This window comes from Andrographis paniculata, unplaced genomic scaffold, assembly GCF_009805555.1.
Source record: "Andrographis paniculata isolate CXL003 unplaced genomic scaffold, ASM980555v1 Contig5END, whole genome shotgun sequence".
NCBI lineage: Eukaryota > Viridiplantae > Streptophyta > Magnoliopsida > Lamiales > Acanthaceae > Andrographis > Andrographis paniculata.
Window position 1 is genome coordinate 2,441,808 of NW_026137595.1, and position 72,089 is coordinate 2,513,896.

At 27.8% G+C, this 72,089-nt stretch overlaps 6 protein-coding genes across 7 annotated transcripts; 5 read left to right on the forward strand and 1 right to left on the reverse strand.

The window, feature by feature from the left end:
* Nucleotides 1-4,732: 4,732 nt before the first annotated feature.
* Nucleotides 4,733-7,999, forward strand: LOC127258816 (gamma-cadinene synthase-like). The gene is made up of 6 exons (XM_051285827.1): nucleotides 4,733-4,942; nucleotides 5,047-5,308; nucleotides 5,388-5,979; nucleotides 6,209-6,347; nucleotides 7,199-7,444; nucleotides 7,584-7,999. The coding sequence occupies exons 1-6, from the start codon at nucleotides 4,817-4,819 to the stop codon at nucleotides 7,878-7,880; spliced, it is 1,662 nt and encodes a 553-aa protein (XP_051141784.1). The 5' UTR covers nucleotides 4,733-4,816; the 3' UTR covers nucleotides 7,881-7,999.
* Nucleotides 8,000-13,664: 5,665 nt separating this feature from the next.
* LOC127258820 (cis-muuroladiene synthase-like) lies at nucleotides 13,665-19,546 on the forward strand. The gene is given in 6 exon segments (XM_051285830.1): nucleotides 13,665-13,979; nucleotides 14,198-14,786; nucleotides 16,392-16,530; nucleotides 18,130-18,198; nucleotides 18,200-18,376; nucleotides 18,996-19,546. Coding segments are annotated over 6 exon segments (1,143 nt in total). The 5' UTR covers nucleotides 13,665-13,933; the 3' UTR covers nucleotides 19,119-19,546.
* A 4,679-nt stretch (nucleotides 19,547-24,225) lies between these two features.
* Nucleotides 24,226-27,041, forward strand: LOC127258819 (dicarboxylate transporter 1, chloroplastic-like). Its single transcript, XM_051285829.1, has 3 exons — nucleotides 24,226-25,623; nucleotides 25,715-25,936; nucleotides 26,451-27,041. The coding sequence occupies exons 1-3, from the start codon at nucleotides 24,565-24,567 to the stop codon at nucleotides 26,811-26,813; spliced, it is 1,644 nt and encodes a 547-aa protein (XP_051141786.1). The 5' UTR covers nucleotides 24,226-24,564; the 3' UTR covers nucleotides 26,814-27,041.
* Nucleotides 27,042-44,133: 17,092 nt separating this feature from the next.
* Nucleotides 44,134-47,601, forward strand: LOC127259014 (protein DETOXIFICATION 42). Of its 2 annotated transcripts, XM_051286133.1 has the most exons (14): nucleotides 44,135-44,416; nucleotides 44,614-44,814; nucleotides 45,089-45,210; nucleotides 45,283-45,477; nucleotides 45,556-45,752; nucleotides 45,851-45,986; nucleotides 46,071-46,167; nucleotides 46,248-46,348; nucleotides 46,432-46,595; nucleotides 46,690-46,761; nucleotides 46,839-46,955; nucleotides 47,033-47,128; nucleotides 47,191-47,312; nucleotides 47,407-47,601. In XM_051286133.1, the coding sequence occupies exons 2-14, from the start codon at nucleotides 44,738-44,740 to the stop codon at nucleotides 47,447-47,449; spliced, it is 1,539 nt and encodes a 512-aa protein (XP_051142090.1). In that variant the 5' UTR covers nucleotides 44,135-44,416; nucleotides 44,614-44,737; the 3' UTR covers nucleotides 47,450-47,601. The 2 variants fall into 2 exon arrangements, with proteins under 2 accessions (XP_051142091.1, XP_051142090.1); XM_051286134.1 differs by lacking the exon at nucleotides 47,407-47,601 and having other exon boundaries at nucleotides 44,134-44,416; nucleotides 47,198-47,312.
* Nucleotides 47,529-49,258, reverse strand: LOC127259015 (chaperonin-like RbcX protein 2, chloroplastic). Its single transcript, XM_051286135.1, has 5 exons — nucleotides 48,652-49,258; nucleotides 48,453-48,544; nucleotides 48,175-48,232; nucleotides 48,029-48,094; nucleotides 47,529-47,841 (listed from the first exon to the last, which is right to left on the reverse strand). The coding sequence occupies exons 1-5, from the start codon at nucleotides 48,952-48,954 to the stop codon at nucleotides 47,719-47,721; spliced, it is 642 nt and encodes a 213-aa protein (XP_051142092.1). The 5' UTR covers nucleotides 48,955-49,258; the 3' UTR covers nucleotides 47,529-47,718.
* Nucleotides 49,259-63,828: 14,570 nt separating this feature from the next.
* LOC127259116 (cyclin-dependent protein kinase inhibitor SMR13-like) lies at nucleotides 63,829-64,167 on the forward strand. The gene has a single exon (XM_051286263.1). The coding sequence runs from the start codon at nucleotides 63,829-63,831 to the stop codon at nucleotides 64,165-64,167; it is 339 nt and encodes a 112-aa protein (XP_051142220.1).
* The last annotated feature ends 7,922 nt before the right edge of the window (nucleotides 64,168-72,089 follow it).

The window sequence follows — 72,089 nt, forward strand, 5'->3', positions numbered from 1 at the left end:
TGAATTAGTATGGATAATAACTAACCACGAGAATAAGTCTCGGACCTGAAATCAATCCATAGGTAAAACACAAACAATAGGCTAAATCCCACTACAAAGGATTGAAAGCCACGAACCGATGAAATCACTCCAAAGACCCGATTTGATATTCTAAATGCGAGAAAATCACTCCCTAACACTAGAAAATTATAAAAGTGAAATTTGATTCAAGATGTAAAAAAAGTTCTCATTACAATGATAGACAATGACTTATATAGAGGTACTTGAGGAAAATAAAAGGCAACAAATAATAAAGGAAACAAACCAAAAGGTAAGTCTAACTATAAATAAATAAATAATTATGAAAGTTTTAGATATGGAATTATACTATATGGAAATTTATAATAAAATGAAATATGTATTAAGGTAATTTCTAAAAGCCTCTATAAGTGATGATTCCTTGACAATATTTTATGATTAGCGATTCTCTTCAAAAGTGATGATTTCCTTGGTAATCTTCCATGATTAGCGATTCTTTCCATAAGTGATGATTCTCTTGATAATCTTCCATAATTAGCGATTCTCTCGATTTTTCAATTTTGATTCTTGCGGGTCTCATTGAAGGATCATCAGGTGAAGGCTAAGTAGTCTCCAAGCATCATCCTTAAATTGATTCTCCATGAAAAATCGTCTGATCAATGCAATGACGGATTTTTTAAACTGACGAGCTCGAGATCAAATTATGGGTCCCACGAACATTTGAATGCTTGAAAATTGAACATTCTCGTCAGAGAGTACTATACAATTATACATATTTAAAAAATAATAATTGAATTATTATTATTTGATGATTATATTTATATTCATTATAAACTTATAGTTTTTTATGTATAATAAAATAATTTTTATATATTATAAATAAAGAAATCACTAAACCTTACCTATAACCATCCGCAGTTAACCTTTTTACCTTTTCTTCTTTTTTTTTTTTTTTTTTTCTATTTTTTCTTCTTCTAAGTATTTTTCCTTTCTATTTTGTTGTAATTTGACAATTTGAATGACGATGATAATGGATTATTGTGTCAAATAATTTTTAGCATCCTGGAAAAAAAATCGACTGGAAATAAATAAAAAAAAAAAAAAAACTAAAAATTTAGAAGAATAATCAAACAAACAAAAGTTTCAATTTATCTCTCGAACGAAAAATGTAGAAACGACTCATACAGCAAACAACTTCGATGTTAGAAGACAGTCTCTTTGGATCCCAACTATTCTAACTTTTTATGTGCTCTCTCTCTTTTTTTTTTTTTTTTTTCTTTTACCATAGTTATCGTGTAAATAAAAATCAAAGAAGACAATATTGGATAATAATGGTCAATTTCGATCCAATAAAACTAATACATGAAAATAATAACAAACTGTAAATCCAATAATAAAAAGTGAAAACTGTAACTAAAAAAAAAATTCAAATTCTGAGATCGTAGGGATTGCAAAATATTAGAATGGGGTCGAGCTCTTATATATATATATATATATATGATATGATTACACTATATATCTATAAAATATTATTTTATCTTAATTCACTTGTAAAAGTCAAATATGAAATTTACTAGTGAATGAAGGAAGTAATATTTTATTGATTGGTAGGAGTGACGTAAGATAATATCTATATTCTTATCCTTGAAAATATTATTTTCGATGGAAAAAGATGTCCATTATTTTAAATAAAAGTAAAATATTTTTTTTAAAAAAATATTTAAAAAATAACAAAAATAAATATATTAATAAAAATTTTATAATTATGAATAACTAATAATAAAAATTCTACCCACCTAAAAAATATAACTAAATATTTTAAAAATATAATGTAATATATTATTAATTGTCATTTTACCTATAAATAACTAAAAATAAACCGTTATTTTATCAAATACTTAAATACAAACTGTTAATATATTCAACTAGTTAAACTCGCTAATCGAATCACCTAACGACTATCGCCTAAATGTCAAACATACCCTAAAACTAATTATTATTGTGATAATTACCTTTAATCTGCATAATAACCACCATCTTATCTAAAATATTAAAATACCAAATGACCAAAATACATTTCATTAAATTATTTTACTGTGGATAAAAAATTCAGCACGTTCATACCATAGGCGTCAGCAGATATCTGCCACTTCTAATATTAATCAAAAACAAATTTTGATTGGTTACTGCGAGGTCACAGTTTACCATTATATATATATATAGTAAATCAAGATGCACGGTGCTATATTAAACATTATCACTAATTATATAATAATATAGTCGGACCCAAATTGCTATTAAATTTCAAACACTGAACTACCCAATATTGATGATGTTTTTATTTAATTTAAATTAATAATATTGTTGTCCCACTATATATATATATATATATATATTGGGAATCCATAGCCGCTAATTTCGAATGTACTTTGGATAAATTTTCGATCAAATTTAATATTCTGCAAATTAGACTCGACAAAGCATATCACATTACACAAATCATATAAGACAAGTAAAACCTGAAGACCCGACTATATTTTGTTTTGTCATATAATGCATTAGGTTGTTACATACATATATATATATATATGAGAGTGAAGTCAAAATTGATAGATCAGGTTGCTTGTAATCGTGAAGTTGAGCCGGATCCATCTACTTAAATATCATTTTTATGAAGATTAAGAATAAAAAAAAAAAGAATTCGGTTATCCAGTTCGAATAAAAAAAAATTACTCGGGCCAACTGGGGTACCTTTTATTGGATAAAATTATATTTTGATTGAAAATGGATGATGGAGTGTACGTTGGTATGTTTGTTTGGGGGTTTGGATTTTGAATTAGGATTTGAATAGTAAAAATTTTGAATTTGAATAGTTGTATGATGTGATATAAATAGGCATTGATGCAATGTTTTGAATGTAAAATTTATTTTTATTATAATATATAAAAAAAAAATACGCTTTTGATTTGATGTTTTTGGGGGGAGAAAAATGGAATGAATAGTATAAGTCCACCAAAATCCTTCAAACAAACACACTTTATTTATTTATTTTATTCAAAAACTTATTTAAAATATTTTACATTTTTTCATTTGTATAAAATTTGCATAATTTAGGTCTTTATTTAAAATCAAATATCAAACTTGGATAAGGAGGGTATTTTTTACAAATTTTATATTAACACAAGGGGGAAAATTATATATCATCCCGTTGCATTTTAGTAAAAATACATAAAACACCCCGTATTTTATTTATTACGTGAAAAGGGTAAATTATATATCACCCCATTATTTTTTAGTAAAAATGTATAAAACACCATGTGTTTTATTTGTTACGTGAAACCCCCTCGTGTTAATATAAAATTTGCATAAAACACTCTCTTTGTCCAAAACTGATATTTGATTACAGATAAAACCTAAATTATGTAAGTTTTATACAAATAAAAAACGTCAAAAATATTTTAAATAATTTTTTTGAATTAAATAAATAAATAAATAATTGATTAATCCTTCGTTTTATAATTTTTATGAGACAAGTTGTTATTTGATTTTTAAAACAATTATAAAAATAAATGATTTAATCAATTATTTATTTATTTATTTCATTAAAAAACTTATTTAAAATATCTTATAGTTTTTTATTTGTATAAAACTTGCATAATTTAGCTCTTTATTTAAAAAATATCAACTTGGACAAGGAAGGTGTTTCATGCAAACTTTATATTAACAGAATGAGGTTTCACGCAATAAATAAAATACGGTGTATTTTATGCATTTTCACTAAAACACAATAAAGTGTTATATAATTTACCTTATTTTCAACAAGTAATTAACTCAATACAATTTTAGATGCACTGATTACTCCACACAAGTTTAGATGTCATCCTTTCCCCCTTAAACTTGTGTCTCCTCGAGCTTGGACGCCACGTAAATTCCTCTATTGTTAGAAAGTGTCGCCATTCATAAAAATGTTTGCAACTTGTTCATTGGATTTTACATGTATTAGCTCAACTTTTTTTTCTTTTACTTGCAATGGAAACGAGTGTCGATGTGCTTGAATCGCTCATGATGACTAGATTTTTAGTAAGGACTATTCTGGATCAAATTTCTACAAAAGTCTTTGTCGCATTTCATTTTCGCAGTTTCAGCACTTTGAAGTAATTTCCTCAACCATATGACATGGCAAATACAAGTTGCTGCGGCCATATACTCAACTTCACAAATTAATAAGGCAAATAATACAATAGTATTATTTTTGTATATTTATTTTTTTATAATATAAATTAATCATTTTAATTATTTTGGTATTGATGCATTTTAAATTTTAAACAATCTACTTAATTTTTTTGGATAATGAGATATTTAGATTTTTTAGCAGGGACATTGCAATTTTTTATTGATAGCACAATAATAATATAATGTCAATTTTAAACATCCAAATTTAAATTTTTAGTGGAGTCATTGCGAACAATAACTAAATAACCATTCAATCCATGCAAAGATTATTATTATTATTATAATGTGGAAATTCGTAGTCGTTACTCTTCGAGTGCAGACTAGTCTCGACAAGGCAAATCACATTTAGGTGAGCAGACAAGACTTGGAAGCGTCAGTATTTGAACTTATAACGTCACGGAACACGGTATGGCCGGACTATTATTTTGGAAAATCTACACTTATATATATATATATATATATAGTTGACAGGTTTGTTTAGACTTTCACAGCACCACAACAAATATAAATACCGATCATCACAAATCAACACGTCCATTACAACAACATTACATCGATAATTACAATGGCCCATGAATTTGTGCTGCAATCTTCTCCTTCGGATGCGATCCTTGAGCGGAGGCTTCCCGTCCAAAAATTTGAACCTTGTATCTGGGCTGATACTTTCACTGCATTTTCTTTCGATGTTCAGGTCTCTCTCTCTCTCTCTCTCTCTCTCTCTCTCTCTATATATATATATATTTATGTGAGTGATTGTATATTTGTAATGAAGTTCGATTTATTTTGGCGTTTTAGGCGCAAGAAGAGCGTTCCAAAGCCATCGAAGCACTCAAGGAAAAAGTTAGAGATTTGCTAATTGCTGGAGGACATAATGCACTGGATGATAAGTTAATATTAATCGATACCGTGGAGCGTTTAGGATTGGCCTATCACTTTAAGCAAGAAATAGAGGAGCAGCTCGAAAAGATCGCTAGCAATCACTCGGAACACCATGACTTATACATCACTGCTCTGCAGTTTCGAATTCTTCGGCAGAACCACTATCCTGTTTCCTCAAGTATTATATTTTTTGGAATGTCTATGCGAACTTTGATACGTTGTTTCAGGAGACTAATCTATGATTTTTCACCACGCAGGCGTGTTCAATAAATTTAAGGGTAAAGATGGGAAGTTTGATGAGATGCTTAGTAGAGATGCGAAGGGATTGTTGAGCTTGCTCGAAGCATCACAAGTGAGGATTCATGGCGAAGATATTTTAGAAGAGGGATTAGTCTTCGCGACCCATCATCTTAATATTTTGGCGCCAACGTTGGAGGGTCCATTTAAAGACCAAGTGAATCGAGCTCTAGAGCATCCGCCTCATCGTGGTTTTTCAAGAATAGAAGCGCGCAAATATATTTCTTTCTATGAGAGGGATTCGTCTTACAACAAATTGCTTCTAGAATTAGCCGTATTGGATTTCAATTACGCGCAAAATCTATACCGAAAAGAGCTCCATGATCTTTCTTGGTGGTGGAAAAACATTGATCTCAAGTCGAAGCTCCCTTATGCTAGAGATAGAGTAGTCGAGAACTACTTTTGGGCCTTGGGAGTGTATTTCGAACCTCAAAACTCACTTAGTCGTCTAGCACTTGCGAAATGCACAATAATAACCGCTGTGATGGACGATACATACGATAATTATGCAACAGTTGAAGAAGCAGATATCTTTAACGAGGTTATACAAAGGTACGTGCTTAATGACTATCTCATTTAAAAATTTAATTAAATGATCATCTAACCTAAACATATAAACCAGTAGGAAAATACATTATTAATTACATATTATATAGTCTTACGAGGCACATTTAATCGCTTTTTATTACACTTAAATATATAATTGTTTATTTGGTAAGGCTCTTGTCTTCACTAACTTTTGCATCTCTCTCTCCATACATTAACATTCTTTATTTATAAGGTGGGATATCAATGAAATAGATCGACTTCCAGAATATATGAAAATTGTCTATAAGTTCATTTGGAACACATATGAAGAATTGGCATGTGAGGCATCCAAAGAGGGAAGATCTTCTGTAATGCCCTACATCCGAGAAACGGTAAGAACTACCCTCAAAAGTTTAATGGAATTGTTTCTTGATCTAATTTCAAAATTTAAAAAATAATAACCTTTCCGTACCTTAACAATCTATCTATTTTTTCATTCTGGTTCGTCTCATATCAAAGTATTCATTTCTTTCTTTTTTTTTAAATAATGTTACTATCTACTTAACATTACAAATATCATTCCAATTTACAATATATTACACAAATGTCATTACGTTTGTATCATATAATAGGGTTAATTTAGTCTTTTTACCTTTATTTCTATTTTATTTTAATATAATATTAATATTTTTAAAATTCAGTGCAAAAAAATAAATGGATATATAGATATGAGAGGAATGGAGTATATATTAAGGGTATATTTACTTTGAATAATTATGGCAGATAATATTATTTTATTCACTCTAATTACATATTTACAATAATGGATTAAAACTAATATGCTAATAGCACAGATGGTGCTTAATTAACAAATTCAGCATATGTGCTTATGCTTAAAACTATTTTTTGTTTAATTATGTAATTTAATTATATAAATTAGTATAATAAAATTTTAACTTATCAGCATCCCAATGGATATGCTAATTAAGAATAATTAATCCTACCTAGATCGGTAAAATTAATTTATCCAAGTAATATTTATACTAAAGTTTATGTCATTTTATATTTAAGTAAATAAAGTAAATATCATATTAATGTCATGATTATAATCCATAAAAATAATATACCTATTATAACTCAATCATTTAAAGTAAACGCACTCTAAAATGATAAACAACTTTTCTTTGCCTTACATTTCGAATCAATCCAAAGTCTTTGAATTGTTATGACTTGCAATATACAGTTAAAAGAACTCAGTCGAGGTTATAATCAAGAGCTCAAGTGGTTTATGAGGATGGAGGTGCCCACACTCGAAGCCTACTACTCCAACACAATTATTACAGGCACCGTGTTCTTTAGTTGCGCGGCAACTTTGTTAGGGATTAAATCCGCATCAGAACAAGTCTTCGAATGGTTAAACAGTAGGCCTAAATTTATTAAAGCGTGCTCGAGGGTTGGCCGACTCCTAGATGACAAAGGTTCACATGATGTAAGCACTATCAACAATCTTCAAAATTCTGTCTTTTTTATTTAGCTAATATATATCGATAAGTTTTGCATTCCTTTAACTGGATTTCCTTTTTTTTTTTTTTTTTTTTTTGGTATTCGATTCATTAATTAATTTGCAGCGCGAGGACCGTGGCGGGGAGCTCCTCACGGCAGTCACCATGTACATGAAACAACACGGCGCGACTAAACAAGAGACTTTGAACAAATTTGCAGAAATAGTTAAGGATTCGTGGAAGGACTTTTATGCAGAGTGGTGCAACTTGCCTTCGATGGTTTCTTTCGATGCTGCTAATGTGTTTCTGGGCTTTGTTCAGATGTCGGAGACTCTTTACATGAATTCACGAGATGGGGTTACGAATCCTAACTTCTTGGCTCCGGATATTGCTACCATCCTTTTGGACCCCATAGTCATATGATTGATTATGTATTCGAATAATACATAGTTTCATGTGTGTTTATATATGATTCAAAAGTATTTGGATCTTTCTAGGTTTTAAAATAATAAAAATAAATATTCTCTTCGTTCCGGTTCAAAGGACAAAAATATTAAAACTTAATAAAATACTATTATTTTATAATATAATGTAAAACTCTAAAGAATTCTTTCAAATGGGACAGACTGAGTATTTTAAATATATATATATATAACATTCAAAGGCCGAGACGAAATAAAAGTCAGACTTTTAAATATGTATATATATATATATAACATTTCTTTAACCTATAATAAAATATAAATATTAAAAAAAAACCATTTTTTCTTGTATTTTTAATGCAAAAAATATCAATAATAATAATAATAATAATAATAATAATAAATTTGTCTAAGATTTAATTTCTTTTTTATACAAAAAATAATATAAAATAAAAATAAAAGACTCTTAAATATAGATAAATGATATACTTCATTATTTTGTACCCTATAATAGAATATAAATAATTAAATAAAATAATTTTTTCTAGCATTTTTAAATAAAATATCAATAATAGTATTAATATTCGTTATGTTTAAACAAATTTCAAACAAAAATTAAGGGTCCTTAAATTTATATAAATAATATATTTTTTTATCTATAATATCAATAATAGTATTAATATTAACTTTGTCTAATTTTTTCTAATGTATAAAAAAAAATATTTTTTGTTTGAGAAAGAGTTTTTTGAAGAGCTTTTATAAACATCTTTTGATCGTTTAACCAGTCAAAAAAATCAATTTACATGTTTAATAAATTAGCTTTATGTAAGACCTTTTTGACCAAAAAAAAAAACTAATTTCTAAAAAGCTAACATGAGTTTTTTCACTTTAATTTTATTTATTCCTTATTTATCCTTAAAAATTATTTATTTATCTCATACATATAATATATTTTTATTGCAGTATTTATTGATTATTTATTAATCTATTTAGTTTATTAAATTATAGTTTTATTTTTTTAAATTTAAAATAATAATTATTATTAACTATTACCTATAAATTATTTTATTTATAAAATATATTAATCTATTAAAATTAAATCAGCTAGAAAAGACAAATATTAGTAATTTATTTATATATTTTTTATTATAGAAATTTTACATTAAAAATTAATAAACAATAATTAACATAATAAAAAAATATATACAAAAGATTTATTAATTCATATTTTATACAATTTCAATAAAAAAATTATTATTATTTGTTAATAAAAATATTTTTTTCAAATTTAAAATATAAAAATAAATATTTTATAATATTTTTATAATTTTTAATAATTAATAACAAAAATCCTCATAAATTCTAAGTTAAAATGAACAAAATTAAATATTTTATAATATAACGTATCAATATCTTTAATTATCATTTTACTTATAAATACAACATTTATTTTTTCAAATATTTTAATACAAATAGCTAATTAAATGACCTAGTCAAACTAGCTTGCTAATTGAATCACTTCACAGCTAAAACCTATCTATCAGCTAATTGTCATACACTTAACCACCATATCACATTTCTTTATTAGTTTAACAATTAAATAATGTATATATATATATATATATAAATATTTTATATATAATATAAATATATAATGAATCTTTATTTAAATTGGGCTTTAGGCAGGCTCCCTTTTGCCTGGGCCAAGGGCCCATAGATGGATAATATTTTAAGTAAAGAATGTTTTGTTTATGTAATGGAGTGTTAAATAAAAACTCAGTTTTGTTTTATTGTAATTTTTTATTTCATTTTTTCCTATTTTTATTATTCATTTTGTAAGATTTTTTTACTTTCGAAATATTATATATTAATATTTATTTAATACTTTTTATATAAAACATTTTGTTCAAAATATTAAGTCAAATATCTTTGAATAATTATTACAATTTAAATTCTCTAGTGCTTGTTGTGATATTACTTATCGATATATTATAATAAATTGGTTGAATAATTATTACAATTTAAGTTTTCTATCACTGTTGATTATTTTAATTGATATGTTTTTTTTTTTCTTTTTATATTAGGTATATCGAAATATGTCATTATTTTTAAACATAATATTTTGTATTAAAATTTTTATCTTTTTATGAATAAGTAGAAAATATCTCTTTTTCGTCCATTTAGATTTTTTATATAAATTTATGAATATTGGTATTATATATTGGTTTGCAGTAAAAATGATAAAAATATTCTTATTATTAGTGTGTAATATAAAAATAATGAATATATGTAGTATATTATGAATTGTAAGGATATTTATTACTCCCTCCGTCCCGGATATTTTATCCGTTTTACTATAGATACGAGAATTTAGGAGGGGTATAATTAGTAAATAATTAAAAATCTATTAGTGAAAATAATTATCATATAATAAAAATAATTATAGATTTAGATGAAGATAAGTGATTAGTATAATTAAAATTTAAAAAATTATTAATTAAATTTTTAAAAATAAGATTAAAGTGTATAATTCTTTTTCAAAAAAAAAGTGACAAAATAAGTAGGACGGACAAAAATGGAAAGATGGACATGAGAAGTGGGACGGGAGAAGTATTACGTTAGATTGATAGTACAGTTACTAAATTATAAAACAGAATCCTTATTTTTGGATGGATAAAAATAAAAAATGATACACTTCTTATGAAACAAATAAAATATTATATATTACATTAACGCTTTTTTATACATATAATATTTACGGAAAATTATGTCACCCGAGTACAAAAATACATGAATGTTCCTGGGTTTGTTTGGTTGTAGGGTTTCTTAGGGGTTTTACTATGCATAATAAAATTTTCCTCAAAATATAAAACTAAACAATTAGTGTGTGTTTGTTTGGCTAATTTTATTTCATTTCTATTATTGACAAATTTTTTATTTTAAATATATCAAATCAAATATTTATTATATATATTTTTATCCTCCTTTCATGACTTCTTATTAGATAATGTAAATTTGTAATTTATTAATAATAAATTATAATACTTCTTTGGTCCCGTTGAAAGGGTGGCGTTTGTTTTTTGTACTAATATAAAAGTAATGGCATTTGTGTAATATATTTTAAGTTGAAATGGTATTTATCATGTTAAATAGATAGTACAATTACGGAAAATGGTAACCTTTCAATGAGACGGAGAGAGTACTGGTTTTTTTATATGAGTAGTATTATTGGCATTTTAAATATTTTTACGATTATATTTCAATAAAATATATACAATATGGATATTATTTTGAAAATAATAAAATTATAATACAAATAAATAAAAAGTATATATTTATTTATTTATATAATTAACATAAAATTGATTTTATAAAAAAAAAAATGAAAGGTTTCAAATATAAATAAAAATATTTGTTTATTGTAGAAAAATAGAAGTCTTAAACCCCAATTTATTTTGGCATATGGTTTTTATGCTTTCCTACTGCTGTCTTTTACTGTTTCCATTTGAAGTACTTTGTTTTATCAGGTTGCTGCAACAGGCTGATAACAACATTGTTTGTCTTACACTCTCTCGATTGGTGAGCACACAAGACAAATGAATGGATGTTTTGGGTAGTCAAATTGCATCAAAATTATGCAGAATACATCATTCCATTATGTGCAAAGGATTTTAATTGGTTTTGTCTTACATGCAAAGCAAGATGGCTTTATAAATAATTGTGAAGAGAGAGTGTGGTTGTTGTGGTTGTTTGAAGGCTTTGGGAGTGGAGTATAGTGAGAGAAAGTGAGTTAAATCCTCTCAACCTCAACATTTCTCTTCTCTATGTATTGAGTGAGTGCTAGACACTTTTATCTTGCCGGAGACCTCGTCAGAGGAAGGAGAAATCGGAGTTCCGATCAGGGAAGACGTCCAAATTCTGAGCAGTTCTGCTCCGTGGTCGTTGTCAGCACGAATTTGTGACAACATAAACCTGTTGAGGAAATTTCAAGGTAAACCATGTTAGGAGGATGAGTTGAAGGAGTTGTAGTTGTCTTTGTTCTTAATCAGCACTGATTAGTGAACTTCTCCTGGATTGGTATCCCCCGGATGTAGGATTGTTTAAATCCGAACCGGGTAAACAAACACCTTGTCTTATTGTTGTTTTATGTTCTGCATTGTCTTTTGTTGTTAAAATGTTGTTATAACTGTGAACCGCCCACGCTTTGGGAGTTGACCCTTAAATAGGTGTTCGAAGGTGATTTGGTGCAGCACCTGTTCTTCTTAACAAGAAGTAAAAAGATTTTGAGTAGGGTGTAAGAAATTAGAAATTTAATTAAATTTAATTTAATCGTTTATGTTAAGACAAAGAAGGAAAAGAGATTATCTATAAGTTAACGGAGGTGTTGAGTTTTTGGCCCAAGATCCGTTTCCAGCCGACCCGTGTCCGACCCGGTTGATGACCCGACCCATTCTGGCAACCCAGTCTCCTCCTAATCTAATGTCATATGTCAATTTTAGGGCAAAGATCAACCATCCACTGTGACATATATATTGTTGCCCTTCTTCCATAATTCAAGATGCACCGCTGCTGTGTTCATCTTTCACTAATATTCTCTCTACCACTCGCGATATTTCCTTCCTTCAGTCACTGTGAGTTCGAGGTTTCCGGCCGATTTACTGTAAAATCGAGAGGCGAGTCTTCCGTGTGCCTTGGGGAATGATTGGTGAGGTTTTCTACGGTTCGATTATCCCTAAATCGAACTGATTTCGGTAGAGTGTGGGGTTTTTGATTGGGGGTTGTAGATTAGGTCATCGGTGGGTGTCCGTTGGCCGTCAACCGTCGTGCTGCAGTTTTCGGATTGCTCTTTGTCTATAGGAGTGTACCTTTGAATATTCTGAGCCACAATAGGTGTGTGTTCGTTAGTTCTTGTTTGTTTACGATTAGTGTTTTGTTTTCAAGTTCTAATAAAGTGCATATTTAATTTATGTGTTTTGTTTCGATTTCGATCCTTTAAAATCCTACAGGAGGGACTATTATTAGTACCGACAAGATAAGTCAACTAAACGAATCATGTATAGCAGACAGGCAAAAGATGTAAGCTTTGGGACTTGCATTTCCATTTCTGAGTACATTATTTATATCATCATTATTATTATTATTCATGGGTTCCACTGCTAACAATTTGTTTCTTTAAATCCAAATTTTAAATTTTTATTATTTGAATTTCATGTTTTTTAAAAAATTATATATAATTTTTTTTAAAAAAAAATATCAAATCATACATTATTTTAAAAATAAAATAAAATCAAGAAGCTAAACGGGGGAACATACTTCAAAAAATATATAGAGTACTATATAAGATTTTATACAAATATACAGAGTACTCTATATATTTGGCCTTTGATATATAATCACATTAATATCACATGATAGGATACGATATACGATAAGATAGGATTGTGGCTCAGATTTCACCTCCTATCATCATCACTAACACGAACACACATCGTAAGAAACAAGGGAGTGAAGTTAAACTTTGTCGGTCGGAGATGGACCGATCCACTTATATATTCTAGTGACGTTTTGTTTAGACATTCACAGCAGCACAACCACTTCCATTACAACATTTTAATTATATCGATTATCACAATGTTCCAAGAATCAGTGCTGCAATCTTCTCCTTCAGATTCGATTCTACAGCGGAGGCTTCCCTACAAAACATTTGAACCCTCTATCTGGGCTGATCATACTTTCACTACATTTTCTTTCGATGTTCAGGTTTGTGAATATATATATATATGAGTGATTGTATATATTTGTTGTGAAGTTCGATTTTTATTTTTTTTGGAATTTTAAGCACAAGAAAATCGTTCCAAAGCCATCGAATCTCTCAAGGAAAAAGTTAGAGAAATGATCGTTGCCTGAGGAACTAATGCACTGAATGATAAGTTAATATTAATCGATACCGTGGAGCGTTTAGGATTGGCGTATCACTTTAAGAAAGAAATCAAGGAGCAGCTCGAAAGCATCGCTAGAAATCACTTGCAACACAATGACTTATACATTACTGCCATGCATTTTCGAATTCTCCGACAGCATCACTATTGTGTTTCTTCAAGTATATATACATACATATGTTTTCTCGTAGTTTTTATTGTTCGAATATTTTTTTTTATATCAATGATACCTTTGATATATTGTTTTTACCATACTGATATTGGTTGACTCTCGTAAAATATAAATAAATAAATTATGTGTATCTCTTAAAGCTTAAATTTTTAGGTGTAACTGTCATTTAATATCATCTGACAACTTATATGATTTGTCAACGCGCAGGCGTATTCAATAAATTTAAGGGTAAAGATGGAAAGTTTGAAGAGATACTTAGTAGAGATGCGAAGGGATTGTTGAGCTTACTCGAAGCATCACAAGTGAGGATTCATAGCGAAGATATTTTGGAAGAGGGATTAGTCTTCGCGACCCATCATCTTAACTTTTTGGCACCAACATTGGAGGGTCCGTTTAAAGAACAAGTGAATCGAGCACTAGAGCAAGCCCATCCAGGCTTATCAAGAATCGAAGCTTGCAAATACATTTCTTTCTATGGAAATGATTCGTCGCACAACAAAGAGATTCTAGAATTAGCCATATTGGATTTGAATTACGCGCAAAATCTATACAGAAAAGAGCTCCATGATCTTTCTTGGTGGTGGAACAACATTGATCTCAAGTCGAAGCTCCCTTACGCTAGAGATAGAGTGGTGGAGATCTACTTTTGGGGCTTGGGAGTGTCTTTCGAACCTCAAAACTCACTTGCTCGTCTAGCACTCGCTAAATTCACATTAATAATCATTGTGTTGGACGATACATACGATAATTATGCGACAATTGAAGAAGCAGAAACCTTTACCGAGGTTCTACAAAGGTATATGTATTCATAGTTTATGGTTTTTTTTAGTATACTGAGGGTGTGTTACAAATAACTATTGAATTATTTTAGGGTAATTGTTTTTTTTAGTGTCGCACCTAACCTTTATTATTACTTTAAAACTCTAAATGAATCATGTATAAAAATTGTCTCGCAACTAAGTTTTTTTTTTCGTAAAAATGGTCATCCGTCACTGAAATTGACATATTATCAATAATGTGGCTCGCCGATGTTAATTTGAGGCTGACGGTCTAATATGCCACAGCTGTGTGGATGGTATGTGAATTTTTTAAATCTTTTTACATAAAAATTAAAACTTTAAAAATCCACATTTCCCTCATGTGGTGTACAGATCAAACATGTCAACATAGGCAAACCACATAGACGTGTCAATTCTTGTGACAAAAGACTATTTTTGTGAAAAAAGAAAAAGCTATGAAATTGTTTTCATACAAAGTCATTTAGAGTCCTAAAAAGTAACGAGTCAAATGCGCGATAAGAAAAATAATTTATCCATTGTTTTATCATGTGATTATATAATGCATTAAATTATATATACTAAATCTTATCGTATAAAGTAAGCACAGTCTAAGGGCGTGTTTGGCAATTAGTTGATAGTTTTTAGCTGTTAGCTGATTTAATTAGATGATAGCGGTTAGCTGATTCAATTAGCTGGTTTGACTAGCTGATTCGATTAGTTGTTTGTATTAAAATGTTTGGTAAAACAACTGTTTGATATTAGTTGTTTATACGTAAAATGACAATTGAGGACATTTCTATTTTATGTTTATTTCTAATATATTCAAATGTTCTTTTGAGTTTAGAATATTTAAAAAAAAAATTGTTATTAGTTATTGAAAATTGTAAAAGTGTTATAAAAGTATTTATTTTTATTACAGTTATATTTTAAAAAATAATATATTTTTATTAAATTATACAAATAGTTTTTTCTAGTAAATTATAAAATAATAAATTTTTCATGTATATATTTATTATGTTAGTTGTCGATTAGTTCATTATATTTATAATTTTCAATAAATTTAATTTATTTTTAGTATAAAATTTATATAATATAATTTTAATATAAAAATAAATTATTTATATTTATATTTTGTATTTTATGTTAATTTTAATAAATTTATATATTTTATAATTAAAATAATTTTTATATAAAAATTAATTATTTTAAATTTATAAAAGTAAAACTATATTATAATAAAATATTCTAATATAATTAATAAATAATCAAAATATATTTATTTGTGTAAACTGCATAATAAATTTTTAAGGGCATATAAAGGAATAAAAAAAAATTTACAGAAAAAACTATTTCAAAACGTTGGGTAAGTTAGCTTTTCAGAAATTAGCTTTTTGGATCCAAAAAGCTATTCTAAAAAGCTAATTTACCAAACACCTAAATTAGTATTTTGACTGATCAAATAGCTAAAAGTTGTTCAATAAGCTAAAAGCTCTTCAAAAAGCTATTTGCCAAACACCCCGTAATCATTTTTTTTATATATATGCAAGAAGCATGAACCTTGCACTTCTGTTTTGCTAACTTTAATTTTTGCATGATCTCTCTCTATATATTAATACAATAAGGTGGGATATCAATGAAATCGATCGACTTCCCAACTACATGAAAATTTTCTATAAGTTCATTTGGAACACGTACGAAGAGTTGGCATGTGAGGCATCCAAAGAGGGAAGATCTTTTGTAATGCCCTACATCAGAGAAACGGTAAGATTTACCCTTAAAAGTTTAATTATTTCTTGCACTAATTTCATCGAAGAGACCACTATCAGAAAATTAGGCTATAGTTGCAATAAAAAAAGTTACGGTTTTAAAAAAAATTGGTGATTTTTTACTAAAAAGTCATGGAAAAATATACGAAACCATTTCCGTGGAATTTTGCTGGTGACTTTTGACATTTATGTGACAATAAGTTATAGAATAATACCATGACATGTCCGTAACTTTATATAGCAACAGAAGATACAACAAAATTTTGTGAATACTTTATAATTGTGACATTTTTGTGACAATAAGTTACAAAATAATACCATTACACCTCTGTGACTTTATATTTTGAAAAAAAATATATAATTATACGGAGGGAGTATAATTTTTGTTCAATGGAACCACGCACGATTATTAAAGACTTACACGACCTGTCATGCCAAGTTAACTATCTACTCTAAAGTATTATTTTTTGTTTGTTATTATATTTTAAGTATATAAATATTATTGATTATAAATTTATCTTTAAAAACATATACATATTTATTTTGAGGGGTTTGGATTTTGAGTTGGGATTTGAATAATAAAAATTTTGAATTTGAATAGTTGTATGATGTGATATAAATAGGTGTTGATGTGATGTTTTGAATGTAAAATTGATTTTTAGTATAATATAAAAAATGAAAAATAGGTGTTTAATTTGATGTTTTTGGGGAAAAAATGGATGAACAGTGTAAATTCAATCTAATCCCCAAACAAACACACTCTTAATATATCATCATGAATTTTTAACAAAAAATTGAATAGCTACAAACAATATTGAATAAAGATATTAAAGATGATTTTATTATTTTGTTATTACTTTGAATAGCTACGAACAGTAATAAGAAAAATTTATAGTTGTTTTCGTTACTTATGTTGTGATATTTGATTTTAAAAAATCACGAAAATTATACTATGACAATATCTGTAATAATTTAAAATGTTGAAAATATTTTAGTTATTTTTGCCGTAACTTAAAATAGTCAAGAAAAAATTTCATGACAATTTTTGTGACGAAATAGTCAAAAGACATAGAATAGTCAAAAGAATCACACATAATATTATTATTTAATTATAATAATATTATAATCTTTTATATTTTGCAATAAAAATACATAAATGTATGTTTGTTTGGGGGATTTCCCCAAATTTCGTTTTCCTTATATGTTTTTTATAAGTATAAATAAATTGTGTTACTTTTAGTGTTTTGAAAATTGAATCAACTAATTGTTAAAGAGTTCGCTAATGTTGTGCAGTTAGCATATTATTGGCCTAGGCCAGTTTTTATTTATGTATTTATTTATTATTATTATTATTATTTGTAGTATGGGCTATATATTCTCATTTACTATTACATGAGTAATTTTGTGAGTAACCAATGTGAGCAAGTGTGCATCACAATTCTATATAATGAAATTCTTGGCTTAACAGCACCTTAAGATTAGTTTGATCGAACTATGTTATCAAATTTCATGTCTCTTATTATTTTTTCGCCTTTGTATTGTGTTATTTACGATAACACACAATCATTGAATGGTTATAACTTGCAATATGCAGGTGAAAGAACTCAGCCGAGCTTATAATCAAGAGCTCAAGTGGTTTATGGAGATGGAGATGCCGACACTCTGAAGCCTACAACTCCAACGCAATTATTACCGGCACAGTATTCTTGTGTTTTGCCGCGACTTTGTTAGGGATTAAATCCGCATCAGAACAAGTCTTTGAATGGTTAAAGAGTAGGCCTAAAATTGCTAATGTATGCTCGATGATTGGCCGACTTCTAGATGACAAAGGTTCACATGAAGTAAGCATTGTCAACAATCTTCAAATTTCAATCTTTCTTATCTAGCTAATTAATATATCCAAACATATCCATGGGTAAACTGATTTTTTAGCCCCGTATTTGAACCTATTTATCATTTTAGTCCTGTAACTAGAGCTTGTCGCAAATTACTCTCGTAAGTGAAAATTTTTTGCACTTTTAGTGCTCTAGCGCCGGAGATGCCTATGTGGCAACTACATGGCTCACTGGAGGACATGTGTCCGCCAGCCAAATCAGTGACACCTGGCGGACACGTGGATTTTTAATTTTTTTTCAAAAAAATAATTTATTTATTTTGTCTTTTTTGTAAAAATTTGAAAATCTAAAATTTTAAAAAAAATTATAAATCCACGTGTGAGTCTGGTGTCGCTGACCTGGCAGACACGTATCCTCCGCCAAGACACGCAGGTGCCACGTTCCGGCGCCGGAGGACTAAAAGTGAAAAATTTTCAGTTATAGGACTAGTTTGCTACATGGTCCAGTTACTGGAATAAAAATAATGAAAATGATCCGTTACGGAACTAAAAAAAATCAGTTTATCCTATATCCATAATTTTCATTCCTTCGATTGGATTCTTTTATTTGATATATTAATTTGCAGCACGAGGACCGTGGCTGGGAGCTCCTCACGGCAGTCACAATGTACATGAAACAACACGGCGCAACTAAACAAGAGACTTTGAACAAATTTTCAGAAATGGTTGAGGATTTATGGAAGGACTAGCGGTGCAACTTGCCTTCCATCGTCTCTTTCCATGCTGCCAATGTGTTTCTCAGATATGATCAAATGTTGGAGGCTCTTTACAAGAATTCACAAGATGGGCTTACGTATTCGAAGTTCTTGGCTCCAGAAATTGCTAGCATTCTTCTCGACCCAATAGTCATATGATTAAGTATAGATTCCATAGCGTAACCCCCGACGCTTCAGGTCACCTGTCATACATGGTTCGTCTAATATGACTTTTCCGTCAGGCCTGATTTGCAGGGTATTAGGTTTGTCCGAGAGTTTACCCAGTGCGCACTTTCGAGTAGCGGCTGCGAATTCGCACATCATAAAAAAAAATAGTATAGATTAATATAAAAATAAAGAATGTGTGTAATGTTTTTAAAAAAAAAAAAGTATTAAAAAATTTATTGGAAGAACAAAGTCTAGACACTTGGAGTGATGTAATTAAATAATAGGAGTGAATGATGTTACGAATAAAGACTAAGTTGCTTGAGTAATATAATATAGTACTTTACGTCATTTTAGTTCAAATTTTTCATTTTTTAAAAAATAATTTTTATCAATTAAGTATCAAAATATTTCTACTTTTTATTTTGTACATTATTTTTATTTTAATATTAAGAAAAAAAAGATATTACAGTATTTTATTACACTATATATTTATAAATAAAATATTAATTTATTATAATTCGCATGCAAAAGAATATTAAATTAAAATTGGGTTTGTTTGGTTATGTTATTTATTTTCTATATTCAGTAATTGTTTCTGTTGGGAATTTTGACCGAAATTTTTGGTCTAATCCAACGAATCCTTCGGTAAATAAATAATTAGTTGGTCCACTCTTTAGTCCGGTTCATCAGATCAGCCCAATTCTCTTTTACCCAAACTCGAGCCCAAGCCCAAGCCCAATCCATTGGTTAGTTTTGTTATTTTAGTTTTGGGGAAGTTAATTAAGTTTATATTAGAGAATTGGTTTTAGGGTATGTTGGTGATGATTACTCCATCCAATCGTTAACCAGAGGAGAGATAGACCGAAAGAGTGAGGGAGAGGAAAACCGATGGTTTTGGACAAGTGTTTCCGGTGAGGTTCGAGATACCCTTTTCGAGTGCCCACTCTGATGAGTGTCGAGGTTTGGAGTGATGTGCCGAGGTTTGGTCTCCGGTAGCCGCCGCCTGCTGTCGCTGTTCGGCGCCGTCGGTCGAAGTCAGCTTCTGTCGTCGGTGCTGTTGCCCGCCGCCTCTATCGGAAGAGATCATCTCCAGCCAATCACCGGATAACACAATTTGTTCATCGCCAGAACCTTGCTGCCAGTCACTGGAAGATCGGCTGTCAGTCGTCGTCGTCGGCTGAATCGAGCTCGTCGTTGATAGAATTGGATCTCAATTGGAACAATGAAACAGAGACACGAATGAGCAGGTTATCGGACAGGGAAGTCCAAGTTCTGCCTTGTTTTTATTTGTCTAATCTTGGGTCCTGTTTGCTTGTGTTATTAAATTTGATATTTTCTTTTATTAATTTTTATTCGGTAGTATAAAATTTTGGATTTATATAGTTTTGAGTTTGAATATTAAAATTTAAATGATCATGGAAATTAATTTGATTTTTTCCTCTAATAAGATTAGGTTGGATTAGTCTTAATTTTAACAAAAATAAAATATAAGACTCGATTGATTTTTTTCTATACAATCTTATGATTTTATAACAATATATATATACATATAAAATATATAGTTTTTTTGTAGATTTTATAATAAAATAAAAATAATATCGTGCATCGCAGAGATATTACTCTAATATGCATATGTCTAAACATGAATAAATATTTACTTAACGAGGATGGAGAACCTTACGAACAAGTAGATGCCGACAGACCTTTTCGATTAGGCTGTTGGTAATGATTTTTTACAACAACAAATTATAAAAATATTTTTAAAAATTAATAAATTTAAAATTGAACTCTTCTACTTGATAAAAAATGCAGAGACACTATCAATTTTATTTGTTTCATAAAATTTAATTGTATTGTATCTGAAATACGTTTTAAATCATCCAAAGTTAATTATGACTATAAATCATATTATTATATCAATGGCCTTTAAAATGAATATGCGCTTAATTATTTAAAAAATAATAATAATAAATATTAAATAACATCATCTATTCTATTTTTTAGTAATAGATAATCAAATTAAATTAAAAAAATTCACAATATTTATTTCAATGCAATACAATACCATATACATAATAGTAACTTGACTTTTCATCTCATTTACTAAAGGATATTGAATAAAAAATTATTTACATTGCTTATTAGTTTATTTGTTTTTATTAACACAATGGGTTTGTTCATATTGTGTTTTGAGGAGGCATATTTTTTTATAAATATAATTAAAAATATAATATATACATATATTAACACAATATATATTAAATATATATATTTTATTCGTTTATAAAAGTCATTCAACATAAAATAATATTTTATATAACTCATAAAATTTTTCATATTTAACATTAAAAATAAATTTATTTTAAAACACAAATTAAACAAACACAATGCTTCAACAACAGTTTTATAATGTTCATTTTTATATTAATGTACGAAGGCCTTTATAATAGATATTTGTAGTGCATGGTGTTTTATAGTACAAATTTTAATGAAATAAATATTCTATTATTTCCGAAAAAAATAGTCTTATTTGGAGTCGGCATGGGATTTAAGAAAAATAGTATTATATTAAAAGTTGGTATAAAGTAGATACTAAAAGATTAAACTATTCTTGTAGTATATTTGTGTAAAAGTAATAACATTTGTGTAATGATAATAAAAATGTATGAGTAGTCGTGATATGATTATTTGAGAAAATTGAACTATTGTTTTAAGACGGACAAAAATAGAAAAATGTGACTTGACGAAAATAGAAAAATATGACTATTGTTTTAGAGTGAAATGAGTAGTATATAATAGAACGGTTTGTTCATTGTGTTTTTTGTTGGAATAATTTTCGATAAATATTATTGAAAATATATAATATATACACATTGTTGATGTAATTTTTCAACAAAAATAAAGTAAAATTCAAAGATATAGAAAATATCCTTAAACTTGATTAATTAGTGCCTGAGATTAGGAATCTCTAAACACTGTATGGTACAGAAAATAAACTGGAAAATAAAAGACTGAAATTTAAAGTGGTGATCCCCAAATCTGACTTTGCTTTGTTGAAGTTGATTGAAGATACCCTGCCAAATGATGATCCAAACCCTTAAATATTATCTGGGAAACTGTACTGAAAACCGTCGCCCGAACGGTTACAACGTCTCCTTTCCAACCGTCTTCCAACCCTTCTCCTGCTGACACGTGTCCTCAGCGGACCAAAATTGTCACTATATTTCACTCTTTGAGCCGACCACAGACCTTCCGCCCTTTTGGCCCGACTGCCAATCTACAACCGTATTGGTCCGACTGCCAATCCTCCCGACTTGCAAACCATCTGACTTGTTTGGATTAGCTACAAACATCCCGACTAACAAACCATCCGACTTGTTGGTCCCGCCGCAGAGTTCCGACCTGAGAACTTCCCGACCTGTCCGACCTGAGGACTTTCCGCCCTGAGGACTTTTCGACCTGCGGACTTTCCGACCTGAGGACCTCCCGACCTGCGGACTTCCCGTCCTGATGACTTTCCGTCTTGAGGACCTCCCGACCTGAGGACCTTCCGACCTGAGGTCTTTCCGTCCTGAGGACTTTCCGTCTTGAGGACCTCCCGACCTGAAGACCTTCCGACCTGAGGTCTTTCCGTCCTGAGGATTTTCCGTCTTGAGGACCTCCCGACCTGAAGACCTTCCGACCTGAGGTCTTTCCGTCCTGAGGACTTTCCGTCTTGAGGACCTCCCGACCTGAAGACCTTCCGACCTGAGGTCTTTCCGTCCTGTATTTTCCTTAGAAATAAATCTATTTTCCTTGATTTCCTCACGGTGTCCTTCAGCCAGTTCAATCAACTCTATTGCCAGGCTCATTTTTCTTTTACCTTGGGCTTTTTAACCTAATTCTAAATTTCATACGTAACACACATATTAATACGATGAATTTGTTCACTTAATATTTTTTGTTGGAATGGTTCCCTCGATCTTTGGCTTCTCCACAACTATGGTATGTATTTATCATCTTATGTCTCTGGTAGATTAACCATAATGATCTTATGAGGAGGAGTCCAGCCGTGAACAACCGAATCCCAGGCTTCTTCGCTCATCAACAAGATGAAATACATCATTTTGATATTTCAATATTGAAAGTTATCTTCATCTAGCAATGGAGCTCTTGTTACGGATGTTCCTTATTTTGCTTCCATGATCATGGATCATTTTTCGGTAATATCTGTGAAGAGAATGCTCGGATACCAATTGTAGGCCTTAAAATCGATCAAACACGTAGCAACAATAAATTTTGAAAATTAACACAGAAAAATCTCTCAACACAGACTCGTTGTTTGTTAAACGATCGAACTACAAACGCACATACTAGTTACAAGATCAGTAAATAACATGAACAAATTGTTAACGTAGTTCGGAGGGTTCCAACACCTGCGTGATTCACTATTGAAAATATTAAAATATGAAGATACACAGATACAATTCGAGTTGCCTCGTCAAGAAACCAAAACTCTAATTTTTTAGATCATACCTAACTAGCAATACTTATAATATTTTATTTCGGGCAAAACGCTAGTTACAAATATGCATATATGTGTGTGTAAATTGTAAGCTGTAATATATGTTCGTAGCAACAAAATTTTATCAATTCTACGTCTAGCAACCTTCATAACGTGCTCAAATAATGGACAAAAGAATTGCTCTTTACTTTGTCCCAAATCAATATATCATCTTAACATTATTTTTATTTTTATTTTTATATTTTATTATTGTTCCTTTATTTTTCGTATATTTAAAGAATTGAATGTAAATTAAATTGGACCTTTGGATCATTGTAAAGGGCAGAAAATCAGAGCCACCCAAAACAATACCCTTTTCTTACCCACATATCTCTACTTTCTTCAATTTTCGTTTGTTTGTATTCTTCGATCGTTGGCACCTCACCACATCTTGTCTGGGTGGACGGCTAATCCTTCAAGCCCATTTTCGTCATTTCAGGTTTCTCTACTTTTGGATCCACCCAATAATAGAGCCCCACGTGGAAGAATCTCTCTCCGCCGGTCAGGCTGACCCATCCCGACCGGATATTCTGGACTACTTTACCACCGTTGGATTCGAATCCAACGCTCCAGATTCATTCACTCACAGTTTCATTACATCCCGGCGCTCCACTCACCCACAGTGTCCTAACTTTACGAACGACGGGAAACTGAGAATTGCTACGCTGAAAAAAAATCTTACCTTTGCCTGCGGCGGCGCGTCCACCACCGCCAACCGCCGTCGTAAGGATGGCTTCCGCCGTCCTCACCTTCTCCCCCAACCTCCGGCTGCCGCCAAACCCTAACCCCCTCCGCCGCCGCCCGGCGAAATTCCGATCACTTATAAGCAACAACAATCGTCTAATTTTCGCCGACAAGAAATCCGTATTCCTAACCCCATCCCCCCGACGCATCCCTAAACTCAGAGCCGCATCGGCGGCGGCGGCGCCAGTATCTCCGGCTCCCCAGCAGCCGGCGTGGCAGGGCGCCGCCGTCAAACCCTTGGTCGCCACAATCGCCACCGGAGTAATTCTGTGGCTGATCCCCGCCCCCGACGGCGTCTCCCGCATCGCGTGGCAATTACTCGCCATCTTCCTCGCCACCGTCGTCGGAATCATCACTCAGCCGCTGCCGTTGGGCGCCGTCGCGCTGATGGGCCTCGGCGCCTGCGTTTTCACCAAAACCCTAACTTTCGCCGCCGCATTTTCCTCCTTCGGAGATCCGATTCCATGGCTGATCGCTCTGGCCTTCTTCTTCGCCCGAGGGTTCATCAAAACCGGATTAGGTAACAGAATCGCATACCAATTCGTGAATCTCTTCGGCAGTTCATCTCTAGGGTTAGGCTACAGTCTCGTCTTCAGCGAAGCTCTCCTCGCGCCGGCGATCCCCTCCGTCTCCGCCAGAGCCGGCGGGATTTTCCTGCCGTTGATGAAATCCCTCTGCGCCGCCTGCGGCAGCAATGTCGGCGACGGGACGGAGAAGAATTTGGGCGCCTGGTTGTCCCTGACCTGCTTCCAAACATCTGTGATTTCGTCGTCGATGTTCCTAACGGGCATGGCTGCCAATCCTCTCGCTGCGAATCTTACAGCAAGCACAATCAACATGACGATCGGATGGATGGATTGGGCCAAGGCTGCAATCGTGCCTGGATTGATATCCCTAACTTTGGTGCCATTTATTCTCTACCTGATCTACCCGCCCGCCATTAAAAGCAGCCCTGATGCTCCCAAGCTCGCCAGGGAAAATTTGGAGAAGATGGGGCCGATGTCGAAAAATGAGGCCATCATGGCCGGAACTCTGCTTCTCACAGTATATATACATTCATTCATATACATATATATAGATTGTTTGTATAGATAGTCTGTTGTTTGTTCTTATTGTTTTGGTTGATTTGAATCAGGTCGGGCTATGGGTGTTCGGAAGCGTGCTGAGCATCGACGCTGTCACAGCAGCGATTCTCGGGCTATCAGTGCTGCTCGTAACGGGAGTCGTGACATGGAAGGAATGCCTGTCGGAATCGGTAGCTTGGGACACACTAACATGGTTCGCCGCCCTAATCGCCATGGCCGGGTACCTCAATAAATACGGGCTAATCTCGTGGTTCAGCCAAACCGTCGTCAAGGTATAACTATACATACGGCTGCGGATCCTGTGCTGATGCTGACTTGGCCGGATCTAGCATATGGTATAGGGTGACCAGTTAAATTATACTCCCTCAGTCCCATGTAATATGGACACGGAATGTAGGTAAAATATAATTAATAAGTAATTAAGAAGTGTATTAATAAAAATAATTATAGATTAAAATTAAAATAACTAAATAGTTTAATCAAGATTTAAAAAATTATAAAATTTAAAATTTAAAATGTAATATAAAGTGTATAATTATATTTAAAGACAAATTACGTGGAACAGACAAAAATAGAAAATATGAACAAATTATGTGGGATCAGATAGAGTAATATAATATATATTGTATTATAAATATACTGAAATATGTTTAAATATATACTGATCACCACCCAATAGCATATGTTGATCTGATCGGATCAGCAGCTGATCCATGCCTTATTTATAAACATCGATGCATCTGAATTATGCGACTGACTAACGATTATCCGGTGGTGGTGATGCAGTTTGTCGGGGGGCTAGGGCTGACGTGGCAGCTGTCGTTCGGGATTCTAGGCCTTCTCTACTTCTACTCGCACTATTTCTTCGCGAGCGGCGCAGCCCATATCGGTGCCATGTTTACGGCATTTCTGTCGGTGTCGACCGCTCTGGGCACTCCGGCGTACTTCGGCGCCTGCGTGCTCTGCTTTTTGTCGAACCTGATGGGCGGGCTCACACACTACGGCATTGGGTCGGCGCCGGTGTTCTATGGCGCCGGGTACGTGCCGTTGGCGACGTGGTGGGGGTACGGGTTCTTGATATCGGTTGTGAATCTCGTAATTTGGCTTGGAGTTGGCGGGGTGTGGTGGAAAGTTATTGGGCTGTGGTAAATACGATAATATTTGGATCATTGTTGGAATACACACACAAGAAAATAGCTTAATTAGCATTGTAACGGCTATTATTATTATTATTATTATTATTATTATTATGGGAGTCGGAATTTTTTTGTATTAGCTATTTCCCAGACAGCCTTGGTCGATTTGTAATGAACGTGCTACTTCATTCGTTCGTCTCTAAAAATCATATTTGTAATTAACTGTAAAAATATTTTTATATTTGTATAATCTTTTGTACAAATATTCTTCTATTATTATTATTTCTTCCGTCCGGTTCTAAGGATTTTATTTACCATTTGCGTCATTATACTTAACATTAAAAATATCTTTAGATTTGTATAATTTTTTGCATAAATATCATTCTACTAGTATTAGAAGACACTAGTAGAAATATTTTTGTTATTTTTCCTTAATTTGTATTATGATTAATATTCAAAAATCAAAATGCAAAAAATAAATAAGACCTTTAGAGTCGGACGAATATAGTATAAAATATTAATTGAAGTATTTTTATAATTTTTTAAAATTTGCACTATATTTTGATATAATAATTACTATTTAAAAATTAATACACAAAAAAATATAATTAACCTTAAGTCGGACGGATGTAGTATTACTTAGTGTAGTATTTTTATTTTTTTTTTCATGAGGACAGGGAAAGGGTTACGGGTCACGAGATAAATCGTGAGTCCTGTAAGAAGATTACACATGTGTTGGGCTCTATGTTGGTGTAGCTCAAGTTAAGTATTTGTACTAATATTATCGGATGTTGATTATAGAAAAAAATTAATATTAGAAATAAAAATAAATTAATTTTTAATTTTAATTTTATTATTAAATATAAACTAATATACGATTTACCTAAAAATAAATAACATAAATATTTATAAATCCAAAAATATATAAAATTATTAATATAGAGTACAAAATAAAATAGTATAAGCAAATTATACGTTAAAATGACGCATTATCTTCGGATTAGGTTAGACCCCAATATTTAGGAACTTCGATGCTTAAAATGAGGGGGAAAAAAACTATATTGGATATTAAATAATGACAGGGAAAAAAAAAAGAATTATGAGACTTTTTGGCATTTATATATATATATATTAAGATTACAAAATATAATTAGGTAGTTTTTATTTTATTGATTATTAATATAATTATTTTAATTATAAAAATAATAAAAATTATATTCCAAAATTATTACATTTTCAGTATCCTTAATTAGGGGTATAAATAGACATAAAATTATATTACAATTTTCTTTAATCATAAAATCAAATCAATTATTTTATTATCTTTAAAAATGTATTAATTATAATTTTATTAATTTTGATGTACTTAATAGCATTTAATACATATTTATTTTATTAAAAAAAATTTTAAAATGACAAAAAAAACATTTGATGGAGTAGATCACACACCGATTTCTTATATTCCCTCCGTCCCAAAAGATTTGTATTGTTTTTTCATTTTCGTCCGTTCCAAAAAATTGTCTTGTTTTCTTATTTAATAGTCGTGGTCCCACTTTATAATAAAATTATTCATATTTTTCCATACTACCCCTAATTATTACTCTAACATACTCTTTAAAATCCTTTAAAAAGCAAGGGCATTTTAGTAATTTATATTCTACTTTATACCATTTTCAATTAAATACTATTATTACTTAATTTTCGTGTCAACTCTCAGTAAGACAGGAGGGAGCATATATATGTATATATTTATTTATATGATAGACATCACATGAAATGATAATAGATAATATACAGATTATATTCGTCCAGCAAAAATAATTCATTTGAGTTTGACACGAAAATTAAAAATGGATAAAAATAAAAACATAATTTAATTAGTGATTAATGATGATGAATAGAGAATATAATAAATATAGTGACAATTGTAGTAAATAAATTTTGAATTGAAGATAGTTCATTTTTTAAAATTTAACTTTGTCAAAATTAATTTAGTAGACTAAATTTAAAGGACAGACGAAAAAAAAGTGAAAAAAAAATGACAGACAAAATGATTAATATAATATAAATACAATATATAAACTAACAACAAATGACAATAATCTATATAATACACTCTACTATAATCTATTGTATACACTCAAATAATTAATAAGATCGGCCCAACTTATTTCTAGCAGCCGGAGGCTCAAATGCGATGGGCCCCAGCTAGATCGGCCCAGCGCCCAACCTGTGCAACTGCCCGCAGAAGATCGTGGATTGGATAACAAACATTCATCTTCTTCTTTCTTTAATTTTTTCTCCGCATTACTTTTTCTGTATTTTATCTAAATTTTTTCAGTTTTGCTTTAAATTAATTTACAACTTCCTTCAGCTTTGTTCTTGTTTATTCTGCTCTCCTTTTTACATTAATTATTTTATCATCGCGAGATAGTTCAAATCTTTTCTTGAAGAGAATGGAAACTTACGATTAAATCAATTTCGACTGACTTTTTTCGATTAAGTCGTCGGTGGCGATTATTTTACAACTGACATCTGTATAGTATATTATAGCATTTAATTTCCGCATATGACAACGGTCTCCATACCACACTCTATAAATATGAAAAGACAATACTTGTTTTTAAATAGCATTGCTCATATTATTTAACAATATATGTTATTTGCACACATGAGGGGTCTCTTTGTTTTATTAGATAATTTGAAAAAATATTTTTTTTTGATACGAGGTACACAGAGAATTGTATATAAAATATAAATAATGAATATATATATCATTTTGAGAAACGTGTGAAGTATTTTGAAAAAAAAAAAAAAAAAAACACACCCAATATACTTCCTCCGTCTCAGATACCGTACGATTATTTTAGGAGTGTAATTAATAGATAATTAAGAATGTACTAATGAAAATAATTATCCTATAATATAAATAATTATAAATTAAAATTAAGATAACTAATTAGTTTAATTAAAATTAAAAAAAATAAAATTTAAAAATTTAAAATGATATAGTATGTGGGACGGACAGAAACGGCAACGTGGACATGATATCTGGGACGTATGGAGTATTTTTCAAATAAGTGCAATAAGACATTAGCCGGTTGTGTTTTGGTGTATTGTATAAATAAAAAATTATTGAATTGAAATTAGAGAAAGACAAAAAAAATTGTTATAATTGACTGATATTTGAAGACCTACACTACTAGGTATAATTGGTTCATTTATTTTTAATAATCTTTCAAGGTAGTGTAACCTGACAGTAATCTAGCTCTTGTTATTTGTGTTTAAATTTTGGGTTTGTTTGTCATTTTTTTTTTCGATTTTTATAATATATATATATATATATTTTTTACTTTTTTAATAAAAATTAATCAGTTTGTTCACTACCATTTTTCAATGAAACAATTTTCTGTAAATAATATTAAAAAAAACAAATATATACAAGAAAATACTCTCTCCGTCCAACTAGAAAGTATATATATTTATATTTTGCGACGTCCAATTACAAAGTAAATATTTTATTAAATACCTCACTTTTTTTCCACAAATACCCTTACTTTACATCACATCGTTACTTTTACACCAAAAAAGAAGGGCAAAAAAGTCATTTTACTACTTTTAACTACCCACTATAATTAAAATACTATTATTTCTTAAACATTACGCTAAAAGTAAATGTTTACTTTGTGTGTGAACGGAGAGAGTATATATCATCCACTCCTAAAAAGTCAACCATTCAATACAAAATATTATTTTTGTTTATCTTCCCCATACAACAAATAGGTTCATCTAAAAATGCTGAATGAACAAACTGATTATATTTTAATTATCAACATAATTTTGTATACTTTACGATAAAAAATAAAAAAAATTCTTCGAATTAAAATACTAAACAAACAAACTCTTATTTTTTTATATTCCCTCTGTCTACCGTTAAACTTTTCATTTTCCCTATCTAAATCAAAACTTTCCATTTCTATTTTGAGAAAAAGTAACTCTAAGCTAAATATCAAAATACCCTTATTTTTTACTTTGCATATCACTTTTTAAAGGTAAAATAGATATTATATTATTTTTAACACTATATATCTATAAAATACTTAATTTTCATTAATCCGCGTGCAAAATCAAATGAGAAAATTACAATTGAACGAAGAGAGTATTAATAATTAAAAACTTTTAAAAAAATAAAATATATATTACATGCAATACATATTTTGTTATTTTAGTCTATCTAAACACAAGACATTTACTTTTATTTTTGTAAGTAAATGTGGATATACTATATACTACCTCCATTCACTCACAAAATATATCTATTTTTATTTTCGATTATTTAATTATAAAATAATTATTTCAAAAATATCTCATTTTTTTTATAAATATTTTTATTTTACCATCATATTATTACTTTTAGTAAAAATAAAATTTTTTTTACATTACTTTTAACCACCACTATAATTAAATATTATTATTTTTGAAAATTTATGCCAAATGTAAATATATATATATTTTTTTAAGTGGATGAAAAAGTATTACAAATAGCCTCAAATTTATTTGTGTGTATCAATATCATTACAGTACATTAAAATACAAAGATGATATTTACACAATATATACTTTATTGTTGTTTAAATACAATATTTCTTAAACTTATATATATATATTGGTGGACTAAAGAAATATTTTTAGTTTAAATGTTCTATTAAAATTTTATGTTTTTCGAAATATTTTATTACATATATATTTTTTTATATATAAAACACGTTTTATAACTATTTTTCATTTGGTATTTTATTATCTAAAAATAATTTGAAAATTAAGTTTTTTTATTTTAATTTCATATTAAAATTTTGATTTAAATATTATTTTGATATCATATTTTATTTAAAAATTTTATATTTTTATTGGAAAAAACTTAATATCATTAATTTAGTTTTGAAATCCAAACCAAATACACTATTTTGAAATTTAAGTAAAAGCATATAATTTTTTATGCATGTGTATAAGCAAAATTTTGAATTAAATTTGACGGTCCTAGATGTATTTCAATACCTGAAACTCCAATTCTCAACACTTTTGATCAATGCAGCGGAAATGAATGCAAATTCAAAAGGTTTGTTGTGTTCAGAATGATGTAATTCGCTTGATAACAAATCACAACAAGGTCTATGCGTAATGAAACGAAGCAAACAACATATCAAAGTTTGTTGACCCAGTTCGACCCTCAACTGGCTTACGTCGGGATGGCATCAACCCTGGGCAACTCCACTATGAGTAAGGTAGGAACAAGATACAAAAACTCCTCATACACACTCCACAAATCAACATGTACAAACCCAACTTAAATGTATTGGTTTACTACCACATACAAATGCATCTTCCTTTGCAAAGGCAAGCATACAAGACCTCGAACTCCATTGCTTGTACTTTGAAAAACGATGTTGTTGTAGGGAGCTTGTCATCTTCTCCTCCTTCAACTCTCTTTGGAACCCTTTTGCACTACATTAACACTCCGCAATTTGTCGACACAACAACTAAAATTGTTTCAAGATGTCATCTCCAACTCCAGGAACCAGCAACTTCAAGCAGATTTCTCACCAAAGAATATTTACGAGATCTTTCTAGATTTTTGCTTCTCAACACACGGACGAACATCTCTACAAATCTCTCAATGTAAAAGAGTACACTCACCCTTAACAAAAAGTAGAACTTAACTATTACACCATAGGATGTAAGCTTTCCTGTCAATATAAAATTAAATAAAATTTTTCAAGCTCTCGCTCTACACAAAGCACTCAAAAAATCTCAAATTTTTTCACTCAAAAAAATTATGAAAGTCACACCTTCCACAATTCTATAGGTTGTATATATATATACATACACAAACCCACTTTTTCCAATCAAAATTTGACAACACAGAGACTCCAAATGATTAAATATGTCAAGACATATTTCATCTCAAATATCAATACATATGGGATAAAATTGATATGTCAAACTCTACGTAAATGTCCTAGGAAGAAGGGATAGTCATCAAATGATATGTCTTTTGATAATTGGAGTGAGACTTTTTCTTCCTTCATATTTGACCTCCTATTAGCATGCAAGCTCATAAGACAAAGTCATTTTGGCTTCGAATGCAGTAGAACAATGAGATACACATTTTTTTCTCATCTTGAAGCCTTTTTATTGTCCAAAACATTAGGCCTCGAACCAAGACCTTGAGCAGAGTTGTAGTCCTGTAGGTAGCGCAGTCGTCTAATATGTCTGCAAATTCAAAGGGGACTAAGTGTTCTTTCTTTTTTATCCATTTCTTCTTTACTTTCCAAACCGATTGTAGTATATTTTATCTTGTACTTTTTGCTTATGAAACATGCAGATTTGAATTGTATTTTTATCTTTAAAAAAACTTTTTCAGCTCAGAAATAAGTAGTAAAAAATTTCACTTTAGCAGACAGCATGGACAGTTCAGCAGCTACACGAACATCGATTGATTGTGTGAAGATTCTGAAGGTCGCGATTCATCAAGATTAAACAAGGTAATAATCCTATCACTTTCATCTAAGCAAATGTTGTGGTGTGACTTGATAATACAACAAATTCATTCTAGTAAATATTGTATCACCTTTTAATTCATTGCATAGTATTAGGATATAATTAGATAATTTTAAATAGGACTAAAAAAACAGAAGGAAAAAAATAATAATAATGAAAAGGCACTCCAGTACAATCGAGTGTACCAAATTAATTAAATAAGAAAAACAAGTTTGAACCACAAAATATTTATACATATTTATTATTAATTTTGTTATTGGCATGTTAAACCTATGTATATGTTTTATCTATTCACTTTATACAATTTTTAATAAAAATATATTATTATTATTTATTTTTATAAAATATTACATTAAAATATTATTTAAATAATAATTTATTTCAAATTAATTCTAAATCACAATTAAATAATATAATTGCCTTGAAATACTATTGATAATGATAGTTGAATTCCTTATTATGTCACAAGATAGCACCCAAACACTAAATGCACTTTGAATTGGTCTAAATATTTCATGCACATGCAATTTTTTCCATAGGTATATAAATTTTTCCCAATATATGTTAATTAAATTGATATCATCCAAAAAAAAAATATATAGAATAAAAATAAAAAAGAAAAAAAGAAGAAGAAGAAGAAAGGAATAGTGTGATGATTATATGCTATTTCTGTTTGTAAAATTTATACTACTTTATTTTTTTATTCTTTTGTTAAATTTGCCAAGTTAGTTATTTTGGAAAAAATTAATTTTAAAAATGTAATTATTATTTTTTATTTAATATTTATTTATTATAATTATCGTTATTTTTTATTTATTATCTTTAAATACTAATTAAATTTTTAAAAATACCTTCAACTGCATGTTACTTTTATTTCTTTTAATAAAGTATTAATTTTTCTTAATATTTGTACGGGTTCTAATTGAATTATTTCTACCAGACGAGCGAGTATTCTATAACGATATTCTTTAAAATTTATTTTGTATTTTAAGTTAAATATCAAAATCATTTTACACACGTTCACTATAAATAAAATATTAGTATTATTTTTTAAATTTACTATAAAAAATCAAAATGCTATTTTAAAGTGGGATGGAAAAATATATTGTTTACTATATATATATAATAAATAAAAATATTAATCATCTGTCTCAATTCAAAGAATGTTAGTTTCACCTCCAAAGTATTTCTTTCATATTTTAGTAAAAGTAAATTATACACTAATATCAAAATTCCCTTAAATTTTACTTAAATTACAAATATATTATTGCATATATAATTACTTTAAATATAAAGTCAAATGAAAAAAATGTTAAAATCTCTTACACACTTTCACTATCCAACAAACACTATTATTTTTAAATCTACTATAAAACCTCGAATTCATTCCAATGGAAAACCTCTATTTACACATGTTTAATTGTCCAAGTATTATCAAACCTAGGCATACTTGCATCAATTTATTCAAATAGTGTTTTAAATATATTTATATATAAAAAAAATAAAATAAAATAACATGATTACTAATTGATGATTGATCTTATTAGAAAATGTTGATTAGTACAATAGTATGTTTGGTTGAATTAAATAAAGAAATTAATAAAAGCATTGCCCTTGGTTAGAGGGATTTACACCATTATTTGTTCTTTCTTTTTCTTCTTTTTAAGGGTGCGTTTGTTCGGGGTTTGGATTTTGAATTGAGATTTGAATAGTAAAAAAAATTAAATTTGAATAGTTGTATGATGTGATATAAATTATAGGTGTAGATGTGATGTTTTGAATGTAAAATTAATTTTTAGTATAATATAAAAAATGAAAAATAGATGTTTGATTTGATGTTTTTGGGGAAAAAAAATTGGATGAATAATGTAAATCCAATCCAATCCTCCAAACAAACACACCCAATTTAACCATTAATTATTGTATTGATATTTAATACTCCCTTTGCCGTGCAAATCTGTGCTCAGTTGACCAGACACAAATTTTAATAAAAGTGAGTAACAATTGTTAATTTTTTCTTTTATAGTAAAAAATAGTCCAAAAATGAAATGATTTTTTACTTAAAAATGAAATGAGAATATTTTTCGATGACAATCTAAAAAGGAAAGTGAGCATAGATTTGAACGACGGAGGGAGTACGATATCATATTCTTACCTGGAGTTCAATCATTTTTTATAATATTCAATACTCCCTCAGTCTCAATACAATAGTTTTGTTTACTATTTTTGTCCGTCCCAAAACAATTGTCTTATTTTCATAAATAATCATATCGCTATAAAAACTACCTTTATTTTTCATTAATATTACACAATTATCACTACTTTTTACATTAATACAGTCACAAAGGCAAAAAGGTCATTTAGCTGTACTTTTTATCCACTACCAATATAATATAAATATTATTTAAATCACGTGTCAAACACAACCCCGACTATAATTTTGAGAATGAGGGAGTAATATATTGTTTTAAAATAAACTTACCAAATAATCTAAACCTCTAAAATTATAGTAGTACTATAAAAATATCTCATCTGAAATTGTTTTTTAAACTTTTCTTTTTTTATTTTTTCATCATTTTATTTACTGAGTTATTTGTTTACCTATACATCTTTTAAAGGATTTTTTTATATTTCTTCAAATATTTTATAAAAATAAATAATAATATACTTATATTATTTATAAAAAATAAAAGTAAACATAAAATAAAAAAAAGGACAAACAAAATCGTTGTACTTTACTTTGTTAATGACGTCTGACATTCAATCCAACCACACATCAGTTAATTTGTAGGTCATTATGCTCTATTTAATTCTTCTTATTGAAAATAATCTATATATTGAAGATATGCTTATTGTACTTAATTTATTTATTAAATTATACTCCATTCGGCCATTTACAAAGGATACATTTACTTTTGGTGCGGTATTTAAGAAATAATAGTATTTTAATTATAGTGAGTAGTTAAAAATAGTGTAATGATATTTTTGCCTTTACTTTTTCGTGTAAAAATAATGATGTGATGTAAAGTAAGAATATTTGTGGAAAAAAAGTAAGGTATTTAATGAAATGTAAACTTTGTAATTAAACATCCCAAAATAAAAATATATAAACTTTGTAAACCAACGAAGAGATTATATATTTTAGCTAAAGTAAATTTTCAAAAGAAAAATAATAATAATAATAATAATAATAATAATAATAATAACTCAATATAGGATTCAAAGACGTAACGTTATTTCTTTTTTCTTTTTTTTTTTTTAAAGTAATATTGGGGCCATGAGATGATGAAAGCAAACCAGAATTTGTAACAGACCATTTGCCACGTGCACTTGCAATTATTGGAAATCATTTATAAATTTTTTAACATACTTCTTATTTCATGCCCACAATTGGACCAAAATCCAACATGGGTGTTTGTTTTTTATTGCTTAATTTATATATTTTCTGTAATACTTCATCCGTCTCATATCTTATATCCATTAATTTTTTACATAAAATTTTAAAAATATTAATATTATATTGAAATATAGTAGAAATAAAAATAAAAAGACTAAATTGTAATAAGTATTGTATGATATATCAGTAATGATATTTGTATAATATATTGTAAATTAGAAAAATATTTGTAATGTTAAGTAGATAGTACAGTTACTTAAAAAAAAATAAAAAAAAATACTTTGTTATGGAACAGACGAAAATAAAAAAATAAATAGATGGTTAAGAGACTGGGGACTATTACCTGCAACAAAAGGAAAATATTAATCTAATATTATATAATATAAAATAAAAAGATTATCTTTTGTCTAAATAAATATATCAAAACAAATACTTCATACTTTGTGTGTTAGGTTTGTTTCGTTTTGATTTTAAATTGGAGTTTTAATTTGAATTTTGATTTAACTAATATTTTTTTGTTTTTATGTTATATTGTGTGATATGAAATAATATATTAAATTTTTATTTTTATCTTTTTTTAGTAATGATTGGAATATAATATTTATAAAATAAAATAATATATTATTTATAAAAATTGTTATTGTTACAATAAAATAAATAAATAAACCAAAATTCAAAAGAGCATATGCGCCTATCTTGGTCTTATTTTGTTCGCTACTTGATGGTATTTTAAATTATATTTTCTTTTCTCAATCTTACTTAATTTGTTTTTTTTTATTTTTTTATTTTTCGTTTGTTTCATATAATTTATTTTTTTAAAAGATATATTTATATACTTTAATCATATTTTAAAATATATAATTTATAATTTTTTATTTTAATTAAACTATTTAGTTATTTTAATTTGAATATATAACTTTTTTTTTATTAAATCATAAATATTTTTACTAATATATTTTTTAATTATTTACTAATTACACGCTACTTAAAACTTCAAGCCTAAGCTAAATGAAACAAATTAACGGGAACGACGGGAGTATAATTTTAGTAATAATTTTACCAATTTATCTTTATTTTTGTGTAACAATTTTATAAATTATATAATTGAATGATAACATTAAATTATGTAATCCTCCCTCAAAAGTATTCCTTTGATTTTCGTAATTTTTATTAAAAAATAATATATTCTATGTATGATTTTTTTTTAGTGACATAAAAGAAAATGTTCAGTTGATACAAATAGAGTATAAATAAGTCATTTTTTAAAGAAATAAAAATATATATATAAAAATTGCTTTTTAAACATTTTAAATTAAAAAAAAAGTATAATTATAAAATTTTATTATTTTTGTCTGTTCCAAAACAATAGTTTCATTTCCATAAATAATCATATTACTATAAAAACAATCATTATTTTTTTATTATTATTACACAATTGTCACTACTTTTTACACTAATACACTAACAAAGGTAAAAAAAAAAATTACCTGTATTTTTTATCCATTACCAATATAATATAAATATTCTTTAAATCTCGTATCAAATATAATCCGGACTATAATTCTGGAACCGACAGAGTATTAGGGTCGGAGAAAGGTAAAAGTGGCCACACCTATAATGCTATTATAGTTATCATCACATGAAAGGAATTAATTAATTTTGAGAAATGCTGAAAAAAAAAAAAAAATAGTTACGTGTATGTTTAGAGCAGGCAACCTTTTTTCTTTCACAAAAATAAGTATTTTTTTTATTGTACTTAGGGATAAAAAGTGGGGTGGTGGTGGTTGGGGTAGGATCCCCATCAATTAAAATTTTTTAAAGTGACTCATTCAATTATAGCATGTATATTTCATTGTTTTTTTTTAAAATTAATTTCATTCAAATTAAACATTAATAGGTAAATATTATTATGTTCGTCCGACTCTAAATATTTTATTTATTTTTTGTATGTTATTTTTTAATATTAATTACTCCATCCGTTCCATAAATATAGTCTTAATTGAGTTGGACACGAAATTTAAGGAATATTGATACTCTCTCCGTCCAGTCAGAAAATATACATATTTCTATTTTGGGACGTCCAATTACAAAGTAACCATTTCATTAAATACCTCATTTTTTCTACAAATACCCCTACTTTACATCACATCATTACTTTTATACCAAAAAAGTAAGGGCAAAAATGTCATTTTACTACTTTTACCTACCCACTATAATTAAAATACTATTATTCCTTAATCTCCGCGCCAAAAGTAATTGTACGGAGGGAGTATTATATTGGTAGTTGATAAATAGTATGGATAAAAGACTTTTTTGTTCTTATGAGTGTATTAGTGTAAAAAGTAATGACAATTGTGTAATAAAAATGAAAAAGTAGGGGTAATTTTATAGTGATATGGTTATTTATGGAAACAAAACTATTGTTATGAGACGGACAAAAATGGTAAACAAGACTATTGTATTAGGACTGGGGGAGTATTATATCACAACGTATTACAAATTAAGAAAAAATTGTAAAAATACTTCTATTAGTGTCTTATAATACTAATAGAATGATATTTATATAAAAGATTATATAAATATAATAATATTTTTAGTATTAAGTACAATAATACAAAAAATAAATGTAACATTCCCACGTAACTTGTCATTTCTATTTTTGGAAATATAATTATGCACTTTAATCGTATTTTAAATTTTAAATTTTATAATTTTTTTTAATTTTAATTAAACTATTTACTTATCTTAATATTAATCTATAATTATTTTTACTAAAAAATAATTATTGTTACTAATACACTTCTTAATTACTTACTAATTATATTTTACCTAAATTCCCGTGTTTACAGTAATACACCCATATTATATGGTACGGAAGGAATACTATTTTTTGAATAAAATATTATATTAAAACTACTATTTAAATAAAAAATCAAAATTAAATTCTTAAATAAATTACCAAGTAAACACACCCTAAATAATTTGATTCTAATGTTGTTACACAATTTTAATAGGGATTTATGTTGCTAGTGGTCCTAAGTCAAAGTTTAATGAGGCTTGATAAAATATTATTATATTATTATTAAATATTCAATAAAATAAAATAGACGAATTTTGAGGTTAAAATCAAGCTCTTCATTTATAAAACTAGCAAGCTTAAAATCAGCTAGACATATTTGTTTGAAGGTTTGGATTTTGAGTTGATATTTGAATAGTAAAAATTTTGAATTTAGTTGTATGATGTGATATAAATAGCCGTTGCTGCGATATTTTTTGATATAATATAAAAAATAAAAAATAAATGTTTAATTTAATATTTTTAAAAAAAAAAAATTGATGAATAGTAATTTTTGAGAAAAATCCCCCAAACAAACAAATTTTTTGGAAAAAATTTGATGAATTACTGTAGGATTTGACTTTGACTTCAGAAATTCAACTTCAAGCAGGAAATTATTATTTTTACATTATAAAATTTTAAATGAAGAAAATTAATAAATATATATTATATAAAATTTTATTATTTTATTATTTTTTACAATAAAAAATACATATATTTTAAAGTTATAATCAGCTACCTATAACCCCCAAATAGGTCCATCCTGTCTACAACAATAATAATAGTTATATTTTTTATCATTTTTTTTGTGTTACTACTAATTTTTTTCAGGCTATTAAAAATATATACATATTATTCTATCAAATAAAATATCATATCAAATATAAAATTAAATTACATCATAATTAATTAAATATGAGTTCTATTGAGTTTTTATTTTTCATTGAATGGTTATGCATGAATATTTTGTTTAAAATTTAATATCATAATCTACTCCCTCCATTCTAGGATTTAAAAAAACTTCCGAATTTTTAAAAAATATTTACCAAATCTAAATCAATTTAATTAAATTTTTAATGCCTTAAGTGTAAGACTCACTTAAAATTCCTTTACTTTTATTTTTTTTCTTAATAAACAAACATTTACTATATTAAAATTCTCTATTTTTTTTTTATAAAACTAGTTTAGATTAATTATAAATAAATATATATATTTTAATCCATTTGAATTATATATAAATTTTATTCTCTATAAAATTATATCTGTATTATATATATTTTATCGAAATATAAAATCAAAATTAATTAAACACATATTCTAAAGTTCTTAATAATATACTCTCCAACAATATTTATATTTTGGTATGTCTGATATAACTTTTATTTTCTTCCTTAAAAAATAATTATACACATTAATTACATTTTAAATTTATTTCTTAATTTTAATTAAATTATTTTGTTTTTTTAATTTTAATTTATAATTATTTGTACTATACAATAATTATGTTTATATTTTCTTACTAATTATAACCTTACTCAATTCTTGTATGTACGGAAACCTTTACATTTGACGAAGCGAGTATAATAATTCATATTTTTAAAAGTACAAATAGCATTTTTCTTACATAAATATATATATATATATATATAAAATAATATCATAAAATTTTTATTATTAATTTAGCAATCGCTGCTACATAAATAATCGTATTCTAAACAAATAAGTCATATGTTCTCGGACAAAAAGAGTATTCATTTTACATTATTCTATTAATTTAACGTACAATAATTTATAGATTATTTTTTATAATAAGGTAAGTATAGTTGAATATATATACTCCTTCCGTCCCATATCAATATATTCATTTACTTTTTATACGAAATTTTAGAAATATTAGTATTATATTGGGATAAAGTAAAAATAAAGATAAAAAGACTAAATTATCCATATTAGTATTGTATGATATAAATGTAATAACGTTTGTGTAATACTCCCTCCGTCCCGGAACTAAATATCCATTTGCTTTTTGCACGTAGTTTTAGAAATATTAGTATTATATTGGGATATAGTAGAAATAAAGTAGAAATAACTAAAATAACCTTATTAGTATGTGTGATATAAAGGTAATGACATTTGTGTAATATATTGTAAGTTGTAAGGGTATTTATAATGTTAGGTAGATAGTACAGTTACTAAAAAAGAAAATGGATACTTTGTTATGAGACGGACTAAAATGGAAAAATAGATACTTTGTTATGGGACGGAGGGAGTATATTGTAAATTGGAAGGATATTTGTAAAGTTAGGTAGATAATACAATTACTAAAAAAGAAATGAATACTTTGTCGAGGGACGGACCAAAATGAAAAAAATGGATAGATTGTTAAGGGACGGAGAGAGTATTATAATAACTAAATAAAATTTTAATAATTATTTTTTATAATAAATATTATACTCCCTCCGTCCCAATATAATAGTCTTTGTTTATCATTTTTGTCCGTCCTAAAACAATTGTCTCATTTCTATAAATACTTATCTCACCATCAAATTATCCCTACATTTTCATTATTATTACACAAATGCCACTACTTTTTACACTAATACACTCGTAAGGGCAAAAAATTCTTTTACTCATCATTTTTACCAACTATCAATATAATATTAATATTTCTTAAATATCATATCCAATCCAAATAAGACTATAGTTTTGGAACTGAGGGAATAATAAGTAATTAAAATTTAAATAATCTAAGCTGATTCTTTTATAAATATATAGAAATATCTGCATTAATAAAATACAAACCAACATGTAATATGTGAAATATTACATTAGGGTGTGAGCTTGTGTTTGGATTGGGCTATGTGTGGTTTCATACAATGTCTTTGTTCGGAATTTTGAATTTTTTTATTATTCTTTTAAAAATATCAAATTAAATATTTAATTATTATTATTATTATTGAACTAATATAATTTTGTCTTTGTTCGGAATTTTGAATTTTTTTTATTATTTTTTTTTAAAATATCAAATTAAATATTTAATTTTTTGTATTATTATTGAACTAATATAATTGTGTAGATTTGATTGAACATGAAAATTAAAAAAAAAAATAATATTTTAATATTAAAATAAGATAAATAAAAGGTAGAGTGAAAGTATTAAAGAAAATTTATTAAATGATCCATAAAAAAATAGTAGGATAAGTAGAAAAATAATATCAAACTTATTATTATTTGTTAAAATAAATGTAATGAAATTATATATGAATAGAATTGTTTACTAAAAATAAATTGTGCATAAATTTAACAGACGATCAAAAAATTATATATTTATATAAATTTAACGGACAAAAAGAGTAATATATATTACAAGAAAATTATGAATTTCTTAATTAGGAACTAGGAGAAACAAAATCTTTGAGTTTGATTTGAAAAAATTTGATTTAAATTTTTTATTTTTTTAATATTTGACGGGATATTTAATAAAAGTATATATATACATATATTATCTCGGTCATTGAAATATGTTCTCATTTTTTATTTTTTTTTCTATTAAATTTAATAAATATTGTGTATTAGTGATAGTTGATGATAATTTTGTAAAAATTATTTTATCTCTATGATACGTAAAAGTAATTGAAAATGTATTAATGTAAATAAATATAAATATAAGAGTATTTGTACTATGTAATGGTATTTATACTTATTAAAGAAATAATAAATATTTTTTATTTGAACAATAAAAAAATGACAATATATGCTTTACTAGTGGACACAAGAAGTATTAATTTGAATGTAATTATTTGTAAACAAATAAATATACATATAGTATATTTTTAACAAAAATTATAAAAAATCATAAAAATATATTTCTATTTGTACTATATACTTTTTCTGTCACTTAAATTTGTATTCGTATTTTTCTAATAAAAAAGTATATTATCTTTTCATATTTTTTATCATAAAAATAAAAAATAACAGGAAAATATATTTCTACATTAAAATTCATGCCAAAAACATTTAGCATAGTTCATGAAAATTTAAATTTCAAAATATATTGACATATATTTGAAAATATTTTTAAATACAAGTATATAACATATCTCCCTATTTAATCAAATATCATCTCATTATACCAATAAAAAAAAAAAAAAAATCTCACCAAAACTCAAAAAATAATAAAAATATCAAACAAACACCGCTAAATTAAATGTGCACAGCATATGTCAGTAATAATAATAATATAATATAAATAAATAAATAATGGGACACGTGTTAATTTCGCGACTGAGGAAATTCCCCTGCCACATCAGCAAATGCGTGTCCCCACACTACTGTCAACAAAGATTCTGCTCCAGTTTGAATAAAAATTGTCTTTCTTTTTCACTAGGCAAAATCACATTTATTAAAAAATATATATAAAAAAAAAAGAAAAAAGTAAAAAAATCCCTCTTTTCTGATATTCATCGCAGATAGATGATCGACCTTCAATGGCCTTTTCCCTTTCCCGTCAAATCCAAAATCTCCATATGCCCCTACCCCTACCCCTACCCCTACCCCTCCCTGTATAAATAATCCCTCTGTGACTGAGTGGGAATTAATCTCAATTGTTTCGAATAATCATCATCGTAGGGTTTCGGGGAAATAGAAAGGATTTTTGGGATTAGAACAACATTCGATATTACATATATATGTATATATGTATATGTGTTGTGCGAACCCTCCATAGTGCGCGGCATATTCCTCTTTGGTGGATTCATATTCAGACAGCAATTGTTCGAGCAGTGTGATGCGATTGGAGGTATAATGCTTGTCTGAGTTTGTAAAGGTGAGGGATTAATTCTCTCTCTAAATGTGTGATTAATCCCAAATGTTGGGCGAGAATCAGTCGCCACTGTCTGTATTCGACGAATTTCTGGTTTAGGTTTTTGTAATCTGCTTCTTCATTGCCACAATTTTGAGGATGAGTGATGAATATATTCACTTTCTTACCATATATGTCGTTTTTTTTGTCCTCTTTATTAGACAATTTTTGCAGAACAACGTATGGTGGGGGCGTCGTTCGTTGTGAACGAATCTGCTTCCACGTAAAGAGCTTCGGAAGAGACAAACAACCGCCGCCCGCCGCCGCCGCCGGAGTTTTCCGATCATGGCGGAGAAGCACGACGATGGTGGTTTTGTCTTGAATCGGAGGATCAGCTTTTCCATATTCTTCAACAATTTTAGGTAAATTTACTTTTCAGTTTTCTTTCAATCTAAGCAGATCGAATTACCAGAACGGTTTTAAATCCCTCAATAAATTTCTTCCTACCATAGCTGTTCTTCATTGTAAGAAAAAGGACATCAAATTCCCCTTTCGGTGATCCTAATTTGCTGCGCACTTCAAAGATTTATAATTCCTTCGGACAGAAGTACAGTTACGAGTTAGGTTCTTCACTGTTAGATTTCGAATTTATAAGCAATAAAAACTGTTCCATCCATGGCTGCGATTTTCGAGCAGGTCAGTGTTCAAACTCGACGAACTAGGTTCGGAGATTGCAAGAATTGCCTTCCCTGCAGCTCTGGCTTTAACCGCCGATCCTATTGCATCCTTAGTCGACACAGCTTTCATCGGCCAAATCGGTACGATAAGAACTCTGTTCTAACATCCTGCTAAAAAGAAGTAAATCTTCATTACCAGCCATGTCTTAACAGGTCCGGTTGAACTTGCTGCCGTGGGAGTTGCCATTGCGTTATTCAACCAGGTATCGAGGATCGCGATATTCCCGCTCGTCAGCGTTACTACATCCTTTGTCGCCGAGGAAGATACAACGAGTGCGGATTCGAAGTACACCTCAGAGGATAGCTTGTCTCCGGACAGCGAAAATCAGAAGCTTATACCTCCTACAGGTGATGGATGCTAAATCCTAATACGAATATGAAGATTATTACATTGTTTAAGACTTACATATAAATTGTCGTTTGCAGCGCTACATTCGGATGAGAATCCGCGGGATGTGGAGTGTCCGCGCGACAGTTTTGAGATGTCTAAATCCGAGGAGGGAAGGAAGCATATTCCGTCAGCATCTTCCGCGCTGATCATCGGAGCAATTCTCGGCCTCATCCAAGCCACATTTTTAATCCTCGAGGCGAAGCCTCTGCTAAGCTTTATGGGAGTCAAAGCAGTAAGTAATAAAAGCGAAATGTACTAAACAAACCAAAGAATCGAGACAAAGAGTATCTCGAATTTCTTGTCTTAATCCTTTCTTGGCGTGTATTGTAGGGTTCAGACATGTTGCGCCCCGCGCAAAAGTACTTACAACTTAGATCACTTGGCGCGCCGGCGGTTCTGTTGTCGTTGGCTATGCAGGGCGTGTTTCGCGGGCTTAAGGACACAAAAACACCGCTCTACGCGACAGGCAAGTGTGGCGATGTCTTAAATATCTATTTAATCACCGAGCTCTGTTTCTTACCGCTTCGATTTTTGTCTGGACGCGCTTTAGTTGCTGGAGATTTGACGAACATTGTGTTGGACCCTATATTTATCTTTGTGTTCAAACTGGGGGTCGTAGGCGCGGCAATTGCGCACGTCATATCTCAGTGAGTTCGACATTACTACAGCCTTCGGCGCTCGACAAAGTTCATAACTTAAAAACATATTATTGTATTGACGTTTTCAGGTATTTAATTTCGCTGATGCTGTTTTGGAGATTAACGGAGCTCGTGAATCTCGTGCCCCCAAGCCTCAAACATTTGCAATTCGATCGGTTTCTGAAAAACGGTAAAAAAAATCTCGTCTGCGATGTTCTTCGCACGATTCGATTCCTGCGCTGAACACGATGATGAACTTTTTTTTATCTTTAGGCTTCCTGTTGCTCATGAGAGTCATAGCTGTAACGTTCTGCGTAACGCTTTCCGCATCGCTCGCCGCGAGGCTCGGATCGAAGCAAATGGCGGCCTTTCAAGTCTGTTTGCAAGTTTGGCTCGCGACTTCTCTTCTCGCCGATGGTTTGGCTGTTGCCGGACAGGTAGACCCGTGTTTCGTTCGATTGATTTTTATTTTTTTTTTAAATAAAAAATCGCGTTCCGAATGATTTAATATAGCAAACTTTCTATCCTCAGGCAATACTCGCTAGCGCGTTCGCGAGAGAAGACCATGCGTGCGCAACCGCGACCGTGTCGCGAGTGCTGCAGGTAAGTTTTCGACTCCAATTAAGCCGTTTTTCTTACAAAAAAGATTAAAACAGTAAGATCTGATTATTACATTGCAGCTGGGATTGGCCCTAGGGATGTTGTTGGCTGTAGTCCTCGGATTCGGACTCCATTTCGGCGCTCGAATTTTTACCAAAGATGCGGATGTCCTTAAACTCATTGCTGTTGGGATCCCGGTAATCCTAAAACTCTTGGTGTCGAATATTCGATCTTGTCCATTTCAAACCTCGAAAATTTATTCATGTTGTCCCAGTTTGTCACGGCGACTCAGCCGATCAATGCGCTGGCGTTTGTGTTCGATGGAGTCAATTTCGGGGCGTCGGACTTCGCCTACTCTGCGTATTCGATGGTATGCTCGAGTTTTCGGAACAAATTTATAGCCTATGCACACAGATTCTTACATCCCTGCAGGTTACAGTGGCAGTGATCAGCATCATAGTGCTGTTGATTCTTTCTTCGAGCAATGGATTCGTCGGAATCTGGGTTGCCCTAACCATCTACATGAGCTTAAGAGCCTTTGCTGGATTTTGGAGGTAAGAATTTTCGAATTAGGGTTTTAATCAAATGAATCTGAATTTGAATTTGAATCTGAATTTGAATGTGATTACAATCTCTTGTGTATTGCAGAATAGGCACTGAATCAGGGCCATGGAAATTTCTCAGGAGCTGATACATGTATGTATATATATATATATATATATGGTTGTGATTCATAAATATATATATAAATATATATATATACAATGTGATAGAAATTGGAAACACTGTAAGTATATTCGGTGTTGTACGATGATAGAAATGTAAGAAATGTAGCGATTGAAATGCAAGAACTAACCAGACTTTCGAACCCTGCTCTACTCTAAATCCATGAATTGAATGTTTTTGCAAGACACCATTTTTATAGAACAAATTACACATAATCCTTAAATTTTCCGACCGTTACCCGACGACGCTGGTGTTCGAGTCGTCGGAGGGCCATATCACGGTCTCGATGAGGCGCTCGCGCATCAGCTCTAGATTCTGCTCCGATATCCTCTCGTACATCTCCGCGTGATCGCATTTCTAGCGAACGAAAACAAATTTGTCAGCTTTAGGACATTCAAATCGATTAATCAAAAACCAAAATGATCGTAGTCTTCATCATTAAAATAAATGGTCTATATACAAACAACATAGAACAGACTTCGATAGATTAAATCTAAATATTAAATATCTAAAATATTTCAACATAGTTGTTTATCGAGCGAACCTTAACCCATTTCCCATAGAGGTGAAGCCGAGTCACCATTACCCGTTCCGCAAGGTCTTGCTTGTCCTGACAACGTCGAGCAATTCGATATTACAAAGGAAGCGACCTCGAATTGAATCGAATCAAATCAAATCAAATCGTAGTACCTTTACGAGGTTGCGAATGAAGCTCTTCCCGTAGCCGAGCTCGTTAGAAGCAATATAACTTCAAAAACATCAAAGAAACATAGAATCATCATCGGATGTAGCAAAATAGCACTACAAGAAAATTACATTTTTGAAATAAAAAATTTTCATCCCTTGATCCACTTTTTCCGTCACTAGGACAAAATAGCGATCAATTAAATTAGCTACTTGAATTCTAGAAATAAAATTTCCGTTACAAATATGTAAGAAATGAAGATTATATTATTGTCCGTACGTACTTATAGAACCATCGATACTGTGTAGGGTTCATCTCGTAGAGCTGATGCAACACAGTCCTAACTGCTTTGTAAGTAAAGTAGTCGAGAATTTGCTACAACAACGAAAACCACATACAAAATTAATCAGTGGAAACTATTTCAAATCAGAAACCCTAATTCGGACATCGAAAATGCAAAAATCCCCAAATTAAATCCTTACTCTCTTAATGTCGTCGAAGTTGTCCTCATACTGTCCGGCGAGTTCATCCACCACCACAAAACAGCCCCTGCTTTTCCTCTGCTTTCTCAAATTCTTACCGCCGGAGAGAGCCTTCACCGACGACGGATCGAGAAAGGAGCTGCTCAATCGAGGCACGTGCTTCCGCCCCGCCGGCGGTCTCTGCTGGACACAGTCGCCGCCGCCTGCGACGGCGTCGAAGCACCAGCAAGGACATGTCCTGGAATCGATCAGTGACGAACCTACAACAGATACCGCCGCCGCCGTCGCCGCCGCCGGAGACATGTTCAAAAGCTCCAACTGATTTGTTTTGCCCTAGAAAGAAATAAAACTGATATTCCTGATTGAAAAGTTCCACTTTTCTTGGAAAATCGGATCTCTGTTGATTTAATACAAACGGCTGGAGAATTCAATTCAGACAAGACAAGCTCTCCGAGGAAAATTCAAGGTAGTTGGAGAGCTCGTCCGGCGAAGGAAGGAGGAAAGGAATTCAAATTCACGACGCAACGAGGGATACTGGAACACGTTAAAATGGATGCAAATGTTCTTTTTTGGGGGGGTGGGTGGATCGAACTCTGACCAGAATAATTTTGTGTGGCCAAGAATCGCCATTTGGTTCCGACAGAGCTTTTGAGTCTCCAATGTGTTTGCGTGTCGTGTCTCGAATGGAGACAAAAAGAACAATGAAGAAATTGGGTAGGAGTTAGGACGGCTCAGATTGATCCTCCATCGCCACGTGAGTGAATGAGCTTGAATCTTCTACGAAAAGAAAATGGCAGATTCTCTTCGTCCACGTGTAATCTCCTGAGGAAGAAAAAAAATTAAACATTTCTTTTGTAAAACTTTTTCGAAATACATATATTTTTTTTTAAAAAAAAATAAATTATTTTTATATTATTTATATAATTTTCTATGTTATATATATATTTTTTTTTTCTTGGAGGCAAAACACAAAACAAACACTTCAAATAAAGAAGGGCTGTAATATTTGAGTCGCCATATTCCATGATATGTGTTTTTGAATTTGATTTTAATTTTTTATTCTTAATACAATCTTATTTTAGGTAAAATATAGTAATGTTTTTAAATTATTATTCAGATAAAAAAAATAATATAATAAAAAAAATTATTATTCATCTAAAAAAATTCAATACAATTCTCAATATAATATATTTTTATTTTTTTTATAAGATAATCATAATTCAATTTAAAATATTATTATATTTGTTCATCAAATATATGTTTACTTGAATTTAAAACGTATTTTAACGAATATAATATTATATTAATTTAGTGTAAGATAAAATAAAAATATATTAAAAAATATATAAATAAATTTTTTTGTTAAAAAAAATCATAATATTTCTCATATTGTCTAGCTGCAAGTCTCCCCTTTCATCTTAGACTAAAAACATTGTTAAAGGAACTTTTTTAAATATAATTACTTTTAAAGATAAATTAAAAATGATAGGATATCATATGACTACTTGATAAGACAAAAGCATATTATATTAAATATAAAGGCTTGTAATTTTTATGAATTTGCATTTAGATTCAAGTATTGTTTGAAAATCTCAATCGGATTACGTCACGTAACTAATTTGATTTTTATTTTTTTTATTTCTATCATTAAAAATTCTTTTTATTACGTTGGATAATAGTTTCATTCAAAGTGATTCACAGTCGAATTAAAAAACTAATAGATAATGAGATCGAAGTAAAAAATAGAAGAAAAATACAATTGGGTAGAAATACGTAAGAACGTGTGTTTGTTGTGTGTCGGTGAGTTCTTTGCAAAATCAATGAGAATCAAGTTGTAAACGGACAAATGTATGTATAAAAACATTATGCATTTGGATGGTAAATAATGCAACATATAAGTGCCAATGAAAATTTGATTATCTCTTAAGAATTGTGATTTTTCTTTATTGCAAGTGGCCTCAAAATACATCACAATGACATATTTGAATTATTTTAAATATTGTGGGCAAAGAAGAATATTTTGGAAAAATCTCCTTTGTAATTACGATGAAATTAGTGTGGTTGTTATGGTCTTCAGAGTTTCAAAAATAATAGACATACATTGTGTAAGTATATTAAAAGAAAATAAAATCGTCATTAACGAGCTACACTGAAAAAATAAGAAAGAAGAAGATCATGAGTTTCATTCTAAAATACTTTTATTTTTTTGTCATTTTATTATAAAGGATTATCAATGAAATTTTTTGTTAATACAAGTTAGAAATATTAGTCTGAAAAAGAATAAATATGAATGAGACAGGAAAAATTCAATTGCAATTATTTGAAAAAGGATCAAAAGTCCCTCGTACCAATAACTTTATACATACGCATTGTATATTTGAGGGGGGTATATACGCATTGTGTATTTGAGGGGGTGTAAAGGGGGCGTGAGAGGTTAGATACTTAGATCGGAAAGGGGATGATTATCCCTTTCCGAATTATTCATACATTTGAATGATAGAAAAAATTTATAACACGAACCAATTCCAAGCTTCAAAATTTATATAAGTGCATCTCCGAACGTTTTAATAGTAACTAAATGCATGCTCAAACTTTTTACTATTTGAAAATTTCTACAAATTTTTAAAATATATCTAAATATAAATTTTATAAAAATATTCAAATAAAATTATACATAAATATAAATAAAAAAATTTAGAGATATTACATCTGTGTTTAGATAACTTCAACAAATTCAATAGTATTTTTTTTGCTAAATAATAATAATAGTAATAGTAATAATAATAATAATATAATATCGAGATATATTGTGAGAGAAACACAAGTTCATTATTCACATGTTGAATCAATATATCCAGTTTAGTGTTGGGAGCACCTAAAATATAGCTGGCAGTACATAACACTAAACAAATAACATATGATAATAATTCACACAACACATGTATTCATTTGTCTCAGCATATATTACACATTAGCACAATACACCATATATAATACACAGATAATACATACTAATAATATATACAACACATATTGTTTAATAGTAACAATGTGTTGTGTATTTATTATAATGTGTTGATTTGAGCCAATATCATGGTATTAAATAGTTTCAATCAACATCATAAATAATTCGAGAGATCTCCGAAAGGGTTTAAATTTTCTGTCAAGTTTAATTATGTAATGTAAACTTATCTTATATTTTGTAATTAATATCTCTGATGTATAAACTATTTAATATTTTTTAATAGATACAATATATAAAAATTCAATATAATTGGTTTGAACATTGTGATGACAGTTTAAAATATATTTTTTTGTAACTATATAAATTTTAATACATTCAACATATGATATTATTCAAATTGAACAATTAATTTACTTATTAATACGGGTACTCACTAAATATGACTAACAAATATAGTTAATAACTAGGCTTTAATAAATGAGCTTCATTAATTTGACCTGATGCAATCAAATTTGGCACTTCCCAAATTAGAATATGAGGAGAAAATAAAATATAGTTAAATTCTCGGCATGGACGATGATGATGATCCATAGCTCGATTAATCAACGAATGTATAATACCGATTTAATTAATTCAGGTAACTATCTATGGAGGATGATTAATTACAAAGACGACAAATAGGCAACATGTGATACTCCAAACTTTGATATTATACAACAGCAACACAATATTCCAAAGCTCAAGAAATTCAATGATCAATAAGTAAAATTATATATACATGTTAATTCATTTATACAGATTTTCTGATTTAGGTTATTGTAATAATTATTACAAAATGTGTATTGGATGGTTTCATAATATTCGTGTTGTGGTCTTCAATGCACAATTGATTAATCCTCAATGGTTATAATTTCATCTTTTTTCAAAGTGTCAAAATTAAGGATTTAATTTGATAAATTCATCCCAGACCAGGTGTTAATTTGTTTAATTTTAAAGAACCATTTCTTGTCTAGATTTCGATCTTGAATCTCTAATTAGATGCATTCTTTTTATTGTTTGGGGTGTGTTATTTTGTATGCATTTTGATTCAGAAACAATTGTGAATCTTATTTGGTTTTTACACCACTATTTTGATTTCGTTTTCATTAGCTTAGTTGTTTGGGTTTTGTAGTGTTTTGATGCATTCTAAATGTCCTCAAATGTGTTCAAAATTTGAAGCAGCAAGACCCTCGTACGACTTAGCCAATTGGCGAGCAAATATCGATCTAACTCAAATGGCGACATAAGGGTTGGATGTAAAGTACATTTTTTACTTTAACTTGGGTTTCAGAACAAATCACTTTGTTGTGACCCAAGTTTCTTAATCATTAGGTTTTTTATTAAAAGTTTGTGATATTTGTAAATGAGGATTACTAATAAATATATAATGTTTCTCACATTGTTTAGTCTTTATTGCAAGCATTCATCCCATCTTATGTTGGTCTTCTCAAAAGCTTCTCTCGACTTGACAAAATTATAACAAGTGACATAACTAAATATTGAAATAAAATACAAAATTGATAATAATAATTATAATTGAAAAATTGACGCAATCTTTTAAAATATTGAATTATAGATACACAAATATTAAATCACAATTTTATCCTTTTATATCAACAATGCCATAAATTTACATATAAAATATTACTAAAATTTTAGGGGTGCAGTTTCTGATTCATTAATCCATTGTAGTAAATAAATGTAAAATAATAACATTTCGAATCCACATAATACTAATAATAATAATAATAATAATAATAACAAAAACAACAACAAACCAATATATACACATCCGATACAAGAGTATAAAAATTGTAAAGTTTATGTTATTTACGTTGGATTAAAAAATATTATTTTATTAATAATATAACTAAACATTGGTTATAAGTTTTTTTTTTTTCTTGTGAATAATTTTTTTTTTTGTAAGTATAAAAAATAATAATATTTATATTATAGTAATATGAAGGTTAACGAAAATTTATGTTTGATATAATTATTTATAATAGAAAGACTATTCATTTGAAGCATAAAAAAAATTATAAACGAGGCAATTGGGGACGGAATATTATTTTAATATATAAAATATAGATATATTGAATAATTATATAATCATAGTGAAAGAAAATCACAATTAATATAATTTGTAGCTAAAAATATCTTTGAAAATAATAAAAATTTAAATAAAAATTTTATTTTGATATTAAATGAATAGATGTTTGTTATAAATTTATATATAATAAATATATGCGTATACATATATATGTAATTATATATATAAAAAAAAAAATTCTTAACTTCAACTGATGTTTTTATTTGACAGAATAATGTAAGACTTTGAATCGGATTGTGAATAAAACAATTTATTTCATTTAGGCATGAAGCATCAAGCTATATTAATGGCAAAGTGAATAAACCTATGTATTAAAAAAAAAAAAAAAAAGGAAAAGAAATCACATCATAAAATAAAAATGACATAAAATTAAATATAAAAAGTTAATATGATAATTAGAATTTAAAAAACTTTGCTACAAAAACAACCATAAACATGATATTAGTCAATTAATTAATTAACTTATTTATATTTTATTAAAATGTAATTTTTTTTGTAAATATCAAATATACTTAATTATAAAAATATATATATAATAAAAATTTCAACAAAAAACACTATTTATAAAATAAAAAAAAAGTAAAGAAATCATATGTAACTTTATTTTAGAAAAAATATGATATTATTTTATGATATACTTATGAATTTATATATATTAAAAAGTGAATGATACCATTTTAAATTTATATATATATATATATATTCCTTCTATTCCATATTATTTTCTATTTTTATTCGTTTCAAAACAAAAATATTATTTCATAATTTAGTAATTGTATTACTTATTTAACGTAATAAATATCCTTACAATTTACAATATATTACAGAAATATCATTATTTTTATATTACACGATACTAATTGGGGAATTTTTCTTTTTTACTACAAATTAATATGATACTAATATTATAAAATTTAAGTACAAAAATCAAATGATGATCTTGTTTCTGGACAGAGGCAGTGACGGTTCTAGGTGGAGTTTAAGGGGCAATTGACCCAGCCCCCAAAATATAGATATTTTTTATTTGTAAAAAATATTAAAATGATGTATATTGTATTATTTTACTCCATTTCTCTCAATATTTGGTGGTGTAAAAATAATTTTTTTTTTTTTTGTAATTTTATTGATTTATACTTTTTAGCTTTTATGTTTTTAGTAAAAAATATTACATTTTATATAGTTTTGTTGAATTTTTTTCTAAATATTTAATTTTTGCAAATTGTTTTTCCCCCTACTTGTTTACTCAGTTGCACTTGGAGAAATAAAAAAAAAAAAAATTCGAAATAAAAAAAAAAGATTGATATTTTGCTAAAATACCTTTGTGACTTTAATTTGAGTTTTAGAACACATCACTTTGTTGTGACCCAAATTTTCCAATCATTCGGTTTTTCTTTTTTTTTTAACCGCTACAATATCACAATGACATAATATCACTTAAGTTGTAGAGTAATATATTGGTTATTGAAAGTTTGTGACCCTTATTAATGAGAATTACTAATAAATGTATAGTGTTTCTCACATTGTTTAGTCTTTATTGCAAACATCTATCTCATCTTATGCTGATCTTCTCAAAAGCTTCTCTTCTATTGACCGAAGATATTCTTAAAAGAAACTTTTAAATTGATCAATATATATGGACTAAAAGATAAATTAAGAATATTAAAATAGTATATAACTACGTGAGAAGACAAACACTACAAGAAAAAATTATTTTTGTAACAAAATTTTTTTGTCTCTAAATCTACTTTTTCCGTTACTAATGACATTAGAAACGGAATTAGTAATGAAATTACGTTAGCTACGTGAACTTTAGGGACGGAATTCCGTTACAAATATATTATTTTTTTTGTAGTGAAAATCATATATATATATATTTAATATAATGACTCATAACTATTATGAATTTGCATTCAAATTCAAGCAATTTGCATTCAAATTCAAGCATTTCTTGAAAATTTTAATCGAATTATGTCATGATAACAAATTTAGTATTTTTTTTTTCATCATTTGAATTCATTAATTATGTGGTATAATAGTTTTATAAAAAATAAATTCACAGTCTACTTGAAGACAAACACAAAAAGGTATGAATATGTAAAATCATGTGTTTATTCTATGCATGTGATTAATCGGTACTTACTAATATGCGTACTCACTAAATATGACTAACAAATACAGTTAATACGTGGGCTCTAAGAAATGGACTCCATTAATTTGACCTGATCCAATTCAATTTTGCCCATCCCAAATTAGAATATGAGGATAAAATAAAATATAGTTAAATTCTCGGCATGGACGGTGATGATGATCCATAGCTGGATTAATCAACGAATTTACAATACCGATTTAATTAATTCAAGTAACTAATTATTTAAGAAAAAAATGATGATTAATTACAAAGACGACAAATAAACAACACGGGATACTCCAAAATCTGACATTATACAACAACAACACAACATTCCAAGGCTCGAGAATTCAATGAACAATAAGTAAAATTATATATACATGTGAATTTGTTCATATAGATTTTCTTATTTATGTTATGGTAATAATTATTACAAAATGTGTATTGGATGGTTTCACAGTATACGTGTCGCTGTCTTCAATGCACGCTTCAATTGATTAATTCTCAACTGTGACAATTTCATCTTTTTTTTCAAAGTGTCAAAATTAAGAATTTGATTTGATGGATCCATCCGAGACCAGATGCTAATTTTCATAATTTTAAGGAATCATTTTTTGTTTGGATTTCGATCTTGAATCTCTAATTAGATGCATTCTTTTTACTGTTTGGGGTATGTTATTTTGTATGCATTTTGATTCAGAAACATTTGTGAATCTTGTTTGATTTTTACGCAACTATTTTGACTATTTTTTTTTTTCATTAGCTTAGCTGTTTGGATTTTGTAGTGTTCTGATGCATTTTAATTGTCCTCAAATGTGTTCAAAATTTGAAGCAGCAAAACCCTCATACAACTTAGCAAAGTGGTGAACAAACATCAATCTAACTCGACTGGCGACCTAAGGGCTGGACGTAGAGTACCTTTCTGACTTTAACTTCGGCAAAAACATGTATATATATATTGAATATAAAGACTTGTAATTATTATTAATTTGCATTCAAATTCAAGTATTTCTTGAAAATTTTTATCGAGTTATGTTATGATGAAAAATTTTGTATTTTTTTATTTTCATCATTTGAATTCATTAATTATGTGGTATAATAGTTATATTTAAAATAAATTCACAGTCTACTAAAAAAGTTAATTAATAATGAGATCTAAGTAAAAAATAGAGAACAAAGACAAATGAATATGAATATGTAAAATTATGTGTTTATTCTATGTCATTGAGTTCTTTACAAAAATCAGCAAGAATCAAATTAAAAATACAGATGTATGTATGAAAATAATATATGTTTGGATACAAAATTATGCCACATATAACTACTAATGAGAATTTGATTATCTTGTAGTTATGGTGAAATTAACGTAGAAGTTACGGTATTCAAGTTTTAAAAAGTAATAGAAACATATTGCATTTGTATATTAAAAGAATACAAAATTATCATTAAAGAAAATGTAGAACTTGTGAAAAGTATAAAACAATTAGAAACAATAATGAGATTCATTGGAGAAAAAAAAAAAAAACAAAAACAAAGATTACGAGTTTTATCCTAAAATATTTTTGCCTTTGTGTCATTTTTATCATAAAATATTATGAATGACAACCATTATTATACAAGTTACCAATATAAGTCTGAAAAAAAATGAATATAAGCAAATGATAAAAAAGATTTCATGAATATTATATGAGCATATAACTCTTGTATGATCTCTATTTTATCTTCACCCTCAAGTGTTAGTGTTAGTCATTACAACACACTATTAGACTATTTATTACTCCATCCATTACTCACACTATTTACCTATATTTTTATTGCATTATTCACCAAAAAAACTTTTTTAAAAATCATTACATTCAAAACATAGATTCATTTTTTAAAATATTAACTTAAGAATTTATTTTTTATTCAAAATATTATACTCAATACTTACACGAACGAACCTCAAACTCCAAAGCATATCTAAGTGCATATTCAAATTTTTTACTATCTGAAAAATTCTACAAAGATTCAAAATATATCTAAACATAATTTTATAAAATATCAAAATAAAATTATATATAAAAACAAAAATAAACAAATTCAAAAATATTACCTCTTGGGAAACTTCAACAAATCAATCCTATAATATCTTGTTTGTTAAATCTAAATAATAATAATAATAATAATAATAATAATAATAATAATAATAATAGAGAGAGAAAGTAAATATTGTTCATATGTTAAATCAATATATCCAATATGGAGCTTAAAGCACTTCAAATATAGCCAAGAAAACAATAATAAACAGATAAGAGTCAATTAATATTAATATACTCCCTCCGTTCAATTAATATTTTTTTTTCATTTTGATCGGTCCTAAAATAAGATATTCAAATATATTTTTTTAATAATTGTATTACTTACCAAATATTCGAAATATTTTTACAATTTTAAATATATTATACAAACATTATTATTTTGATTTTGCAAATACCTCATAACTAATACACTCTACTAATAGGGATATGGATATTATTTTATCTTTATTTGTAACATATATAATATTAATATTAAAACAAATATATAAAAAAGAAAATAAATACTTCTTTTTAATGAAAGAAGTAATATAATTACAGTATAGTAAATTAACGACATATAATAATAGTTCATGTATATTAGATATCAATAATGCGTTGTCCATATATTTTATATAACACACGGACACAAACAACACATAGATTATATATACTACATATGTAGTTTTACAACGTTCCGTATCTTATGTAATATGTTACTAGAATTGAAAGCATAATGTTGATTAGTTTTAGTTAACATTATAAACAGTCACGAAAATCTTGAAAAAAATTAAAATTTATCATGATATTTTATTATTTAATGTAATTTTGTTTTGCATTTTATAAATGCCTCTTATGTACATAAAATTTGTTAATGTTTTAATAGATTCAATATATCAGTTTTAATATTAGTTGATAATTTTAAATGTATCTAACCATACAATTTTTAAATATGTTCAATACATTATATTAATCAAATTGAACAATTAATTACTTACTAATAACTCATTTAATCTTGCTATCCACGGATTTACTGCTATACAAATTTTTAATATTTTATTGATGAGCGGAAATGTGTAAGAGATTTTTATATTTTTTTCCTTTTAACTTTATGTATAAAGAAATTTGATGGGTAATCATATATTTGTAATTTAAATAAAATTTAATAATATTTTGGTAGTAATTTATAATTACTTTTACTAAAATAGAAATTTGATATTTTTAAATGGAACAGATGAAAATAATAAAAATAATATTTTAAATTGGGACGGAAAGAGTATTAAATATTCAGTATCAAAGAATAAATTTAAAAGATAAAATAATTTTCAACGTAATTATGAAAGTTATTGATAAAAATAATACACATATTACATTTATTTACAAAAAAAAATCAACTATAAAGTAAAAAATTATAATATCTTACTTACGGATTCTTAATTAAATTTATGAAAAATTTATCAATTTAGAAAATTGAAATTTGTTTAAAAAATCACAATTTTCTTTTAATAGAAAATTGAAAAAACATTACAAATACAATAATACTAACCTATAACAAATGACATAACTAAATATTGAAATAAATACAATTGATAAAAGTAATCATAATTGAAAAACTCGACCTCGATATTTTAAAATTTGAATTATAAATGCACAAATATTAAGTCACATTTTTATCCTTATATATCAACAATGCCATAAATTTATATATTAAATATTACTAAAATTTTAGGGGTACAATTGTAGATTTATTCACCTATTGTAGTAAATACATGTAAAATAGTAATATTTCAAAATCCACATAATAATAATCATAATAATAATAATAATAATAATAATAAAACAAACCAATATATACATATCCGATGCAAGGGTATAAAAATTGTATAGTTTATGTTATATACATTGAATTTAAGAAATATTAATATTTTATTAATAATATTACTAAACATTGGTTATAAGTTTTTTTTTTTCTTGTGAACAAATTTTTTTTAATTATAAAAAATAATAATATTTACATTATAATAATATGAAAGTTAACAAAAATTTATGTTAGATATAGTTATTTATAATAATAAGACTGTTCATTTTGAAAAAACAAAAATTATAAATAAGATTATTGATTTGAAAGGATGAAATATTATTTTAATCTATAAAATTTAGATATATAGAATAATTATATAATCATAGTGAATGAAAATTACAATTAATATAATTTGTAGCTAAAAATATCTTTGGAAATAATAAAATTTTACATAAAAATATTAATTTAATATGAAATGAATAGATGTTTGTCATAAATTTTTATATAATAAATATATATGTATATATGTAATTATATAAAAAACAACAAATAAATAAATAAATAACTTAACTTCAACCGATGTTTTTATTTGCCAGAATAATGTAAGACTTTGAATCAGAATGCCAAGAAAAATCCAAATAATACCTTATAAAATTAAATTATTTTTTTCTGTGTGCTTGAATTCTTCAAAAACAATTTATTTCATTTGGGCATGAAGCATCATCAAACTATATTAATGACAAAGTGAATAAACCTATATATTAAAAAAAAAAAAAAAAATCACATCATAAAATAAAAATAGCATGAAATTAAATACAAAGAGGTCAACATGATAATTAGAATTTAAAAAACTTTACTACACAAACAACCATAAACATGATATTAGTCAATTAATTAATTAATTAATTTATATTTTATTAAAATTTAAATTTTTTGTAAATATCAAATATACCCAATTATAAAATATATATATAAATAAATAATTCAACACAAAATACTATTTATAAAGTAAAAAAAGTAAAGAAATCGTATGTAACTTTATTTTAGATAAATTATGATTATCCTTTTATGATATACTTATGAATTTATATATATTAAAAAGTGAATTATACCATTTTAAATATATATATATATTTCCTCCGTTCCATGTTATTTTTTATTTTTATTCGTCTCAAAACAAATTCTCCGTCCAAACAAAAAGTATACATATATTTTTGGCACGGAGTTTAAAAAATAATAGTATTCTAATTATAGTGGGTAGGTAAAAGTAGTGTAATGATATATTTGTCCTTACTTTTCTGGGTATAAAAGTAATGATGTGATGTAAAGTAGGGGTATTTGTGAAAAAAATGAGGTATTTAATAAAATGATTACTTTGTTATTGGACGTCCCAAAATAGAAATATGTATACTTTCTAGCTGGACGGAGTATAATTTAGTAATTGTAGTATTTACTTAACGTAATAAATATTCTTACAACTTACAATATATTACACAAATATCATTATTTTTATATTATACGGTACTAATGGGACATTTTTGTCTTTTTTACTGCAAATCAATATGATTCTAATATTATAAAATTTACATACAAAAATCAAATCATTCTATTATTGCAGGACATAGGCAATGACACAGTTCTAAGCGGGGTTTAGGGGCAGCAGACCCCGGCCCTCAAAATATAAATATTTTTTTTTATTCTATAAAGTATTAAAATTATATAATTTGTATTATTTTACCCCATTTCTCCCAATTTTTTTATTTGATGGTGTAAAAAATAATAAATTTTTTGTATTTTTTTTTATTTATACTTTTAGGTTTTATTTTTTTTTTAAGTAAAAAATATTATATTTTATATAATTTTTTTTCAATTTTTTTCTAAATATTTAATTTTTACTTATTGTTTTCCCCCTATTTATCCAATTGCATCGGGCAAAATTCTTTTGAAAAATAGACAAATTCAAATAAAAAAAAAATTATATTTTGCCCCAGCCCCACCTCCCCATTAAGGCTATAAAAGATATAATAAGATCAAATATAAAGATAAATATATAAATACATAAATGATTTGAATACAGTAATTATACATAATAAAAAAAATTAAAATGAAGATAAATTACAGTGACTTACATTTTTTTAATATATACAAAAACTTATGTATATATAAAAAGATTAACGTAAAAGTTATTGTTGTAGATTTTATATATTGTTAAAATTATGGAAATAAATTAATTAAAAAATTTCAAATAAATAAGGAAAGAAAAAAATCTCAAAATCAACATCCTAAAAAATATTCAATTAAAAATATGTAGGATTCTAAAAAAAAAAATGCATAAATTGATCATAAATAGTACTCCAACTGTCTTTGAATCGTGTACTCATTTGATCGGATACGAATTTTAAGAAAAATAGATAAAAATATAAACTTTTATTTTGTTTTAAATAAAAAAAATAGAAAAAGTGATTTATTTTTTTACTTAAAAAGAAAAACGAGAATAAATTTTGATCACAATAAAAAAGAGAAAAAAATAAAAATAGATTTGGACGACAATATAAAATATGAATTAAATAAAAAATTAGTTTAAAACATAATAAATTAACAATAAAAAATACTATAGTAATCAATATACAGAAAAAGTAATATAAAAAAACAACATAATATATGGACTCCGCATACATTCAACTAATTAATAAAAACTGAGATAAAAATTTTCAAGGATTTGTTTGCCCAATTTATTTTTTTTCAGATAATATTTTAATATATATTTTATTGTATCATAAAAATCAATATTCAATATGTAATATTTTTATATTACTTATACATTCTTTTAAATTTAAATAAAAAAATCAAATCAAATCAAAACACTAAACAAATAAATTATAAATTTTGCAGATTACTCCCTAAATATAGCCAACAAAAAGTAATAATTAATATGTAGGCAAGAATGAGCTCAGACCCAAATTAGAAGATGGGAATGATTATCCAAAACTGTATTATACAATATTAATTTAATTAATTCAGGTAACTAATTATTTTTTTTTATTCTTTTGTTTTTTTTTTTTTTGGAGAAGACGATCAATTACAAAAACGACAAGAATGCAACACGGGATGCTACAAAATTTGACGTTATACACAGAGGCGCCGCATTCCAAGGCTCAAAAAATTCAGTGAACAATAAGCGAAATTATACATACTCGTGAATTCATTCATACAGATTTTTGATTTAGGTTACTGTAATAAATTACAAAATGCGTATTGGATGATTTTACCGCATTCATGTCCGTGGTCTTCGATGCACGTCTCAATTGGTTAATTGAATTTCACCTTTGGCAGAGCGTCCAAATTAGAGATTTAATTTTACGGTAATAATCAATTATTTGAATTTCTTTTTTTGCAAACTGTCCAGATTAGGGATTTGATTTGGTAAATTCATCCACGACAGTGCGCTAATTTGCTTGATTTTAAGGAGTCATTTCTTGTCCAAATTTCGATTTAAAACCTCTAATTAGACACATACATTTTACTGTTTCGGGTGTGTCTTTTTGTATGAATTTGGATTCAGACACAGCTGTGTATCTTGTCTGGTTTGTACGCAGCTGTTTCCATTTTCTTTTTCCATAACTTAGTTGTGTTGGGTGTTTGTAGTGTCCTGATGCATTTATATTGTCCTTAAATGTGTTCAAATTTGGAGTGCACATTTTCAGGTCTTTTTAGAAAAATAAAAAAAAAAAGCAGCACTCCAAGTGTTCGTTAAAATGCCTCTTGAGAAACCATAAAGATGCCTTATTACCATACTCCCCTCTCTCACTCTTCTCTTTCTCTCTCACTCTAAATGTTTCTTTTTCAGTCAAGATGTTTGTTAGTGGGGTTTGATTGATAAAAAAGTGATGTCTTCCTACATATGTAATGGAAGTTCTTTTTCCACACTTTATTCATAGCCCTTTCGAATTCGATTCAGCCTTAGTTTGCTTCCATTAGTAAAGATTTCGGTTATACATCAGATCATCAGTTGGCCTAAGAAAAAAAAAAAAAAAAAAAAAAATCGAGCGTTCTACCATTTGAGCTATAGTTTCGGCAATGGGTCCATCGAGCGTCAAAAGAGCAATGAACACAAAAAGATCGCCTTCAAGGAGAAGAAGGAGAAGAACGAGAAGAAGAAGCCCTCGGAATGTCCCAACCACGACGAATAATCAAGACAACTCATTGCTCGTTTCCTCGGCCGGACCCTCGTCCGATGTAGAATGTTCCACGCCGAAAGGCGAGAGGTTCCAAATACCCGAGGCCGCGACATGCCCTCCGGCGCCTAAGAAAAGTCGAGCCATTGAGGGTTCTTTGAAGAGAACTTCCATGGCTTTCTATACCTCTCCGGATATCGAACTCTTCTTTCGCTTAGCTTTTCGTCGAATTCCGTCGTGATGAAGTATTCGCTATGGTTGGATTAATGCTTAGCTTGTTGCTTTGATCTTGGTTGGTGATTTTAAAGAGTGTGTGGTCGTGTGAGAATTCAGGTTTTATCTTGAGAATGTTGTGTTGTTAGGGTTTGGGAATAGGCAGTCATCAGTTTGTACTAATTTTAGCAGCCAGCTGTTCAGTTCACTTGTGTGCAATTATTGAGTCCAATTTGATCTTCAATCACAACCCTCGTTTCCTTTTTCTATTTAAATTCTTATGTGCAGAAGATGTTTGTGGGATCACAATGATCATACATTATACACAGCTACAGTAAAATTCAGTCATCAATGGCAGCACTCAGGATCAAGAAAGGGCCCCTCCCTCCATCCTCAGTGCAATCAAGAATATTTCAAAAAAAAAAAGAATATTTCAAAAATAATTCCCATAAAAAAAAAAAAAAAATTCAAATTAAAATTGCTATAAATTCCTATTAGTTTGTCTAGCCACACATAGCTTACTTTTAATAGCTTATTTTGCTGACATAGTTTGCAGGTTATTACGTGAGATTTATTAAAACTATACTGAACAACGGTTGTTAGATCAAACTTTGCGATACCTTAACTTACATGATTGGCGTGATTTGCAGGTCTATTGTATGTAAATCGAAAAATATTTCAATATACATTCGAAAAATAGCATTTGCGAGTTACGGTATTGAAGCAAAAGGGTCCAAGTACAACACCCATACTCTATTTCTTGGGGTGCCCTCTCGAGTGTTCGTCAGAATTACTGTTAGTGTTTTCTTTAAAAAAAAAATTATTATTTAGATTCTGAATTTTTTAATAAAATAATTTATTAAATATTATTTTAATATCAAATTTAAAACAAATTTTATGATACTCACTCTAAAGGAAAATATTTTTGTATATTTTTGTGTGGTTATATACTTTAATATATGATGGGACATGGTGATGCAGCTGAGCTTGGCCAAACATCAGCCAAAGAATCCAATGTGTGGAAAGACTCGTGTGCCATGCAATGTAATGATGCAATTCCCTTCTTTATATATATATATATATATATATAGATATATGTATCTATATGTATATTTGGATACATCTAGAGAAAGTAATGGAAAGGCTAGGAATATATTGATGTGTCTGTTTTGTATCTATATTGTACCCCCTCTCTCCGGCGAGAGATTGAGCCTTTTGTTAGAAAACGGTATTTTAGTTGGCGTAAATTATTAAGTTATTAATAATAAGTTAAGATGATATATATATGTTTTTTTATATGTGTAGTGTTGTTGGTATTTTAGATATTTTTAGAATTATAACTCAATTAAATATATGTAATATGAATATCATTTTGTAAACAATAAAATTTTATACAATACAAATTAATAAAAAAATATATATATTTATTTATTTGTCATTACCATAAATTAGATTAATAAAAATGAGGAGTTTTAAAAGTAGATAAAAATATTTGTTAATTGATGAGAGAGATAGAAATAAAGGAATTTTGATAAGTATGTTTAGGATTGATAAACTTACCAAAAATGAAAAGAGGTTATCTTTTGTGGGACGTACCAAAATGAAAATTGGATCATCTTTCGCGGGACGGAGGGAATATATGATAATACAATATATAATATATGATAAATTCACGTAGTACATTGTATTATTGATTTACATCACAGCAAGATATAAACTACATCGCATATGATTCTATATACTTCTTCCGCTTGTCAAATTTATTATTATATTTCTTTTTAGTTCGTCCGTTAAATTTATCATATTATTAATTTTGGCAAAGTCAATAAATTAATATTTAATTATTTTTCTTCGTTAACACTTTATTCACAGCAAATACAACTACTCCTATTATATTCTCTCTTCATTTACTTTAATTTCTAATTAAAAAAATTCTAAAAATTTCCTCAACTATATTTTTATTTTTATCATTTTTTCAATAAAATATATTTTTTTAATATATGTGCGGGCCTAAATTAGACTAATTTTAATGGACGAATGAGTAATGAAGTATATTTTATTGAAATGTAGTGTTTAAAATATTTAAATACCTATTTTAAATTTCTTTTAATTATATATTAATTTTTATTCTAAATATATTAACTTCACTTATATAAAAAATAATAAAATAATATTATAACTAATATACTTTACCTATTAAATTACACCACCTAAAATCATATCTCTAACCAAAAATGTCATCTTACCCGGACAGAAAGAGTATTATATTTTAATGATATTTTTATATATTAAAACTATTTTACTCGTGTGATTTATAAAATTAATATCAATGTATTGATGTAAATAAGTATAAACATGGGATATTTGTAATATACAACTAAATGATTAAAAAAATATATATATTTTATGTATGGACAATTAAAAATATTATAATGTCTACTTACCAAGTAGGCAGGAGAGTATAAAACTAGCAAAAAATTTTTCATTAAAAATAAAAAATAAAAAAGGGATATTTTACCAAATAGTAATATATTTCATTAGTCTGTTATTTAGTATATTTTTGTGTTTCAACTCAAAGTTTTTTTTTTTTTTTTTTGTTATTATTGAAAAAGTAATTTCACATATTAATACTAAAATATATTTAATTTTTACTTAAATTACAAAGTCATCTTGTGACCGTGAGATCATGAGTTCAAACTCCATCTTGTGATCATGAGATCATGAGTTCAAACTCCGATATCTCCGGGTCTTGTATGTCACACATGATTCGCTTGTGACTTATCTTGTCAGGCCCAGTTTGCAAAAAACGCACTCAAAAACAACGGTCGCGGATTCCCACGTTATAAAATATATATATATATATATACACATAAACTATAAATAATAAAATATCGTAATTATCTTGCACCTTTCTACTAACAAAAAAATTATAATATTTTTTAATCTCCTATAAAAAAAAAATCAAAATGATATATTGGAGTGGAATAAATTAAATATATATTTACTATTTGGACCTTAATTAATAAACCATAGTATTATTGTATTTATTATATATAGTGAAGTGGGTAAAGATTAAAATACCCTTTAACTATATTTGGTAGTAAAAGTCCACTTATACTAATAAAAAAAAAAAAAAAAGTAAGTCAAAATGAGTATGTTAAGATTTATATAAAATAATAGATATTTTATAATATTGATGTCAATCTTTCATAAATATTGAGTGTGTTTATTTTGTGTTTTGAATTTGGGGGTATTTCTTATACTCCTTCGGATCCGCTCTACGAGTTTCATTTATTTTTTGTGTTATTGTACTTAACGTTAAAGATATTTTTATATTTGTATAATTTTTTGCACAAATGTCATTTAATAATATTATAAGACACCAGTAGAAGTATTTCATTTTCTTTTGATTTGTATTACGTTTTCATATAATAATTAATATTCAAATATCAATATGCAAAAGGTAAATGAGACCTTTAGAGTCGGACGAAAGTAGTATTAGTTATAAAGAAACATGCCAATAATATAAAAATTTGTATTTTGTATTAAATTATTAATTTTTTTAGTAGATGGGGTATAAAATTATATATTATATTTTGTATAAATAAATATATGTATACATTATATTTTTTATAATATTAATCAAGAAGCATCTCAAAAAAATTGATAAGTCGAACAAACTCAAGACAAATATGTCTAGTCATTATATAGATATCTTAATGGCTCCGTTCACGCAGCATTTTTTTAGATGAATTAATTTTTGAGTTGTAGTATGAAAATTTATGTCAAAAATATAAAATATATTACTTTAAATTGAATATTTAATTTTTTTAAATAAGTATTTGAAGTTTTTGTTTTTTTTTACTTTTGTAAAAGGTTTTTTGTGTTATTTATTATTATTTTTTAGAATTGCAATTAAAAAATAGTGTTGAAAGAAGGTAGTGTTGTTAGCGAAGAGAAGAAAGGAAGTGTAAGAGTGTGATCTATAGATGCTTTTTTCTGAATGGTGATGATGATGAGAGTAGTGTGGTTGGCATAATGATTATATAGAAATATTATTCACTCTTTATGGATAATAATAGTAATAATAATAATAATAATTTTTTAAAAAAATAAAAATAAAAATTGTGTCGAGGGTTACATGCAAATGCAATCACTGCATGCATATATGAATTATATGATTGCAATTTGCCATTTAGCCACACATGCAGTGATTGATATATATCTGCAGATTCTTCATCATTTCTTGGTCAAGGGAGAATATGAATTATCAATCATATATATATATATATATGTGACATCTGAATTATAATTCCATCAACAAATTATTTATATATATATATATTGAATCTACAATCAACAATGAAAATCAAATACAACAATTTATGTATCATCATAGCGACTACTTGCATCATTATCACTACTCAACCCTTAATTGGTAATTGATTATATATATATATATATATATTGAAAGGGAAATATGAGTTAAATTTGATTTAGAATTTTATTAGTATATGTTGTAAGATATTTATATTAAAATGTTAGTGTTGATGCCGTTTTCAACCAACCATAAAAAGTAAAATTCGAAATAAATTCGAATTTGACTATAATAATATTTGGAATCGAAGATTCCTAAATATCGTACGAAATGTAAGAAAAATAAAAGCAAATTGATACTGAAAAGAGAATAAAAGATGATCCCCAAAGCGAATTTTCACTGAAATTGATACTGATTGAAGATGTCTTCTGCCGGATGCGAATTGCTTGTTATATGTTCTCTAAATCAGTTATCGGATCGTGTACGCAGTCGGTTGTAACTGGCGGAAAAAAACCCCTCGTGGTTGCAACCGCCTGAAAAATCGTCTTCGGTTATATTTCGTGCTACCAACCAACCAGCCGATCAAATCAAGTGACTGATCAACTGCCCAATCAGACGACTGACCAACATACCAATCAAGCGACTAATCAACCGACCAATCAAGTGACTGACCAACCGACCAATCAAGCGACTGATCAACCGACCAACCATGCTACTGACCACCGACCAATCAAGCGACTGATCAACCGACCAACCACACAACTGACCAACCGACCAATCAAGCGACTGATCAACCGACCAGCCACGCAACTGACCAACAGACCAATCAAGTGACCGATCAACCAACCTTTTCCTTAAATGGGCGTTCGAAGGCTTACTTTCCTTCTTGGGTTTATCTTTGGGCCCAAACATTAGGACTCAGTTATAGGTCCAATAAAACCCTAAAATATTTTAATATATAACAGTTAATATTGAAGGCAAAGAATGACGAATCGATTTCAAAATCCAGCGAAAAGTTTCTTTAAACACATGTATGTATATATGGATTTGTCCGAATCAATATGAGACGTTACTTTTCATAAGACGTCTAACTTCGAGGTCCAAGATGAAATTTTCCGATGACAAAATATCCATTAAAAGCATAAAAAAAAGTCTCAAGCTTTAGAAATACTCCCTCTGTTCAACAAAAATGAATTATTTTGTTAACTACATAATATTTTAGGTAGTGTAGATTAGTAAGTTATTAACAATAAATTATGATATTATTTTATTATTTTGTATATGAATAGTGCCGTTGGTATTTTAAATATTTTTAAAATTCTATCTCAATAAAAATATATACAATATGAATATTGTTTTTTAGATAAATTTTTTTTATGTAATACAAATAAATGAAAATATATATTTATTTATAATTAACTTAAAATAATTTTATAGAAAATAAATAAATTTTAAATATACATAAAAGTATTTGTTTATTGATGAGAGATATAGAAAAAACGGGGTTTTGAGTTGTCCTATGGGTAAGAAATTAGAAATTTAATTAAATTGATTTATATTTTTTAAGTATATTTAAAATAAATAAAATAACAAAAAATAAAAATTGATCATCTTTTATGAAACTGATAAAAAAAATGGAAAAAATAAAAAGATCATTTTTGGCAAAACAAAGAGAGTTAAAAAAATAATTGATGAAATGACAAAAAAAAATATATATATATATATATATATATGAATCTTTTGTTGCACTTAGGATTGGTTGGACTAAGGTTCCATTTGGAATGATTTTTCAAATGAATTTTTTATTTTTGTTTCTCAAACAAGAATTTTATGCATATTTGTATTAAAGTTTGTTCAAAAGCTGAAATTGCTTCTAAAGTAGAAAAGTAAAAAAAAAAATTTAAGTGGTTCTGAAAATAAGAATAAATACTTTTAAGATGTCACTACAAGAAAAATTAAATAATTTTTGTAACAAAATTTTTTTGTTTCTAAAATTTTTTTTTCGTTACTAATGACATTAGAGACGGAATTAGGAACGGAATTACGTTAGCTATGTGAACTTTAGGGACGGAATTCTGTTACAAATGTATTATTTTTTTGTAGTGTGTGTTTGGTAAAAAAAATTTAAAAAAATAAAAATATATTAACGAAAATAACTTTATTTTTTTAGTTTGGCTAAACCAAATAATTGAGAGTTGAGAATTAAATATTTTTCATTTTCTGATCTTATCTTCTATATATATATATATATATATATATATAGCAAGGTAGAGAATTAATATTTGAGAGTCTATTCATTTTAAGTTTTTTTTTATTATCTAAATTTTATATTTTTATAAAAGTATATTATTTTATTTTATTTTATAACACAGTGTATTTAAATTACTAGTCAATTAAAAAGAATTAAACCCAAAATTAAATTAAAAAAAATCACTAATTAAATATACAAATATTTATTTATTGAAACATCTTTTATTCGAAATATCATCTCATTTTTATAAATCATTTGCCAATATATTGTTTCCTCCCAATAGCTTTATTTGATATTTCTCTATATGAATTATTTATTTTACCAAAGCATAAAAATACAAATTCTTGTTGATTTATATTTCTCTACGAATTCTTTGTTGATTTATATATTAGGCCTCTATTTACAATAAATCTTGGATGGACGTCTCTATCGCCCGACTTCAGTGCCAGCCATGTATATAATTCTTGTTAAAATAATATTTGTTGGATACTTCCTTCATTCCAAAAGTATAGTCTTATTGTGTTAGGCATGTGATATAAGAAATATTGATATTATATTGTTAGTTGGTAAAAAGTAAAGATAAATGATTTTTTTTTTTGCCCTTGTAAGTATATTAGTGTAAAAAGTAGTGGCAATTGTGTAATAATAATGAAAATGTAATGATAATTTTATGGTAAAATAGTTAATAGAAATGAGACTATTGTATTAGGACGGACAAAAATAGTAAACAAAATTATTGTATTGAAATGGAGGGAGAATATCATTAACATGTCCTTCCAACTATATATTATATAAAATATTGTGTTATCATATACATATGTGGTGAAACCAGTAATCTTTATTATATGGATTATTGTCTTATACTATTAATTTATATATATTATATTTGTGTTATACGGTAAACTTGTCCATAACTTCTTTGCAATTTCGAAACACAGTATAAATTTTTCATTTACTTTAAAATTGCATGATATCCTTTTATACTTTAAAAATATTGCATGAAATTCTTCTATAGTTTCGAAACTCAACGTAAATTTCCACTTTACTTTAAAAAATTGTATGGCGCGTTCCCTTATACTTTTAAAAGTATTTTATGAAACCCCCCAACATGAAAAAATACATATATAGATAAGAAATCATCTTCTCATCACACAAGAAATATTTCATGGTGGTGGGGTTTCATATAAAGCTTTTTAAAGTATAATGGGACATTATACAATTTTTAAAATATAGAAAAATTTTACGCTAAATTTCAAAATAAAGCAGAATTATGAGCAATTTTACGGATTATATAACCAATCAACCAATATATTTAGTTTGTTTATTTATGTTTTCACGCTCCTTTTCTACATTTTAATTTGTCGAGTTTTCTTTTAAAATA

Bases quoted from the DNA above. Each gene is read 5' to 3' on its own strand.
- LOC127259014 (XM_051286133.1), top strand. From the start codon at position 44,738: ATGGCGGAGAAGCACGACGATGGTGGTTTTGTCTTGAATCGGAGGATC. The intron at 44,815-45,088 runs GTAAATTTACTT...ATTTTCGAGCAG, and splicing joins ATATTCTTCAACAATTTTAG to GTCAGTGTTCAAACTCGACG. The intron at 46,168-46,247 runs GTGAGTTCGACA...TGACGTTTTCAG, and splicing joins ATTGCGCACGTCATATCTCA to GTATTTAATTTCGCTGATGC.
- LOC127258819 (XM_051285829.1), top strand. From the start codon at position 24,565: ATGGCTTCCGCCGTCCTCACCTTCTCCCCCAACCTCCGGCTGCCGCCA. The intron at 25,624-25,714 runs GTATATATACAT...GATTTGAATCAG, and splicing joins CCGGAACTCTGCTTCTCACA to GTCGGGCTATGGGTGTTCGG. The intron at 25,937-26,450 runs GTATAACTATAC...GTGGTGATGCAG, and splicing joins TCAGCCAAACCGTCGTCAAG to TTTGTCGGGGGGCTAGGGCT.
- LOC127259116 (XM_051286263.1), top strand. From the start codon at position 63,829: ATGGGTCCATCGAGCGTCAAAAGAGCAATGAACACAAAAAGATCGCCT.
- LOC127259015 (XM_051286135.1), bottom strand. From the start codon at position 48,954: ATGTCTCCGGCGGCGGCGACGGCGGCGGCGGTATCTGTTGTAGGTTCG. The intron at 48,545-48,651 runs GTAAGGATTTAA...TCGTTGTTGTAG, and splicing joins ACTTCGACGACATTAAGAGA to CAAATTCTCGACTACTTTAC. The intron at 48,095-48,174 runs GTACTACGATTT...CGACGTTGTCAG, and splicing joins TCATTCGCAACCTCGTAAAG to GACAAGCAAGACCTTGCGGA.
- LOC127258816 (XM_051285827.1), top strand. From the start codon at position 4,817: ATGGCCCATGAATTTGTGCTGCAATCTTCTCCTTCGGATGCGATCCTT. The intron at 5,309-5,387 runs GTATTATATTTT...TTCACCACGCAG, and splicing joins CCACTATCCTGTTTCCTCAA to GCGTGTTCAATAAATTTAAG. The intron at 6,348-7,198 runs GTAAGAACTACC...TGCAATATACAG, and splicing joins TGCCCTACATCCGAGAAACG to TTAAAAGAACTCAGTCGAGG.